This window comes from Mustela erminea, chromosome 20 (genome assembly GCF_009829155.1).
Source record: "Mustela erminea isolate mMusErm1 chromosome 20, mMusErm1.Pri, whole genome shotgun sequence".
Classification (NCBI taxonomy): Eukaryota; Metazoa; Chordata; class Mammalia; order Carnivora; family Mustelidae; genus Mustela; species Mustela erminea.
Genome location: NC_045633.1, coordinates 32,312,892 through 32,380,604, shown reverse-complemented (window position 1 = coordinate 32,380,604; position 67,713 = coordinate 32,312,892). Strand labels below are relative to the sequence as shown.

General features: G+C 54.8%; 5 protein-coding genes across 9 annotated transcripts in view; 2 read left to right on the top strand and 3 right to left on the bottom strand.

Annotated features, from left to right (window-relative positions):
• NAT16 (N-acetyltransferase 16 (putative)) overlaps positions 1 to 897 on the top strand; it is a gene marked incomplete at its 5' end in the record, with an annotated part of 1,873 nt that extends 976 nt beyond the window's left edge. The window contains 1 exon segment of the mRNA XM_032327376.1: positions 1 to 897. This exon segment is cut by the window's left edge and continues 138 nt beyond it. Within this exon segment, the coding sequence (XP_032183267.1) occupies positions 1 to 84 (84 nt within the window).
• A 6,719-nt stretch (positions 898 to 7,616) lies between these two features.
• VGF (VGF nerve growth factor inducible) lies at positions 7,617 to 10,821 on the top strand. 2 transcript variants are annotated; one of them, XM_032327224.1, is made up of 2 exons: positions 7,617 to 7,841; positions 8,349 to 10,820. In XM_032327224.1, the coding sequence occupies exon 2, from the start codon at positions 8,369 to 8,371 to the stop codon at positions 10,220 to 10,222; it is 1,854 nt and encodes a 617-aa protein (XP_032183115.1). In that variant the 5' UTR covers positions 7,617 to 7,841; positions 8,349 to 8,368; the 3' UTR covers positions 10,223 to 10,820. The 2 variants fall into 2 exon arrangements, with proteins under 2 accessions (XP_032183115.1, XP_032183116.1); XM_032327225.1 differs by lacking the exon at positions 7,617 to 7,841 and adding an exon at positions 7,889 to 8,220 and having other exon boundaries at positions 8,349 to 10,821.
• A 790-nt stretch (positions 10,822 to 11,611) lies between these two features.
• On the bottom strand, positions 11,612 to 17,783 carry AP1S1 (adaptor related protein complex 1 subunit sigma 1). The gene is made up of 5 exons (XM_032327234.1): positions 17,675 to 17,783; positions 15,672 to 15,850; positions 14,873 to 14,981; positions 13,674 to 13,811; positions 11,612 to 12,402 (listed from the first exon to the last, which is right to left on the bottom strand). Exons 1-5 carry the CDS (start codon positions 17,675 to 17,677, stop codon positions 12,355 to 12,357), a joined length of 477 nt encoding a protein of 158 aa, XP_032183125.1. The 5' UTR covers positions 17,678 to 17,783; the 3' UTR covers positions 11,612 to 12,354.
• Positions 17,784 to 28,573: 10,790 nt separating this feature from the next.
• On the bottom strand, positions 28,574 to 34,137 carry SERPINE1 (serpin family E member 1). Its single transcript, XM_032327233.1, has 9 exons — positions 33,979 to 34,137; positions 33,082 to 33,347; positions 32,310 to 32,543; positions 31,627 to 31,821; positions 30,916 to 31,114; positions 29,879 to 29,979; positions 29,675 to 29,761; positions 29,026 to 29,109; positions 28,574 to 28,678 (listed from the first exon to the last, which is right to left on the bottom strand). Exons 2-9 carry the CDS (start codon positions 33,344 to 33,346, stop codon positions 28,641 to 28,643), a joined length of 1,203 nt encoding a protein of 400 aa, XP_032183124.1. The 5' UTR covers position 33,347; positions 33,979 to 34,137; the 3' UTR covers positions 28,574 to 28,640.
• Positions 34,138 to 51,386: 17,249 nt separating this feature from the next.
• TRIM56 (tripartite motif containing 56) lies at positions 51,387 to 58,930 on the bottom strand. Of its 4 annotated transcripts, none has more exons than XM_032327221.1 (3): positions 58,772 to 58,930; positions 57,897 to 58,034; positions 51,387 to 57,780 (listed from the first exon to the last, which is right to left on the bottom strand). In XM_032327221.1, exon 3 carries the CDS (start codon positions 57,777 to 57,779, stop codon positions 55,464 to 55,466), a length of 2,316 nt encoding a protein of 771 aa, XP_032183112.1. In that variant the 5' UTR covers position 57,780; positions 57,897 to 58,034; positions 58,772 to 58,930; the 3' UTR covers positions 51,387 to 55,463. The 4 variants fall into 4 exon arrangements, with proteins under 4 accessions (XP_032183112.1, XP_032183110.1, XP_032183113.1 ...); XM_032327219.1 differs by having other exon boundaries at positions 57,897 to 57,999; XM_032327222.1 differs by having other exon boundaries at positions 58,787 to 58,930.
• Between the last annotated feature and the right edge of the window lie 8,783 nt (positions 58,931 to 67,713).

Here is a 67,713-nt window from a genome sequence, read left to right as displayed (position 1 = left end):
TCCCGTAAGCCGAGAGACCCGGGTGGGGCGGAGGGCCCCCTAACGGCGTCGGTGAGCAGATCGTTCTGGAGTCGGCGCCCTTGATCGACGCCAGGGAGACCGTGCTGGTGGAGGGGCTGCGCGTGGCGCCCAGGGAGCGCGGCAAAGGCGTAGCGCGACAGTACCTGGGGGTCAGGGTGGCACAGCTCACGCGGGACAACCAGCTGGGCCCCCGTGAGTTGAAGAAATACCGCCCAGTCACGCAGCAGGTGAGAAGGACCCGGGAGCTCGCATAACCAGGCGTCCTCCCGCCTTGCGCAGTCACCGGCTTGCTTTCTCTGCTGAGTCTGCCGAGTGGGGGCGCCCGTGAGCCCTGCACCGGGACTCGCAGTCCTGACCCAGGCCCTTTAGCCTAGTGGCGGTCAAAAAGCTCCCGACCCCCAGCGGTCCAACCCTCAGTCCTTACTCCAGAGGGCTGTCGAGCCCCGGCGTCCGGAGTTCCGTGACCCTGCCTCCCCTCTATTGCTCCTGCTTCTCTTCAGGGACCCAAAGATCCTGATCTGGGCCTTTGTCCTTTCCCTGCGCCTCCCTTATCCTACCGACTAATCTGCTTCCCACCCTTCCCCTCCCCTCGGAGACCCAGGGCCCCACACCGACCTCGCCCCTCCTTGGGGATCCAGGCACATATTCAGAGGCACGCCTCCTGCTGTCGCCCTCCGCACAGCTCGACGAGCTTCCAGAGGGACCATTATCCAGGACTGGCAGCCCTACCGGCCGAGGGAAAGCAGCCCGCGCCCGCTGGCGGCCAAGGCCTGGAGTGGCGCGTGGACAGCCCCGCGTGCTCACGCTGTGCACGCGCCCCTTTCCCACCTCGCATGGCGGTGACGGCACGTGGCGCTACCTCAACATCAGCGCCTTCGGCAGTGATGACGCGCAGGTGCAGAGCAAGCTTTTGCGGCATCTGCAGCCCCAGGCCCCGCGCCTCGCCGGCCCCATCGTCATGTGCCGGCTTTTCCTAGCGCCCCAGTTATGGTCACAGCTGGCTGACTTCTGCCAGGCCGGCCGGGGGCTCGAGCTGGTCAAGGGTGATACGGAGCAGCATCTGCTGGAGGCCGCCATCTAGGGTGTGTCCTATCCGAGCGGACAGAAGCAGCACTTTAGATCTGCCGAAAGCCCCGACCCGCTCTGTTCGCAAGCTCCGCCCCCTGCCCCTGCTCTCCGCGGTCGGCTCTGAAGCCTCGCCTTACTCGCAGCGCCCTAACTTTTTACCCTGACTTCTCTGGCGCGCCCCGAAGCTGTTGCCCACGCCTTGATCCGAACCGCCGGGTTTGGGGGAGGCCCTTGCGCTGCGATTGTCCACCCTTTCCCCCTTACTGGCGGAAGAAGGGGTTCCATCCCAGACTTCAGAGCCTTTCCTTGTCCGCCGCCTTGGCCTGACAGTGAATTCGGCCCTTCTTGGCTTCTCCCTTCTGCCCCCTCGCGGATGGGAGCGGGCAGAAGGATGTGCTATGCCCAGCTGCTCAGCACGCATTACTTTTCTTCCCGCCGCCCTTTCTCAAGCTCGCGGAGCTTGCCCAGCACTCTCCTCCTTGCCTCCCTCTCGGCCTCCTGCGCTTCTCCATCACTATCCTCTCCCTCCTTCCCTCTGTGCCCCCACCCTCCTAGACACTTAGCTCCCCGTGGCCCATTTGTCTGCTCCTCCATTCCTCTTCCCCATGACCTTTTCATCACTCACCCCGTTTACAATACGGAGCCTGTCAATGAACTGGAATTATAATGCCCTGTTGACCCTCCAGGGACGCATCTTTCCAAGCCTCCCGCCTCTGACGGGTTTCCTCCAACTTTGCACCATGTTGCTATGCCAGAGGCCCCCTTCCCATGCCCCCAAACAGTGGCCTGAACCAGGCCATGGACCGGGGGCTGGGAGGGTGGGTTGGAGAGTCTGGCGTGGGAGTGCAGATTCCTCAGCCCAGTATGGGGCTGTTCCTCGGTTCTGACCGGGCTGCCTTCTAGCGCCACTGGAACCCCCACCTCCAGTTATTTCTGGACATCCCTCCCTTCCTCTGGTTTCTTTAGGCTTTTTGGACTTTGGCAGTTTTCTATTTGAGTCCAAGTAGTAACAGCTGGAAGTACACAGCGCTGTCTCCTACACTGGATGCTCATATCTACCACGGAGGGAGGAAACAGGTTCGCAAAGATCAAAGTGACTTCCGAGTCATTCAAAGTAGCTTGGAGCCAGGCAGGGCCTAGAATTCCGGAGTCCCAAGCCCTGAGCATGCCTCAGAACCTCACTCCGTGGGACCGGGAATGCTGGAACTTCTTGCTGGACGATGGACAGTTGGTGGGGATTTGTTGACAGCAAGCACAGGCGTCGCTGGGGATGGAATCAAAGACGTGGGCAGAGAAGGGCGCCTGGAGGTGGAAGAAGGTGCGCAAAGAGGACAACCGCTGCTTCATCACTTCCCCCAGTTCCGGTTCTGCTGTTGCTGCCTTCGGCGTCTGGCCATGCTGCCACCCTCCCTGTCACTTCAACCGTGGCTGTATTGCAATAAAACGGACCCTTAGCCCACCCTCTGTGTCTGTTTCACTTCTCGGTGGGGGAAGGATGAGACGCATTATCCTCCCCCCCCCCCTTCCCCGGCAGCCTGTATTAGAGAGGATCTCTAAGCCCTGTGGCAATGGGGCTAATGACTTCCTGGAGCTGGAGAGGGCTGCTGGCCGCTGCGCGCCCCCACCCCCACCCCCACCCCAGCCCAGCGGCAGAAAGAAGCGGTTGCTCTGGAGCGAGGAGGGCAGCTGCGCGGAGCCCTGACAACCCCGGGTCTCTCTTTCCCCTGGACCTAGGAGTCCGCTGCTATCCAAATTCTATGGGCTTCTCTCCCAAGTTCCCCTTGGCATCCAGGACCGGCCTCCCTCAGCCCCACAATCCAGGCGTCTAACTCGCGGCTCTCGGCTCTCTTGGCCCGAGCTCTCGCTTCCCGGATTCCCGGGTGGGCACCCCACGGAAGGGGGAGGAGGTAGAGGGAGCTTGGGCACCGCCCCCCGGGAGCCGAGCTCCGGAGCGCCGGAGACTGCGATTCCGAAAAGTAACACGCGGGGGCGCCAGGACGCGCGGACGCCGGCGAGGCAGCGCAAGGTGGTTTCCGTCCGTGTGAGTGTGTCCATGGGCGTCTTTGTGTGTCTGCGTTTCTGTACATGTGTGTGCGAGTCACAGGGTGTCCGGGTGGGATGTATTCGGGACAACGTGCCTGGTGTGCCCCAGACTCAGGTACTCCAAGTGGCTTTTTGATGAGGAGGATATTTGATATGTCACTATGTATGTGTGGATGGGGAGGTAGGCAACTGTATCGTCGTGTGTGCAAGGCGTAGCCTGTGAGTCCCTGAAACCGCATCTTGGATTTTTGAAGTCACATTCCCTTAGGGTTTTTACCCCCTCCCACCATCCCATGTAAAAGGAATGAGGGCTCTCAATGCAAATCTCCATTACCCTGGTCACATCTTCAGCAAGTGTCTGAGTGACACTGCCATGCTAGGTGTGATATTGTGTTTGTGTAGGTGGGTGTGTCTCAGAACATCAGTGTAACTCTGAATAACAGTATGTCTGTGTGTGACAGGTGGATGTTGGAGGATGCTGGGGCAGAATTATGAAAGTACACAATTTGCTATCTCTGGTTAGTTTGTGGATATCATCTTCATGGCGTGTGTGTTTTTCCTTCTCAGTCTCTCCAGAAGCTGTCTCTCTTTGTGTCTCCCCCCATCTCTGTCTCTCTCTCTCTCTCTCTCATTCTCTTGGTGACTCATCTCTGCGGCTTTGCCCTCCCCCGGCTTGCTGGGTCTCCCATCCCCCACTCAGGAGTGGGTGGGGGTATGAGAGAATGGGACCCTGGAACTGAAAATCAGGATGAGCACCCCCTTCCTATTACTCATCATTCCCACACCCACCAGTGGCCCCCAGCCCCCTCTCAGTCCCCTCCCCAGTACTCCCCACTATACTGAACTGGGCTGGGCAGGGGATAGGGCAATGATTCTCAGGGGGGACCTTCAGCACCTTCTTTCAGTTCAAACTGGAGACCCCTGCCCCTCTCATAAAGTGCCCCCCTCTCTGCCTGTCCCCCCATCGCTGACGCAATGAAAGGCTGCAGAGGTGAGTCACCGGTTGGGGGGAAGGGCGGGATGGGGGGACGAGGAGCTGCGGGGTCCCCAAGCCCCTGCCCTCTTTTTCTCTTCCAAACCTTCCCAGGGAAAAGACACAGGGGTCTGTCCACCCCCCTCCCCTGGCTTTCCAAATCTTCAGTTTGGATCACTACTCCATTGGACCCCATCTTCTCCTGCTGCCCTCTTGGAGAGTATGAGAGATTCAGAAACAAAGGCAGAGAGAGGGATTTATACAAATAACTCAGAGCAAATACCAGGCATCCCCTCCAGCTCTCCATCTCAGCATTGCCTTTTCCAGCTCTGCCTCTCCATTATCTTTCCTTCCTTCTCCTTCCTCTACCGATTCCAGCCAACTGTCCCCAGGTCCAGCTCTTTTCCAGAAGCCCCTGGAGTCAGCAGGGTATGAAGGGCACAGCATATCTCTGAGAGGTGGGGTGTGTGTAAATGAGCACACCCAGGTAGGAAACTGAGATGAAGAGAAATAGACCCAGAGATAGACTCAGAGATTCAGAGTCCATACAGACAGGATCCAGATTGTGGAATCACCAACCCTATTGTGGGGTGGGGTGCCCTGGCTTCCACCTTGCTGCCCCCCTCCCGCACCCCATGGTGGCTGAGATCCTTGGGATGTCAGTGTCTGAGAAGCTCCCCTGGGCTCTGGGCTGAGTGCAGGAAGGAAGGGGTGAAAAACTGGGGGAAGAATGGAAGAATAAAGGAACGCTTTGAAAACAAGGGGGCAAAGACCCGAACTTGGGGACTGCGGATGAGTGGCTTTACAGCGCAGAAATCTAGAGATGGTAAGCGTGGGGGAGGGGCAGGCAAGATCAAAGACACAGAGATATCTGTATAACTTCTAACATAAATCAGAAAGCATGGAAAGACTCAGAGAAATAAACAAAGACGCATATGTACACACACACACACACGACACACCAAACCAGGCTCACTTTTCGGACAGCAGACTGGACACACTCAAAGCTTCCCAACCACACAGGTATACAGACACTCAGAAGGATTGGAACCCACATGCACTCATACTTATACAATGACATCTGGAAACAGGCACAAACATGGCCACATAGATTGCAAGAGATTTCATATTTAAAGTGCAACACTATCATGCCTATCCACTCTATCTGATTAAATACACAACTGGTCTTCCAATTCCCTTTCTCCACCCCCCCTCCATGTTTCATTAAACTCTGCACACAACACAAACACACATGCACACACAGGTGCGTGCGCACATACACAAGCCCACAGGAACACAAACTGCTTCTCCAGGTGCCTGTCTCCCCTCATCTCACACTTAGTTCTTAGCCCCATCAGCCTCTCAGTCTGCCCCCCTTGGTTCTTTCTCTCCCCTTTTCCTTCTCTCTTGGATGGCTACCCCTCCCCCCTCCAGATGTCTGAGCCATCTCTCTGATTCATCCTCCTCGGGAAGGTAACGTGACCCCCTCCCCATTCCACTGCTCACAGTAACCAGGCTGGGAAGATAAAGGGGAGCAGAAGAGGAGGAGAAAGAGGAATGTGGGGAGCCCCCAGGTTAGGAAGTGGTCCTACATAGTTGCGTGTGTTGGGGATGAGGGGGCGAGGCACAGCCTTGGGGTCTGCTGCCCCCTCCTCTCTGCTTTCTGTGGTATCTCCACAGTCACCTTGGTTCTCAGTGCTGTGGTTTTTTTTTTTTTTTTCCTCCTTTAGCCTGTTCCTTCTACCTGTTCCAGATTCCTTCCTTCCTCCCTCCCTCTCCTGCTCCCATCTCTTCTCTCTTTCCTCTCTCTCTACTCCTCCCCACCTCTTTCCCTGCAGAGCTGATGGGCTTTCTTCTGGGAAAGTCAAGCCACTGATGGAACCAAGAAGCCACTGCTGGCTATAGAGGAAAGCACGTGAGTGTGTGTGTGTGTGTGTGTGTGTGTGTGTGTGTGTGTCAGAGAGAGAGAGAGAGAGAGAGAGAGAGAGAGAGGAGGGTCAGTGCTAGGAACAGATGAGGAGGGGGTTGAGGACTGGCTCTGAAAGAGTCTCTGAGCCCCTGAGAGATAGCCCTGATCTCGGTTTCCGGAGTCTTAGGGTGTGGGTGCCCTGCGTGTGCCCACAGGCACCCCTATGTCCGCAGTTCTTGTGTGTCTGGCATGTGTCATTGTCACTCCCCCCTTTCCCTGCCCACACCCCCGCACAGCTCGCCTGCACCGCAGCCCCCTCCAGCCTCCCTCCTCCCCTTCATTCCTGCAGTGGCTGCTCCCCTCGCTTCTCCCCTGCCCCCTCCCCATTTCCGCCCTCCCTCCACCCCCGCCCACGGGCTGGTCTCCCTTCAGTGGACCCGGCTCGCTGATGGATTCTCTTTGCGCAATCTGTGCGTCATCGCCCCCCCCAACCTCTAGCTGTCCAAGCCCCCAACCCCAACGCCTCTGGCAGGAGATACGGACGAGGGGTCTGATGGTTAGAGAGGGGCTATCTCTGACGTTGCACACTCACCCCCCCACCCCTCTGCAACGCGTTCAAACCTTCCCTTTAAGCAATGAAGAGAGCTGGAGTTGAGTCACCCCCCCAACCTGCACAACCCCCTCCCCACCTGGTTTGCTCTCGCCCTCCAAACGTCCTTTGGGGGGAAGCAGAGGGAGGGAAAGAAGCAGGAGGAGGGTGGGGGAGAGGTGGGCTGACAAGGGGCAAGCGGGGCCGCCAACATAAGCTACAGAGTGAGCTGGACTGAAGGACAGACACACCTTTTTCTCCAAACACGCACCGACTGTGAACAGACACGACACAGAGGCACACATCCTCAGTCTTTCCCCTTTCTTCCGACTCGGACCCTTTCCAACGGGATTACCAAAACCGCAAGATCCACCCATCTGCCCCGGCCCAGGGCCGGCACCCCGCACCGCAGATCCGCGAACAGCGCCAGCAGGCGCCCAGATCCGTCCCTCCTCTCTCGGGTTCACGCCGTCCTTGGGTGTGTTCCCCGTGAACCGTGCGTGCTGTCGGGGGGTGGGTAGTCCAGCCCCTTCCTCGGCTTTGGAATCTTTACCCTCCCCCTCCCCAGTATGGATCACCTACTGATGCCCAGTCAGACCCTGGGAGTGCCCCCATTCTGTTCGGCTCAGCGACGCGGGCTCCCGCAGCTGCAAGTTGCTCTGTAACCCACCCTCCCGCCTTGGAGCGTCTCAGCATTCACCCTTCCATTCATTCTCACATTCATTCATTCATCCTTTTCTCCTCGTCCCTCCTTCATTCATTCATAGCCCCCTGCCCCGCCCGCCCCGGCGATTTCATTCATTCATTCATTCATTCATTTCCCCGGTGCTAAGCTAGCGCACGCCCCTCCAGCCGAGGCTCCCGGCGCGCAGGCGCAGGCCGGGAGAAGAACACCTTCTCCAATCACTGGGCTGCCCCCCACCTCGAGGCGCCCGCCCGCTTCCCCATGAATGAACATTGACGTCAATGGGGCGGGGCGATCCCACGTGACCCTGCGCTCTCCCCTTTATAAGGCGGCAGCGGCGCGGGCGCTGTCCAGCGTGCTGAAGCCGGAACGAGCGAGTCTCCCAGAGCCGCGCGGACCCAGCTGAGCCCAACCCACTGGACGCCAGAAATCGACCGTCGCTCCTATCCCAGCCACTGCTCGGAGCCGAGGCGGACGCGTCCCGATCTTCCCCTGTCCCCACCCCGCCCCGACCCGACCCTCCTCTCCACCTCCCGCATCGTGACACCAGCTGGTAAATACTCCGCTGTCCATCCCTCAAACCCTCGGCAGCCGTGGGCGTGAGGGAGGGTTCTCTCTCCTCCCGGATGGGGGTGTTAAAAACACAGCGGGGAGCCCCCGGTAAGGGTCCCTGGTAAATGGGGGAGTCGCCGCTTTTCTCTTGCTGCTGAAGTCGCCCACGCACCATCCGGGGAGTCCTGTGGGGAGGGAGCAGAGATTTTTTCCCCCCTTATCTTAGCTGCTTAGTACGTGGGCGCTGGCAGTGAGATGGCTTAGGCAAGGGGGCGAGGAGGCACTGGGGGGAGCGAGGGTTGCGGGCGTTTTCCCATTTACACGACTCCAGAGATCGGCACAACATCTCTCTCCTTTGCACCTAAACGTCCCTCTTCTGGGTAAGGTTAGGGGGATGAGGGAAGCCCTGGATTTCCTGATTAAAGGTGGGGGAAGGGGATATAGAATCAGAGAGCGGAAAATTCTTACAGAAACCCTCTCTTTCTTTGGTCCCTTCTATTTTTCACAGTCTCCGGCAGTCCTTTGGTCATGAAATCGCTCAGGTTGCCGGCTTCCACCCTCTTCTGCTTCCTTCTACTGATCAAGGGGTTGGGAGCAGCGCCCCCGGGGCACCCTGAGGCGCAGCCACCTCCCCTCAGCTCTGAACATAAAGAGCCGGTAGCTGGGGACGCAGTGCCCGGGCCGAAGGATGTTAGCGCCCCAGAGGTCCGAGCCGCTCGAAATTCTGAGCCTCAGGACGAGGGAGAGCTCTTCCAGGGCGTGGATCCCCGGGCGCTGGCCGCAGTGCTGCTGCAGGCACTTGACCGCCCGGGCTCGCCTCCGGCGCCCGGCGGCTCCCAGCAGGAGCCAAAGGAAGAAGCAGCAGAAGCTCTGCTGACCGAGACCGTGCGCAGCCAGACCCACAGCCTCCCGGCGCCAGAGACCCAGGCACCTGCGGCCCCGCCTCGCGCTCAGACTCAGGAGAATGGTCCCGAGGCTGGCGACCCCTCCGAAGAGCTCGAGGCGCTAGCTTCCCTGCTCCAGGAACTGCGAGATTTCAGTCCGAGCAACGCCAAGCGCCAGCAAGAGACAGCGGCAGCAGAGACGGAAACTCGCACGCACACGCTGACCCGAGTCAACCTGGAGAGCCCCGGGCCGGAGCGCGTGTGGCGCGCTTCGTGGGGAGAGTTCCAGGCGCGAGTCCCGGAGCGCGCGCCCCTGCCACCCCCTGCTCCCCCTCAATTCCAGGCGCGTATGCCGGAGAGTGGGCCCCTTCCTGAAGCCCACCAGTTCGGGGAAGGAGTGTCCTCCCCCAAAACACATCTAGGTGAGGCTTTGGCACCCCTATCCAAGGCGTACCAAAGCCTGGGTGCCCCTTTCCCCAAGGCGCGCCGTCCGGAGAGCTCACTCCTGGGCGGCTCTGAGGCGGGGGAGCGCCTTCTACAGCAAGGGCTGGCGCAGGTAGAGGCCGGGCGGCGGCAGGCAGAGGCCACACGGCAGGCCGCGGCGCAGGAAGAGCGGCTGGCAGACCTCGCCTCCGACCTGCTGCTCCAGTATTTGCTGCAGGGCGGGGCCCGGCAGCGAGGCCTTGGGGGTCGGGGGCTGCAGGAGAAGGAGGAGGAGCGAGAGAGCGAGAGGGAGGATGCGGAGGCGGAGCAGGAGAGACGCGGCGGGGCAGAGAGGGTGGGGGAAGAGGATGAGGAGGCGGCGGAGGCGGAGGCAGAGGCGGAGGAGGCTGAGAGGGCGCGGCAGAACGCGCTGCTGTTCGCGGAGGAGGAGGACGGGGAAGCCGGAGCCGAAGACAAGCGCTCCCAGGAAGAGATGCCCGGCCACCGTCGGAAGGAGGCTGAGGGGGCAGAGGAGGGCGGGGAGGAGGAGGACGACGATGAAGAGATGGACCCTCAGACGATCGACAGCCTCATTGAGCTGTCCACCAAACTCCACCTGCCAGCGGACGACGTGGTCAGCATCATCGAGGAGGTGGAGGAGAAGCGGAAGCGGAAGAAGAACGCCCCTCCCGAGCCCGTGCCGCACCCCCGGGCCGCCCCCGCCCCCACCCACGTCCGTTCCCCGCAGCCCCCGCCCCCTGTCCCCGCCCCCGCCCGCGAGGAGCTGCCCGACTGGAACGAGGTGCTCCCGCCCTGGGATCGCGAGGAGGACGAGTTGTTTCCCCCCGGGCCCTACCACCCTTTTCCCAATTATATCCGGCCGCGGACACTGCAGCCGCCCGCTGCCTCGCGCCGCCGCCACTACCACCACGCCCTGCCGCCTTCGCACCACTATCCTGACCGGGAGGCCCAGGCGCGGCGCGCGCAGGAGGAGGCGGAGGCGGAGGAGCGCCGGATGCAGGAGCAGGAGGAGCTGGAGAATTATATCGAGCACGTGCTGCTCCGGCGCCCGTGACCTGCCCTGGCTCCGCCCCCGTGCGCCGCTACCGCGTGCGCTGCCACCCCCCTCCGTGTTTCTCCTCTCCCTTCTCGGTGTTTGCATGCACCCCAGCCCCGCCCCTGGCCGCCTCCCGGCCCCGCCCCCGCCCTCGGGTCGCCCCGCCCCCGGGCTGCGCCGGGACCCGTCAGACCGCTTCCCGGATTCCAAGCCCGAACACCCTAGACTCACTCAAGGAGGCCCCCCGGGGCCACCCCAGGCGGGCGGGTGGTTTGTGCGAATCCCCCCCCACCCCACCGGGCCTCTGTCCCCACCTAGTCCCTCTCGGGACGTCCCCGTCCAAAACCGGAAAAAGCTGTTCCAGTTAATTGTGTGAAGAAGTGTCTGTCTCCTGCCCTTTGGGCCTCCAAGGAGCCTCTCCACCCTCTCCAGATCGCTGTGAATTTACCTATTCTTTCCCTTCTCTGTTGTAAATACCCCTCACGGAGGAAATAGTTTTGCTAAGAAATAAAAGTGACTATTTTATTAGGACTTTGTTCTCCGTTATTCACCCGTCCCCTTGGGCCTCTGTGGTCCTTCCCAAGGGGCGGTGAGGGAAGCGCCGGCCACAACACCCCTCGCCTCCTGTTCAAAAGCCAGGGTGGTGGAACCGCTTTCAGCCGCATTTCAGAGTAGAATATGGCCCATATCTACGAAGAAAGCCCAAATTGCACTTCCAGCCTAGCAGGGGTGGTGGTGGTGGCCGGTGGCTGGTGGCGGTGGCGGAGGGTCCCTAGGGTGGGTCCCTAGGCCACTTAGAAGCTTCTTCTAGCCATGACCCTCCAGCCTCTTTGGCTGGTGGCTCCTCAGCCCAATTCCAACCTCACCACTAGCCTCCTTCCCCGGACACCTAAATTCCCTGGTCTTGTGTATTTTACAACATACAGGGAGGAGGGGCCTCCAGCTACAGAAACACCCTGCTTTCAGCCACTCCTCAACCCTTTGGTAAGCATACAGGGTTGGCTATCCCCTTGACCCCCTGATTCCTCTCTCCAAATAAAACTAAACCAGCTGAATGAAATCTTCCACAAAGGAACCCTTCCAGGAGTGAAACCGTGTCCCTAGGAGTTGCTCGTCCCTGGCTGAAGGTGGCCAGGGAGCTGGAGGTACCAAGTTCGGAGAGGCACTGAGCTCACAAATCCAATTGGAATAGGGGCGCTCAGCACAGGTTAAACTTTCACTTTGGATAAATGACGGATGTATTTTCATAGGACACGAATCCTAAAAATATTCATTATCATTCAAATTGAACCGGAGGTCCTCTATGTGTTTGTTTTTTTCCCTTTAACGCCAGCAGTCCTAGTTCCCGTCCCCTTCTGACTGATCCCAGAGGCCTTTCCTTCCTTCACAGAGCCCAAGCAGACAAAGTCCAGAAACGCTTTTCCTTTTATTTCAGAGGAAAGGAAACAAAGTCAGACGCTTCCCACACCCCACCCCTTAGCTCCTCTCTGGAGCTTAGCTCCTGCCTCACCCAAAACATGGAGTGAAGGAGGGACAGTCTCCCGTAGAGCCTGCCCTTCCCCCAGCCCTCACTTCCCGCAAAGTGGCAAGGTTAGAAAAAAATTAACCATGGTGTTCCTCCCCTGGCACTGGACAGAGTCCCCGCGGTGGCCGAGGCGGAGGAGGGTAGATGAGGGGAAAGGTCTTCCCTCTCAGTATTCAGAAATCCCCCCACCCCATCCCAGGCAGAGGGGCTGCCCTAGCTGGCTACCGGGGCAGGGTGGAGGTAGGTTATGGGGCAAGGGAGAAGAGAAGAGCCCTGAAAACCTTTTCCCTTTAACCTGACGTATTTATATATTTACAGTTATAAGGGAGGGGAGAAAGTCTGGGGTAACATTAGTTCTTCAAAGGCAGGGAAAGAAAGCCAAATAGCACCCCCATTTTGGTCACATTTTCCTACCTCCTAGCTCCTAAAACCTTCGTTGGGGAAAGGGGAAAGAGGAGACAGAGGTGAGGGAAGGAATGTTTGAGGGTCCTGAGCCCACGTCTCACTCCAGAAGAAGGTGAGGCAGCAGAGGAGGGGCGGCTGGGTCCCACCAAGAAAAGGGGCCCTCGTGCCCTGCCTCTCCACCAGCTCCCCACAGCTCCACGGGCCCAGGCGGGGTGGGGGGCTATGCCAGCCCCATCTCCTCCAGCACACTGCGGGGCGACTCATCTTCCTGAGGCAGAGACAGACAGAGGGTGACGCAGAGACACCAGGAGAGGCAGACAGGGAATGAGGGAGAGGGGGGTGGGCAAGACAATGACAATCACGGGGGGGGGGGGACACAGAGAGATGGGGGGGGGGAGAAAAAGCCAATGTAAGCTCAAAGCTGGAACAGTCTCCAGTCCCCAGTCTCCAGTCCCCCCGTCTCCAGGGACCCGCCCCCTAGAGCCAACTGTGGCAAGGAGGGGTTCCAGGTGGGGTCTGCTGCCACCCAGAGAACCCCAAACCAGAAGCTTGGGGAGCAGTGGGGGCTCCGTCTCTGAGGCAGAAGGGAGTGAAGACGGGACTGAGGGGTGGGAACCCTGCTTTCTGGAGGCTGGGGGTGCCAGATGGTTGGGTCCTTTGATTCAGAGTGGGGGCAGGGAGTAATAAATTGGCATCAGGTCCCTGAGGGAAGGTGAACCAGACTGCAGAGAAATGAGTCATTAGGGTCTGAGCAGCGCACTAGTAACAGGGGTGGGTGTGTGTGCCAGGGCACGTGCATGTGTCTGTGTGTGTGTGTGTGTGTGTGTGTGTGTGAAGGGGAAGCTAGACCAGTGAGGTGCCAAGTTCAATCCTGCCCTTTCTCCTACTGCAGAGATGAGCCCCCATCTCTCCCCCTCCTCAGAGCCAGCCCAGGCCAGCTTGCTTGTCATTGCAGATTCTGGTGACTCATCTCCCTGCACCAAGTCTCAGCAGTGGCACAGCAGAGAGGGGGCAGGCAGTAATGGGGTGAGGGCGGGGGCGTCAGAGAGCAGAGAACCAACAGCCAGGCACCCTCTACCCCAACCCCCAAATCCCCACAGCCCCCTGCTTCTGAGGAGCAGAGGTGTGTGTGTGCTGTTACCAAAAAAAGGGGGGAGGGGTCCCCACCTCCATGAGACACCAGGAAAGAAGAATTACCTATCATGGGCCCCTCTCCGGTTCCCTAAGCAACCCCAAATGCCAAGAGAAGTATGGGACCAAGGAGATCTGGCTGGGACGAGACACCCTGGGTCTCGGGAGAAGGAGGAAGAGCGGGCACAGGCGGACTGCCGGCCACCCTGACTTCCCACCCTGAGCACTCAGTCAGCGCTTGAGGGCAAGCTGGCCAAGCGGGCGCCGTGGGGGCCAGACGCCACAGAGAGGGGGGCTCCCTTGGCAGCCGGAAGGCGGCAGCTGCGGCTGGCAGGCGAGGTGTCCAGGGAAGGAAGGGCCCCCTGTGCCACGGCGCTCTTCCTCCTCCTCACTGTCCCGGGCCCATACCTCCTGCAGCAGGTCGGCCTGCTCGATGGCCTTCAGCACACTCTTTTTGGAAGTGTCCTGGACATCACCCCCCATGAGAAACTCATCCAAGATGAAGTAGGCCTTCTCAAAGTTGAAGATGATGTCCAGCTCGCACACCTGCGGGGGACGGGGAGAAGGCAGAGTTGAATGTCAAGGTGCATTCCCACCCCACCGGCAGCCTAGCCGCCCACCCTCTTTTCTTCTCATGGCTCCACAGTCTTCTTTGTGACCACTGCTCCCACCTCGCGCTCCTGCCCCAGGCCTACAAACCCCCGAACCCCAAAGCCTTAGTACTCGGTTTAATTTTTTCTTCTCCTTGTCTCGTCTCTTCCTCTGTGAACATGAAAAACGAGTTGCCCTAATCTACCCTACTGTGAGTCCTGTTGCCTTCCCCCCAAAATCTGTGTCATTGTTTCCCACCTGGGGCCAGGCTAGCCTCCCTCCCTGGGCGCTACGGGGCTGGGAAGGAGGAGATTCTGGATCACGGGCGGAAAGACTTGAGCGCCAAGCAGGGCTCTGCCACTACGCCGCTAGATGGACATGACATTTCATTTCTCTGAGTCTGGTTTCTCATCGCAAAATTGAGATAACACCACCTACTCAGAAGATAAAATGAGGAGCAGACACGAGAGCCTGAAAGCGCTTTGTAAACTGTTAATTTGGAATACAAATGAGGAAATTGTTCCTTCTCCCCGTCTAAGGTCTGAGCTGACAGTCCATGCCTGGCCTATTCCCTCTTTCCCCTGCCAATCAGTAAATCCAGACTTGCTGGGCATGGGACCCGGACATCACTAATTTAAAAAAAAAAAAGAAAGAAAGAAATCAACTCTCCAGAAAATTCCAATGCAAAGTCAAGATCAGGAGCCACTGATAAAATCTGAAATGTGGGGTCTGTCCTTCTGTGAGACCTCGGAGCTCAGCTCTAGATATACTGAGTGGCAGAATCTGGTGCATACCCAAACCCCCCCCCTCCCCCCCCCCCCCCCCCCCCCCCCCCCCGCCCGGCTGATTAAGGGATATGGCTAATAGGCTTAAGGCTTAAAGAGGGGAATTAATTACTGTTCTCACTGTTCCAACTTGGCCTCTCCCAAACCTTCCAGGCAGAGACTGGAAGGTTCGCAGGGTTTGGTAGAAAGAGAGGACTGCTGGGTACAGACAGGGCGGGTGGGGGGACTTACGCTGCCGAAGTACTTGTCCAGGAGCTCCACGTACCGATGGATCAGCTCCAGCGTGATGAGCTCATTGTCTTGGCCTTCGATGGCGCAACAGAAGTAGAGGCTGGCGTATCTGCGGGCAGGGGCACAAGCAGAGTTGCTGGAGGGGCTGCTGGGCCTGCTTTAGGACCCAGGCTCTGTGCGCCCAAACCTCCCATTTCTCCTTATTTATTCCCAGCACAGGGTCCGTGTCCCTTCTGGACACAGGCTGGGTCTGTGTCCCTACTGGACACAGGCGGGGTGGCCCCAGGGTATGCAAATAGTAACAACTCACTCTGCCTCTTGGTGGCTCTCACAAGACAGAGACAAACATGCAAGCTCTTTCCCTCTTGCCCTCTGACCTGTTCAGTTTGACTCAGCAAAAACCTGAGCCAACTAATCCACCTGCTCAGAGAGGGAACTGGACAGGGTGTGTGTGTGTGTGTGTTTGTGTGTGTGTGTGTGTGTGTGCGCGCGCACGCATGTGTTTGGGGAGAGGCGGTGCAGGATCTATTATTGTTGAATGAGGCTGCAAGGGACACGTGTGATGGACAGGATAAGGCCTTGGTGACAGAGGCAGGTGTCAGGCATGAGCGAAACAAGTAGCGAACCAGAATTTCTTCCTGGTAAGTTTGGAGAGTAAAGCAAGCTAGAGTTCCTCACTGCCCTCCAGATGGCCTTAGCTCCCAGTTCTCCCCGACCTCATTGCTCAGCCGTTTGAACCCACTGCCAGACCCCCCTCTGGCAGGATCCGGACAGCTATGGAAAGGAGATGGCGAGTCACCTCTTATAGACGACTTTGAGATCCCTCCACTCCAGGAAGCTGCACATCTTGGGCTTGCGAGCCAGAACAACCTGCATAAGCTCCCGGACCATTTTCTTCCGCTCCTTGTCTGATGTGGCCAGGTACCATTTCTGCAGCCGCAGCTTCCCCTGCCGGCTGAACAGCAGCATGAATCGCATCTAGGGGCAAGGGGCAGAGCTGAGGGTCAGAGATCTGGTTCTCTGAGTTTGTTTACTCCAGAAACACAGCTACGGATGCGTCCCACAAATACCTCTAACTCTTCTCTATTCACAGCTCCCAAGGGCTTCAAACAGCAGCCCTTGGGAGTCAACTCTGGGTATGCCCAACGGCAGGTGCCTTTCCTTCTGGGGCATGTCAGAGCTTCAGAGTCTCTCATTTGGGTTCAAATCCTAGCTCCGGTAGTGGAGAAATTTGCCTCGGGCGATTATTCTGTGTCTCAGGGCCTCAGTTTCCCGGTCTGTAAGATGGATGTAATAAAAGTACCTACCTGTTTGGAGGGATTAAATGAGTTGCTATACACAATTGTGCCTGTCACATGGTAAGGACGGTAACACCTTAAGTGTCACTATTATTACTCCTTCCCCTCCTATTTCCTACTTCTGTCTTCCAAAGGTCAGTAAAATGCCTAGTAAGGTGACAAGCAGCTCATAGCTGAAACCACAGAGATGTCTGCTTCTTCTGTAGTCCCCCTACCCACCACCATGCTGAAATGGGATATTTTGTCTCTGCAGACGCTACCTCAATTCTCCACCCTATTCCTAGCCATACACCCTTGCGGATGTCCCCAGTGCACTGCTGTCCAGTGCCAGTCGTATGCCCAGGGGTAAATTCCACCCTCTTCTCTCCTCAGCCAGCCAGGCCTCTGGCGACCCTCAGTCCTGTCTTTCTTCCTTTTAGGGTGCCTCCAGCTATGCACCTGCACCCACTCTTCTCCAGATACCAGGTGACCGAAATTAATTTCCCTCTCAGTTCCTGGGTTAGGACACCGCCATCCTGGGTGGTTCCTGGAGCTTTGTGGAACAAAGTGCATGCTGAGTAGAGTGGGGAGGAGTACACAGCCCTCACTACCCCATGGACCCCCAGTTTCCCAGTTTCAGGGGGTCTAGTCTACACCCTGGAGTTAGCTCCTTCTCCCTGTAGTTCTCCTCTCCCTGGGCATTACCAAGGGCTGGAATCCGTGGGTGTTTGAAACTGGACTTGTTTAGGAGATTAAATGAGAAATCAAGGGGGGTTTGGTGGTGGGGAAGGGGACAGGCTGCTAGCGTGGCAGGAGGGCAACAGAGGGGCGCAAGGAAGCCCTTCGCCTGAGACTGGGGGGGCAGGGGAGCTGGAAGCCAGGAGGAAGACGGAAGGCCTGGGCTCCGGAAAGAGAATGGGATGGGGGGTGCGGTGAGCCAAGAGCACGGGAGCCGGGGATCTGAAGCCCGGATCCCGGAGGGCAAGACCTCGAGCCTACTTGGCTTTCCCACCTCACCCCAGCCTGCAGGCGAGCAGAGCGATAAACCGAGGCAGGACATCCACTCCTCGGACCCGGAAACTCTCCCTTCCCACACACCGCTCTCCCCGGGCCAGCCGTTCCTCTGGGCTGCACGGGAACAGAGGGTCTTGGTGACCCGCCAACCCCACCGCCTCCCTTCGCCGGCAGGCCCCCGCGCCCCTTTTCCTCGGGCGACTTCCTGCGGCAGGGGTCGGGACCCCCTGGACCGCCACCCGCGCGCTACCCCCGGCTCGGGACGCTTCCGCCGCCCCCTAGTCAGTCCCCTCTCGCCCCCCAAATGCGCCCATTCCCCGTCCCTTCTCCCTAAAGCCGTTTCCAGCTGCTCTTCCTTGCGAGGCCGTCTGGCCCACCCGCCCGGGTAAGCGGGGCCTCCGAGGACGGGAGGAAGAGAGGGCGGCCCCCACAGAGGGCGGCCCCCAAGGACCCCCGCAGGTGCAGCCCACGCCCCTCGGTTCCCCCTCCCCTCCCTCTCCACACAGCCTACCATCCTGCAGCCTCCGGCTCGGCGCGTCCCTCTTCGGCCACCGTACGCGCCAGCTCCCCTCCCTTTCTTAACCTATCTCCTCCTTCCCTCCCTCTCGTTTGAAGCCCCGCCCCGTCCCGCCCCGGCTCCGAGGCCCTTCCAGAGGCGTACGGCGCAGGCGCCAGCTCTGCGGCGCGCGCGGGCGGGGCTGGAGGCGGAGATGCGGAAGCCATGGCAACCAGGTCCTCGACTTCAGCTGTGAGTAGCTCTGTCGTCATGGCAACAAGGCCGTCTGGTGGGCAGGTTGGAAGATGGGGGAGGAGGACAATGAGGTCCTCGCGCTTCGGAACCTTGGGGGGAAAAGGCGGGAAAGGGGGTGAGAAGTGGAGGGGACGACTGGTGGAGTTTGTGGGGAAACAGGGACGTCTGAGGGGGACGCGGGGGCGATGGAGAGGGCGCAGGGCGGGAACTGGACGTGGGGAAGGAGTCCTGACTTGAGGGCTTGAGGAAGACTAGACGAAGCGTGGTGGTGGGGGCGGCGGGGGTTGACATAAATATGGAGCCCCAAAGAGAGATGTACCGAGAACCTGCTCGATGCGGCACCCACCTGAAGTGAGGGAAGTGTGTCGGTCATGAGGGAGATGGGAGATTTAAAAAAAAGGGGGGGGCTGATAGGAAAGGGATGTGCGGAGAAGGGAGCGGGCATGAATGAAGGCAAAACGGGAAGAAATACAGAGCATCCTAAAAGGGCAGCACGGGTCGAAACTGAAAAAGGACAGATGTAACCGGGACGCACGGGCAAAGATGAGGCTGTGAATTAGTGAATTAGATGAGGCTTTCCGGCCGGCGGCGTGCGCGTGTGAGCATGCGCACCTGTGCCTGCGTGCTTCCTCGCGGTCGAGTGAAGCAATTGGCAGGTCGGGGTAAGAGAACACCTTCCCTTTTGTCAGGTCGAAAATGATGTTATTATTTCTGAATAGCACTTGAAGCAATTGTTGCTAAGGTCTCACCCGTCTCCATTTTATGCTCTTTTTTTTTCTTACTCTTGGATATGAATTAATATGCTATCGTTGCAAGAACAGGGGGCCTAACTCGCCTGGGATACGGTCTCGTCTCTGACCCTTACTGGATGTGTGGCCTCAGATGAGTCATTTAGCCCTCAGTATCCTTATTGGAAAACTGAGGATGGCCATACCTGCTTTGCAGGGTTGTTTTGAGGCTGTACAGAAAGGATCCGGCGCATGGCCAACACTCGTCAGTATCCTTGCTTATTTTCTCCCTTTCTCAACTTCGTGCTTCTACTCTTTCTTTTTCCTCTTTGTCAATTCCCTTTCTCCTCTGTGTACACCTTCAGCTTACCAATGACGTAGACATTGATTGGACTGTCTTGTTTTTTCTTTTCTTTTTTTAAAAATTTGTTTAGGTCAAAAATAAGATCAATAAAGCCAGCTGTTGGCATCAGGAAGGGTAAAACATCACAGAGTGAAAAGAAGGAAAGGAGATGGCATAAGGAATGAAAGGATATGTGCGCCTGCGGTGGCGGGGGAGAGGAAGGTGGTAGATAAGTAAAGAGCCGTGAAGCAGAGAGGTAAAGCAGTGAGCTGAGCAACAGCTCTTGGAAATGTGGAAGCTCTAGAGATGTGAACTCCTACACTCCTTGGAAAGCTGATACTTTCTAGAATTCCTTGTCTCCGTGTGGTATGCCTCACTGCAGAAAAGAGGATTCAGGAGAGAATTGTTAGAAATATGGGATTTGCTCTTGCCGAGTCCTACACTTCAGGTGGTTCAAACCAGTCTGAAGACGGTGGACTGGATCTCTTTGCTAAACGTAGAAAATCTGAGCCGGTGGATCCAATTTGGCTTGTGTCTGCAGAGGAGTTCAGAGTTGAGGCAGTGGGCAGTTGGGAGTTGTTTTGGTTGCCTGAGTTGGTGGATAACTTGGTGAGAACGGTTTTTAAGGAAGTTAATCTTAGGGCACCTGGGTGGCTCAGTGGTTAAGCGAGTCTGCCTTCAGCTCAGGTCATGATCTCAGGGTCCTGGGATCGAGCCCCAGGTTGGGCTCCCATCTTGGTGGGGAGTCTTCTTCTCCCTCTCCCTCTGCTGTTACCCGCTGCTTGTGCTCTCTCTTTCTCTCTCTCTCTGTCAAATAAATAAATACATAAATAAAATCTTTAAAAAAAAAAAAGAAAGTTAATCTTATAGTAAAACAGGGGACAATTTGAAAGGATAAATGGAGGATTGGAGGATCATCTTTGGGAATCCAGGCACAAAGATGAAATGGAGAGGGGTAAACTGGGGAGATGCCTAGAACGGGCACATCAACTGATATGGAGAACTCATCTATTTCATAAAGAAAAAAGAGGAAGAGTCAAAGATAAGTCTGGAGGGTTAAAGGGGAGATTGACCTTCATAAGTGATGATGTTTGTATTGTCACCCTACAAACCATACTGACACCTCCCCAAGTCTGTCCTCTTCTGGTTGTAGGCGGTGGTTCCTGGGGTGGTTGGAGGGGTGGCCTGAAGTCTTTCCTCTCTGTGAGTTTATGCTCTGTATTTATCCCTGTTGTGATGCCCTCTGCACACATTTAAAAAAAACACATTTTTTTTATTTGAGAGAGAGAGAGAGAGGAGGAGGAGCAACAGAGGGAGAGGGACAAGCAAACTCTATGCTGAGCGCAGACCCCAAGGTGGGCCTCGATCCCATGACCCTGAGATCATGACCAGAGCCAAAATCAAGAGTTGGATGCTTAACCAACTGAGCCACCCAGGTGCCTCCACACCCATTTTTTGCACATTCTTTGAGTAGTCCATAGTTCCCCAGTGATGTTATTTGTAGCCATCTTTGATTTTTGTTTGTTTATTTTTAGGTTATTTATTTATTTATTTATTTATTTTATTTGACACAGAGAGAGAGATCACAAGTAGGCAGAGGCAGGCAGAGAGAGAGAGGGAAGCAGGCTTCCTGCTGAGCAGAGCCCGATGTGGGCCTGATCCCGGGACCCTGAGACCATGACCTGAGCAGAAGGCAGAGGCTCAACCCACTGAGCCACCCAGGCACTCCAACTTGCTTGTTTTTTTAACTGAGCAGCTTGGACCTTACCATGTACTGTTCCTAAGAGTCTGGACAGTCAGAATACCTTCTGTGGTAGATGTTGGCCATTCTCTTTTGCCTTCCAGGCTCTAAGCCCACTCCGAAGGTTTAGGAATCCCACCTTAGAGTCTAGGGGGACACAGAACAACCTCCCAGTGGCATGTGTGGCAGTGTACAGAAGCGTGGGAAGCTTCCTGACATTCGCTTTTGCAGCCTTCTTTGGGACCACACCCTTGGCATGCCCATTGGATTCGGCCAGTCCACACATCTGCCCAGACTATGGACTGGGAAGGAATGAGGTGATGGAGGGGAGGTAAGACTCTGGCAGAGGGACAGAGGATCGAAACTTAGGGCGCCAGTGCAGTGGCACCAATGACCGTGTCCTGTGCCCAGTGATGGTCAGGGCACGGGCACCGGTGTGATTTGGGGGGCGCTGTCTGTAGCTCGAGATCTCTCTCTGGTTCTCTGGCTCTCCCGACCATTCCCTGAGGTCCCCAGTTTCCTTTGGTGCTCCCCTTAGCTAGAGTTGGTTTCCATTCCTGGGAACTAAGGACTCTGGTAACCTTGTTAAGCATGCCATATTGTCCACTGGCTGCACCTGTAAGCCACCTTCTGTCTCCCACCGGACTGGAAGCTCCCTCAAGGATGGAATCTTACTCATCTCTTCTTTCTTCCCGGCATCCTCCCGCATAAGACTTGTGGACTGGCATCCATTATGATTGGTACCCAATGGTCCTCAAATCCAGATGTTTCCATCTTCTGATCCAACATATGCTACAATCTCATTTTGTATATGGTGGTAGCATGTCCAATATAGTGGTTACTTCTTTTGCTGTTTCTACTGTGCCCAGCACGATGCCTGACAGCAGCAGATACCCAACATTGGTTGAACGGGATCCTCCATTCAAAAATTCCATTGTTGGGGTGCCTGGGTGGCTCAGTTGGTTGAACATCTGCCTTCGGCTCAGGTTATGATCCCAGACTCTTGGGATCGAGCCCCACTTTAGGCTTCCTTCACCAGGAAGCCTGCTTCTCCTTGTCCCTCTATAGCTTCCCCTGCTTGTGCTCTCTTGCTCTCTCTCTCTCAAATAAATAAATAAAATTTTAAAAAAGATTTTCTTTATTTATTTGACAGACAGATCACAAGTTGGCAGAGAGGCAGGCGGGGCGGGGGGGGAAGCAGGCTCCCTCCTGAGCAGAGAGCCCGATGCAGGGCCCGATCCCAGGACCCTGGGATCATGACCTGAGCTGAAGGCAGAGGCTTTAACCCACTGAGCCACCCAGGTGCCCCAATAAAAAATTTTTTTTAAAAAGAAAATTCCATCGTCATCTCTGACATCATCAAGCTTCACTGATGTCCTTCCTTTGCATTCCTCTGAAGGTGGGAACTTTTGGTTTCCCATCTTTTGGCTTCCCATCCTGGTCAATGTCACAACCTTTTTGTAGTCTTGCAGACTATAATCCTGTGACATGAAGGATAACAAGAAAGCATGGTTGTGGGGCGCCTGGGTGGCTCAGTGGATTAAAGCCACTGCCTTCGGCTCGGGTCATGATCCCAGGGTCCTGGGATCCAGCCCCGCATCGGGCTCTCTGCTCAGCGGGGAGCCTGCTTCCCTTCCTCTCTCTCTGCCTGTCTCTCTGCTTACTTGTGATCTCTGTCTGTCAAATAAATAAATAAAATCTTTAAAAAAAAGAAGAAGAAGAAGAAGAAGAAAGCATGGTTGTTTCAAAAGACAGAGGCCAGACTTGCCTGACTAGATCAGGAGAAGGTGTTTCAAAGAGGGGGAGAGTTGGCTGGCTGGGTTATCAGAGGAGAGAGGCAGCAGTCTGAAGGCCAGCCTGGTGACTTGGGACTTCCTCCTCAGGTGTGTGCCTTGAACGTGACTTGATAACACTGTTCCTTTGTCATTTCGTTCACGCTGTTTTCTGAAATGCACCATTCCTGCCCCGCAGACCCAAGCCCACCTTATCCCTCCTGTAAGTTTCCATCCTGTAAGTTTCCATCCGGCGCCCACTCCTGGTGCGGTTTATCCTCTGATGTAGGCCCCGGCGATCATTTTGACAGTGTTCCCTTCAACCATCTTTGGCAGGGACTTACGTAGCATTCCAGCTTTTTGGTGTCTACTCTTCTGGGGTAAGATAGGAAGAAAGGTCACTTATGCTTTTTTAAAAGGGCTTCACAATATCCAGTATCAAGTTAAGCTTTTGAATAAATACTTGTTAAATCGTACGGAGTTCAAACTTGGCCAGATTTGGGCAGAAGCTACAGCTGCTTTGCTTCAAGAAGAAGAGCTTCCACTGGAGTCAAAGCGACATCTGGTGGCTGGGGAGTAAAGGAAACGGCTCTGTGGCGGTAGGACAGGGGTGTGCAGGTTGAAGGCCAAGGTGTAAGGGCATGCTGGTGGCCGGGAGACCTGTGTTCACAAATGCCACTGAGAGGGACAGCACAGTTGTAACAAAGAGCACAGAGACATCTGGGCTGTTATGTAATCATAGTAATAATAATAATAATAATAGTAATAATAATAATAACAATGACAAGTTTCTCCACCCCACTGCCTGGTTTCCTCATCTCGACATAAGCATTTGCTACTATTACAACGAAACTTACTTGAGGAACCACCTAAAAAAAAAAAAAAAAAAAAAAAAAGAGTGGCTTGGAAAACAGATGGTGTCTCCTTGACAAGTTTCATTCTGATGGAATATTTTTACCATGGAGGGATTTACAGAATGAGTCATACTCATTGCCCACACGTGGGCAGATAAATAATTCCACTGTGTGAGGTTTATAAGAAATGTGCAGTAATGATGGCTGGAAGCAGATCTTGTGGGCTTTTCATTTCTAAAGAGAGAGAGGAAGAGAGATGTGGAGGGGTGGAGGAGGGGGGCCCCGGGTGAAGCCAGGCAGGGGCGGGCAGGCTTTGTACTGTGAGGGCCGCATCATCATCTCTGTCCCCAAAATATCTGAGAAAAGCAGAGGGCACAGTTAAATAGGGCACCTCCCGGAGCAAACTCTTTCTGCGGGGGTGAGGCCTTCTGATGAACCCTTCTCTTCTGAGACTTCTCAGCAGGGATGGATGGGTTTTTTGAACTGTACCCTGTCAAACCAGGCTAACTTGCTCTGCTTTTTGAGATGCTCTCGGTTTCTGAGCAAAGCTGTTACCGATGGGTAAATCCTCCGCAATCAGGCCAGTGCATGGAATCGGTCTTATTTTCAGGAGGTAAGGACAGAAGGTCTGTCTGGGTCCCTGTACCCTTGCATTCTTGGGCCATTACCGACAGGACTCCAGCTCCCCGCTACAGCCCCAAAGGGAAGGAAGTATGCTTGCAGGAAAAGGAGTACTTTAGCACCAGTTTAAGTTCTGGCTACAGATCTCAGTGATCTCATGAACTGGACCAGGCCACGTCTAGCTTGGGCATCTCTGGTCTGAGCCAGTTAGAAGCAGGCCAAGGGGCCTCTATGGCTCCCTTTCTCTAGTTCTGTGATGAGTTTCTGGTCCATCTTGGTCCCACAGAGCTTGCCAGAGAATTGGAAAGGAAAGAAGGAGCACTCCGTGGGGTTGAGAGCATCTTTCGGAAGCTAAAAGTAGCTCCAGCGGGCTTCCTTTCCTTTCCCCATCCTTCCCTCCATCTTCCTTCCTTCCTTCCCTCCTTCCAAAATGTACATTTTAATTCCAGTATAGTTAATCCATTGGCTTTCTAAGGAGAGAGGAAGACCAGGCTTGATTGGGCTTTGGGGCCCCTCATACTCTAGGGACCCTTGAGGAGAAGAGAAAGCCTGAAAAAAAGAAAAGATGAATCCAAAGACAAGAATCTGGGGTGCCTGGCTGGCTCAGTGGTTAAAGCCTCTGCCTTCAGTTCAGATCATGATCACGGGGTCCTGGGATTGAGCCCCGCATCCAGCTCTCTGCTCAGCGGGGAGCCTGCTTCCCCCCCCTCTCTGCCTGCTTCTTGCCTACTTGTGATCTCTGTCAAATAAATAAATAAAACCTTAAAAAAACAAAACAAAAAACCAAAGACAAGAATCCATAAGGAGAAGGTGCCAAACAACCACATCCCCTTTGAACATCTTAGAGCACCATGTTGGAGGCACCCAAGGAGGTCCCTAACTGTCCCTCTAGAGGGAAACAGGAATGATAGGGTCAGGGAGAAGCCCTTTAGCAAATGTTGAATGACTGGGGAATGAGTAGGCTGAATGAACGCCCTTTCTGGATTAACATCATAATCTAAACTCGCTCCAAGGAAGTCTAACACAATTTAGAGAAAATTATAATGTGAAGGTTCCTTTAGTTCAAGGCCTGAAATCTATCTTTATTCACACCAGTGGGCTTATTTAGCAAAGTTGTGAAGGCTTATTTAAGCTTGAGAAGAAGTAAGATTCTAACCAGGCAGAATGATCACTTTTGACTGTCTGTGCCTTTTGAGAACGTTTGTATTACCAGAGTCACATGACTGCAGGGTTGAGAGGTTCTTGAAAGATCCTTAGTCCCGCTGCTAGGAAACTATCCTATGGACACATGAACACACGTGCACTGGGATGCATGTGCATCGCAGCCTTGCTGGTAACAAAAATAAGAATAAAACCGTGGAACCACCAAAATCCATCAATGGGGGTTTAGGAATTGAAGTGCGTCCATATGTGCAACTGGTAAAGGGGATGAGGGACAGGTGTGTGGGCTGTATCATTGGGTAAATAAAGCAAGTTTCCAAACACTGTGTGTGTGTGTGTGTGTGTGTAATGATCTCATTTGTGTGAAAGAGAAGAATATTTTAAATATGCTTATAAATGCTTAGCGCAGTTCTAAAAGAACACCGAAGAAACTGGGGGCCAATTAAGTTCCTATTTTTACCTTTCAAACTGAGTGTCTTCCTATGAGCTTGTGTTTGATATCCCTTACAAAAGTCACCTGACATCTAAAATTAAATTTCGACTAAAACGTACGTTTTAAAAAGTATACCCTGTCTGCAGAAGCTAGCGCCACCAGGAGGTCATCCTGGCTGTCCTTAAACCCCTCCCAGTGATGGAGAACTTACTGCCTATTAACTGTTAGAAGGCATTTTGAACAAGCCCGCAGGTGGTAATCAGTTCCTATTAAGACAAGACCTAGGGGGGCGCCTGGGTGGCTCAATGGGTTAAAGCCTCTGCCTTCAGCTCAGGTCATGATCTCAGGGTCCTGGGGCCTGCTTTCTGCTCAGCAGGGAGCCTACTTCCTCCCTCTCTCTCTGCCTGCCTCTCTGCTTGCTTGTGATCTCTGCCTGTCAAATAAACTCTAAAAAATCTTAAAAAAAAAAAAGACAAGACCTAGGGACTGGCTCAGTCTGAACCCACTCTCGGTCATGAGTTCATGAGTTTGAGTCCCACGCTGGGCACAGAGATTCCTTAAATAAAAATTAAAAAGAGAGAGAGAGAGAGAGAGAAGACCTAGGTTTCCAGGGGGCTGATCTATCACGCCTGTCTTTCCGGTTCTGGAGCTGGACAGCATACAATTCCGGCAGCTAGTTCTTGGTATTTTTTTTCAGCTTAAAAGATTATTTTTTTGAAGATATGAACAGAAACTAATTGGGGGAGGTACGTCCCCTGGCAAGAGCCTTCAAGAGACTAGAGGAACAGAATAAAAGACTTTCCAGGATGTCGTTTTAAGGAGGATATTAAGAGTCTATATCACAAAAGAGCCTTGTTTCCAGAGGAACCCGATCTGTACATGGGGATGGTACACTCAGAGCTAAAGAGCACGCGTGAATACAAGCACTGTTACACGGCTGGGAAAAGAAATCTTGCTAAGTGGCAGGTAGAGAGTAATGGTCTGGACCAGATCACCCGTGGGGAGCGCCAGGTCAAGGAACCGGGCTTGGTCTGGGTTTTGAGAAGTGGGGAGTGGGGTGGGTGCAGGGGTGAGGGCTTTTGGCAGGGAAGGGAATGGCATGAACCGAGATGGGAACCCCCAGGGACAGTGCGCAGGAGCAGGTGTTGGGGGGACCCCTCTTTCCTTTTAGAGGGTGACGCCCAGGGGGAGGATTATGCCCTACACAACATGGCCTGTGCGCCTTCTTGCAGAGGCCCGGTGGTCAGCCCCGTGGACTTGCCCAGGGCAGGTCTTTGTGCCTTGAGCTTGTGGGCATACGTTTCATAAAGATCCCCTTTACTGGAGAAGTCTGTGGACTGATGGGATTCTGATTTTCTACTGCGTGAAACGTGGGAAGTAAAGACAGGGACTCTTTTGGAATATTTTAATTAACTTATTTTATTATTTTTAAAAAATATTTTGCTTGTTTATATATCAAAAGTGAAAAAGCATATGATTCAACACAACTTCAAGAATGTTGGACCCCACACTTGGGTATCCTTATGGGGACTGTGTGTAGCTGTCACTGTCCAGTGCATTAAGAGAAACAAACAAACAAAGAACAAAGATTTTTCACTGAAGAGGGATGAGGGGGTTGGGGGGGAGGCGGTTAGGGTCCTGTTTGGGTTACATTCACTCATTCAACATCTATGTGCAATTCTTCAACAAACTGGGTCTTCATACCATGCCCCCTAGCTCGTTGGCTTTCAGAAAGATTATCTAGCGAGGGTAGTTAAGTCCGAGCTCGTGGTCTCTCTCATTCTCCTCTCTCTCTCTCAATCTCTCTCCCCCTCTCTCACGTGTCCACTGCTCGCACACAGCAGCCGGAAATGACACATCGAAGTGAGTCACCAATGCGGCTGTGAATCACCCTGTAATTGGGGAAAGTTCTGTCCTGTTAGGTCGTGCAGCCCCTTGCTCTCCTGTTCCTAAATATATTGGAAAATTTTGAAAGCACGCTGTCCTCGCTGTAGTCTCTCTGACCCACCACATCCTTTTGGTCCCTAAAGTTAGATCATCTTGGCGGGGGGTCTTCGCCATGGAGTGGAAGGGCCAGGACGGGAGAGGAACCACGGGGCTCAGGAAGCCACAAGGGGGCAGTGTGGGCCCCACCACGCTTGCCGCCCACAGGGGCAGCTAGTCAAGGGGCCAGACTCCTGAGAGGCAAGACACAAACCACCAGGGAACATGACAAGCAAATACATAGACTACGTTTTTCTTGAGAGTCCTCTTTCTCTCTCACAAGCACACAAGGGCAAGGATGTGATTAAATACCCAAGCACACTCCTGGCATCCCACCCTCCCCACCGGGAGATTAGAGCCAAGAACCAGGCACGCATCTCACTTCTCTTCCTCCATTCCTGCAAAATAAAGTTAGTGGGAAGCAGAAACCTGCTCCTATGAGTAAACAAGTCACCTACACTCCAAAATAATATATGCACACTGTTTCTGGGGAGGGCGACGGCCAGGTCAGGGCGGGTCTCCGCCCGGGGCCGCGAGACCCTCCGATCTGGGGCAGCGCAGACCTCGAACAGAAAGGGTGCCTCTCCCACTGGCCTTCTTTGGCCCGCCGCCAGCCTCCTCAGCAGTGGCAGACAGTGCAAGAGTGACAGCTACGTGCCTGGAACACAAATCGTTTCCACCAAGCACACAAAAGCTCCCGCAAGCCTTGGGGTGCCATCCTGCCGGGGTCTCGGCGGGGTCCAGGTCTGCAGACCCGGATGGGCAGAGCAGCTGTGCCAGTGGTTGTCTGAGGTTTACAGTCTGGTGTGGAGACCCAGCGGTGCTTCGGAGGTCTCTCCGGGGGGCTCCACCGTGGAGTTTTACTGAAAGGTCCTCTTCGCCATTCCTGGGAGAGGCTGAGGTCTGGGATGCAGATTCGAAAGATTTACCTTTTTTTGTTTTTGTTTTGTTTTGTTTTTTCCTAAAGGGCAAATGCCTTCTTTTTCTCCAGAAAAATTAATGAAAATATATATATATTTTTTCCTTTAGAGTTCCTTCTTCTTGGATGTGTCTCCAGTTCTGTCCCAGATGAGGGCTGCTGTTCTCGCGGTCAGGGTTCCATCACTTGGCCCATGAAAAGGACCGTTCCTGAGGATGGAAATGCGTGGGAGATGAGAACAGGAAGAAAAGGCACAGCTCACGCAGCCCCATGTTTATGGATGAACCGAGATGTGAGAACGTGAGTGAGCTGTTAGGAGTCACAGCTGCTGTTGTGACTAAGCTAGGGCTGGGGTCCTGGCACGGTGCTCTGTTGGTGACAGAGCATTGTCCCTGAGTGGAGGAGATGAACCAGAGCTCTGGATTCTTTGTCTGGAGTCCTCCCGGGGTAGGGGGGAGTGTCTACACCTGTCTAGACTGGTGCCTGAGGCAAGAAGATGGGGCGGGGGTGGGGGGCCCCGGGGAGAGGGCAGGGGAGCATCGCGGCCTCGGCTCACCTGTGGGGTTGTGCCGCACCACGAAGAGGAAGGGTCTGTCCATGATGATCTCCTCGGGGGCCATTCGGGCTGAGACGATGATGGCTAAGAGAGAAGGAACAAGGTTCTAGAACAGAGGGACTGGGCACTGGCACCTGGACTGATCAGCAGGGATGCCCGGACACCGGCCTTCTGGTGGTAGCCCTTGGGGGGGTGTCTAGGAAGCTTGGCTGTGAGCCTTAACAGTTGAGGGAAATCCTCAGAGGCCTGGTGGCTTCCAGGAGTTTCGCCGAGACCTGTCAGCTCCTCACAAACAGCCATTTATGTAAGCCTTTGTAGAGCGTCTTGGTGAGCAAGTTCCTTAAGCTGACCAGCCACTGGGAGAAGAAGCCAGGCTTCCTTTGCGGGGTGGGGGGATGTGCTTTTCACCTTCAGGGGACCTCCGGAGCCGTCGGGTGAGGGACTGGGCTCCGAGGCCAAGTGGGCCCACTTTCTAGGCTGAGAAACTCTGTTGGGGTCGGGGCGATGCCCTTGGCATCAGGGCGAGGAGGGGGTGCCACTCCGTGAGGGGAGCCTGGTAGAGCAGGGCCACGGGGTTCATGCCAGATGTAGGCCCCTCCTGGAAGCCTTGGGCGGAGAGCCCGCCCGGCCTCACCTGAGCCCGACTCACCTGTAGAGGAGGAGGCCACCGTGCCGCTCTCATTCACCTCCATCTTCACTTCCTGCAGCGCCTGGGACACGTACAGGGCCTCTTGGTCTGAAACCCAAGCGCATCCCAGGGCAGATCAGCTGGGGTTCTCAGAGACACGCCCCCTCTGTCCCCTTGGGGCCCCCCAGTCTGCCGGCGGAAGAAAGCAGAAGGAAAATCTCCTACCTGAAAGACTGGAGAAGTCCGCCTGGTTTGGCCTGAACATGTCCGTCATCCCCAAGTTCTCCAGGGGTCCCCGGAGGTTGACTTCGCTCTCCAGGGAGAACCTGGACACAGGAGCAGGAAACATCTCAGGCTCGGGCCTCCCCTTGTAGCTTCTCCCAGTCCCTGCCAGTGTAGCCCCCTCCGGGCCTGGCTGGCGGCCCAACAGGATGGGGACAGATGTGGAAGTGGAGGGGCGCTGGCCTTCTCAAACCTGTGTGGAAGGTCTAACAGAAACGAACATTGTCCGCCTTCTCCCCGCCGCCCCCGCCTCCTCTGCCGGAACCTGGTCTGCAGCCTGTGTTCCGGGGAGCTCATTCTGAAGAGGACTCCAGCTCTGGGTTCCCCTTGCTTCCCATCAGGGCTCTCATTCCCTCCGGGTTTCACTTCACAGGGATGGGGGTGGGGGCGGGGCAAGAGCATTCAAACCAGCGAAATTCTCCCCTTTCCCCAAGCCTGGCATTCCAGCATCTGGAAATTTGGGGTCAGCGCAGTGGGAGGCTTCCCTATAATTCCGGAGTGACCCAGCCTCGGCTTTCTCCGCCTTCTGTGCTTCTGCAGAAGGATTTTTAAAATCTCCTTTGTTGGAAGCCAGCTAGAAGCCGCTCGGGCTCCTTTTGTCTCCATTGTTTGGATGTTGACTTGAGCCGAGGGGGGTGGGAAAGGGTCTTTCAAAGGCCGGTCTGGCTCCCCACCTCCGCCATTTCTCTTCGGCTGGCTTTGACCCGGTATGCTGAGGGTGGCCAGGGTGGGGGCACGGTCTAGAAAGACTCCCCGCCGCCCTCCAGTGGAAACGGGAGGAGGGCGGAGGAGCGGAATCTTAATCAAACCCAGGCCCGAGTGTTTCCCATCAGCGTCCCACACATGTCCCTGCCCTGCAAATGTCACATCTGGGAAACTGGAGGTGGGCCTTGCAGGGAGCCCTGGGGGAAGGGAGGGGGCAGATAGAGGGGGTTTGGGGGAGGGATTGGCAAGGGTGGTGAGAGCCAGGGGTGACTTACTTGGGCAGAACCAGGAGGCGGAGCCGTCTGGTCATATTCCCTTTCCACTGGCTGATGAGCTGGGCATCCAGGATGTTGGTGAGGGCAGAAAGAGGCACGTCTTTTTCATAGGGAGCAGCAATGAACATGCTGAGCGTGTCTCCGTGATAGGGCAGTTCCAGGATGTCGTAATAATGGCCGTCGGGGGTAGAAAACTCGGCTGCGAAGACACCGGATTGGCGCACTGCTGATGGCTTCTGCTTTTGTTGGTCCTCACCCAGCACTGGGTTTTCAACGAGTTTGGTCTCCTCTGCCCTTTCTGGAAGCCAGCCTTCTCCCCGGGCTTGGGAGGCTCCCCCAGTCAAAGCTTACACCCAACCACCAATTCATCTGCATTCTTTTCTCCTTCAACTCAACGTCCACCTGTACAGGCCTTCCCCCTGCAGGCTTTGTGAGCCCCCCTTTGTAATCATACTAGAAACACTCGACTGGAGACAGAGGTCGGGTGGTCATATGTGAGCTGGAAGGACTTTCTGGATGTCCACTTTGTCATGCATGAGCTAAAGCTACATTTGGCTGCTCCAGCTAAACAGCTCCTGCTTGAGGAGTCTTTGGCAAAGCTGGGCTATATCCGGGACTTTCTCCTCCCTGGGAGGACATCCCCCCCCCCCCCCCCCGCGGGGGATGAGGTATAGTCATGCTGGGACTTTTGGAAGAAGGTCTTGAACTTACTGTAGTTGAACTTGTTGGTCTGAGCCATCATGGGCACGGAGACGGTGCTGCCATCAGATTTGTGGAAGAGGCGGTGGTGGGTGCCCGACTTGGGGAAAGGGGTCTTCCACTGGCCGTTGAAGTAGAGCACATTCACCAGCATCAGACGCGTCAGCTGGTCCACAGTCCCTCTGCCCAGCAGGTTGCCAATCATGCCTGCGAGAAAGCCAGGTGAGCGGTGACGGGGTCAGATAGGTTTCAGTGCTCTTAGCAGGCTTCCCTCAGTCCTCAGATTGGATGTGTGTCTTTGAGGCAGACTGGGGGTGTAAGTGAGTGGGGCTAGCTGTGTTCAACCTGTTCTGTCTTCCTAGGGATCTCGGGAGAGCTTCCCGCGCAGCACGCACTCTGCTGCCGGGACCCCGCCTGGGGTGAGACTCAGAGAGAGTCTGCCCTAACTTTGGCTCTTCCCTTGCTTTGCTCCCTAAGCTGTAGTCCGGGAGAGCTGTGTTCTTGTTCATCTCACAGCCCTTTTGAGCACCCTTAGAGATAGCCCACGGGAGGGCCTACTTATGAAAACAGAGATGCTCTGATCCCTAGAGCGCCTGACCCGTCTACGGAGAGGAGCACGCTGGCAAGGAGACCCTGGGGTGCTGGGGGTTTGTTTCCTCTGCGGGCCCTCGGGCCTCCTGTCCCTGCCGGCTCACCTTTTGTGTGTCGCTTCACCCAGTCGTTGATGATGAACCTGGCTCTCTCCACCTCTGAGAAGTCCACCTGCTTGACTGTGGTTCGGAACAGCCTGAAGAAGTAGGGCATGAAGCCGTGAACCAGCTTCAGATCCCGCTGGACGAAGATGGCGTCCGCCGTGCTGATTTCGTCCTTGTTCCGCGGCCCCATGAGCTCCTTGTACAGCCGGCGGAGGGCAGGTGCCATGCCCTTCTCTGTGCGCGGACAGGACAGAGAGGACATGTTAGCTTATGTTAAGCCAAGGGCGCCCCTTTGGGCCAACTTCCCCCACGAGAGAGGCCCAATCCTGCCGGTCTGAATGGGGCTCTTCTGCTTCCTGGGGACCTCTGGACGGAGCTGCCCTTCCGAATCTTAACCTCTTCTTCATCTCCCTCTTTTCCTCAAAAAATCTCAGGTCCCCACCCTTTTGTGGGTTCGTTTATTTTTCTCTCCTTTTAAGTCATGAACGCTACTTTTTTTTTCTTATCGGCACAATAGCGATGAGAAACATTTCACCCGCAGAATTCGATGGAACCCTCACGGCAGCTCTGTGTGGGAGATAATTTTATTGTCCCTATTCTGCAGATGAGGAAACAGGTCCACGGGGGATGAAGGTGTGCAGGGAAGGTGGGACACAGGAGGTGACTTGGCTCAGCCGGGGCTGGCCTTCCCCCTGCTTCTGGTTGGTGATGCCCCTGTCCCAAGAAGACAGGGTGAGCCCCCGCCCACCCCGCGCTCTGCCCCATCTCTCACCATCAATCTGGAACCGCATGGCCTCTTGGATCTGCTGCCGGGTCTCTCCTGCTGTGGTCAGCTGCAACATGGCCAGGACAGAGGCCACCCCATAGGGGGAAAAAACCATGTTGCGGTCCTTGGAGGCCTGTGCCACCTGCTTAAACACTTTCACTCCGAAGTCTGTGGCCAGTTCCGCCGCCCGAGTCTCATGGAGGTAGGAGGCCGATGCTTCACCAAAGACAAGGGCCAGGCCCAGGGCAAGGCAGACTGTAGACATCTGCATCCTAGAGCAAGCGGAAAAGAATCTGGTGAGGCGAGAGTTCTGGAAGAGGCGTGGGTGGGGCGGGGAGACGGGCCCCCCTGCCAAGGGCCAGGCTCCCTGTGTTTGCCGTGGGCGGGTGATGCGTGAACACAAGGAAGAGACCCTGAGGGCCCCGATTCTGAGCCTTTCCCCTCTGTCTCAGCCCCACGGAGCCCTAGGTGCGGTTCTACCTGGGGGACTCCAGCAGCCCCCTAGCAGCGCCCTGCAGTGTCTCTCCCTTTGGAGGGGCGGGGAGGGCAGAAGGCTAAATTATAATACTGCCTTTGATTTCCATAATGCTTTTAGTTCTCTTCTAATGTTTTCACCACTCTTCATTCATTCAAGTTCGCAGGCATGAAAAGCCCCTTCCCAGAGGAGGGCGGGGAGTCCTAATGCAGAAGGACAGAGAATCCAGGCCCTTGTTTCCGGGCGGTGGGGCTGTGGGTCCGGCCCCGCCGCCTTACAGGCACTCAGATCTGCAGGTCTCCAGTGGAGGAAAAGAGGAAAAGCGGGGATTGTGGATGGAGGGCACGTCGTGGGAGGCGTTTCGCAGAGGAGCCTTCTTGTCCTCAATCCGAGGAAGAGACGGAGAGGTCTGGTTTTTTCTCTCTTACCTGAAGTTCTCAAAGGTGCCTTGTGATTGCTGGTCTGTCCTGCTGCTGCTGCTGCTGCTGCTGACGGTGGCGATTCTGCTGCCCCAGAGGGGGTGTGGCTCCCTTGACAGTGCTCTTGGCCCCGCAGCCAGACGCAGCTGTGTTCCTCGGCAGCCTGCTACCTCCCTTTATACCACTGTGGGCAGGAAATAGATGAACTCATCTCAGCCCCACCCACTTTCTGGATCTGGAAGTCCGGCCAGGCCCCCTCCGCACCTCCCTCTCCAGACTCGCTGAGGCATGTGTGTGCGTGCTGCTCTGTGTGTGTACGTGGGTGAGGGGGGTCGGGAACAACTGAGCAAACCCTACTGGCCTTGGCCCAAGGGCTTCCCTGGACTTGCCCCCCTCTGCCTGTGCCCTTCTCTTTGGAGATGATCTGCGAGCTTGACCCCTGGCAGGGCCAGAAGGCCCCAGATACCCTGTGTTTGCAATGAACTGCACGGGGGGAAGCGGTTTACATTCCTTCCTTTTCTTTCGGAGAAACGGGTTCCCTCCCTCCTCTTGGCCTCATCCCAGCGGCCAGAGGGCACGGAGCGTGCCCTCTGATTGTCTGGGTTATGATTGTCTAGGACAGGAGCACACAGAGGACTCCCTTCCGTTTTTTTCCCTCTTCCCTGCCGGGGGCCCGCCAGCCCGTCGATGATACACAGCTGACTCTCCCACGTCTCCAGACTCTCGAGGTGCCCCCTGGGCTCTCTTGTGTGCCAACAGCTGTGTCTGGAGGGGGTTTGAGTGTGCTGGGTGGGGTGATGGAAGGTGAGAGGGACCAGGGGTAAACGGGGTAAAGCCTTGGCAAGCAATTTGGAGCCTGGGGAGAATTACATCTTATCCTTTCTTCGAGACGCAGACACCCGCAGGGCCGGAGCGGCTAGTGAGAGAGTACATGTGTGGCCTTTTGTTTGTGGGGTGCGCCTTTAGGCCACTGGGCTTGGAGGAGGAGGAGTGACCCAACAATCCTAGAGAGGATGGGAGTTGGCCAGAGGCTGGTGTGTGGGACCGAACTCGGGCATCTGGGGGCTTAGTGGGGTCAGGCCACGTGCCCAGGCTGTTATGGGGTGGCTGGGTGGGACACGAAGCCCTTGACACTGTCTTGCTGGGTGTAGGTGGTGGGGTTCAACTGGAAGTATCCATGGAGACATCCGATAGCAGAATCACAGGAAGTTTGAGTGGGTGGAAGCATCGGGGTATTTGTGTTGGATTTTTTCAGTAAGCAGATGCCAAGGGCAACCGCAGCTGGACGGCTTTCCCCACTTGTACTGGGCCTCCGCCTCCGTTTGTTTTCTCCGTTGCCCCTGGGAGTCAGGTGGGGAGGGGGTGGCAGGAGAGAAGGGCAAGCCTCGGTCGGAAAGTTAGGATCACCCCCCTTTTCCAGTACAGGCCCGTTCCCATGTCACTTCTTGTTCATGTCCTCCTCCGCTGGTCTGGTTTGCAGTCCCCGAGAGAGTCATGAAGCACGAGGGGGCGGTTGCTCCTGACCTCTCTCGAGGGGAGAAGACAGAAGCGCAGCCCCCAACCCATCTCCTACCCCAGGAAATGCCCCCAGTGCCCTGCCCCCCACGCCTGGGGGCATAAGGGTGAGGGGGACAGGGCCGTGGGCGTCAGGGGTGGGAGGGCCAAGCCCCAAGCTAACGGGGCAGTGGTTGGAGATGCGACTGGAAGGGGTCCCTGGGGGCACCCTGCTGCCCGTCCTCTGGAGCCTCCTGGAGCCGAGCCTCCTTTCCTTCTTCCGTTGGCCATACTGGGAACCGTCGCCCCTCGCCTGGCCTCGCCCAGCCAGGCCTTAGCCTACAAGTCCCTGCTGTTTTCTGCGGACAGCTTGGGTCCTGCCAGGGCAGTGACTGATTCCATCCCTGCTCCTGGACCTGACGGATGATCCTGACGGCATTCCAGCAAAGACCCTCTGTTCCCAGGCCTGGAGGGGAGCAGCTCTGTGTCCCGTTGGGAAGAGCGGGGATGCAGTTTACGAGGGCTGACTTTTTTTTTTTTTTTAAGATTTTATTTATTCATTTGACAGACAGAGACCACAAGTAGGCAGAGAGGCAGGCAGAGAGAGAGAGAGGAGGAAGCAGGCTCCCCGCTGAGCAGAGAGCCCGATGCGGGGCTCGATCCCAGGACTCTGGGATCATGACCCGAGTCGAAGGCAGAGGCTTAACCCACTGAGCCACCCAGGTGCCCCACGAGGGCTGACTTTACGAAGTCAGTCATGGGTGTGAATGGGTGTGAATTAGAAACTGAGGCAAGGCCCAGTGTCACCAGGTCCTATGCTGGGGTTTCTGACTCTTCCTTTGACTTTCTGAGGAGCTAGGGCTGCTAGATGACCAAACCCAGACTTGACCTAGGTCACTGTCACTCCTCTGTGTGGTCAGGCCTTGCTTCCTCCCTGTCTGCTCTCTGGAGACCTTCCACATGTCTCGGTGCAGCTAGGTGCCCCCGCGGTCCCCCAGCAGACATTCATGTGACACCCTTCTCAGAATCCATCCTGAGTCAAGGGGCTGTCACTTTCCCCCCTTTTCCTGAACTCCAAGCGGACAGCCTTGACCTTGCTCAAGCCATAGCTCTTTTGTAAGGGATCAAACAGACAAAAGGAGAAAAGTCCCTGCTTTTGAAATTGCTTGATCTCTGATTCCCAGAGGGTCAGAGATAAGAGGGTGAGTTATAAGACTGTGAATTTCTGGGGAAGTTTCAGTTCCAGCCAACTGGGAAAGATGTAGCCATCTGTCCGCCAGCAGGTGGTTCGTGACTAGACCAGAGTCACATTTTCCATGACTGTCCCCCACTCCCCCACCCACAGACCCCAGCAGCCCCGGTTCGCTTCTGGCCTCAGAGCAGCGGGTCTTCCCCGCACCCCCCACCCCTGCCTTCCAGCTGTGCCGGGGCCTGCTTTCCTCTCTTCCTCTTTGCTTCCCCTCGGCTCTCCCGACACCTGCCCTCCACTGGCTTTTCCACTTTCCCTTTCCCCCTCTTCTTGACTTCCCTGTTCAACGCTTTCTCAACAGGTTTCCACTCCTACTCTAGCCACGGGAGCTCTCTCCCACTTTCCCCCTTCCTTTCTCTTCCGCTCTGACTCAGTCCCCCCTTCTCTGGCTTCTCCTCTTGCAGAAGCCCTTTTACAGTCAAATGCTCTGCTCCAAGTCTTCCTGTGGGGAGGAGAGCCCTGCCCCCTGTCCGTTACACAGGCTCCCTGGAATGCTGGGGCCTGCCCTGCCGATTCCTGGTGATTTCACTGGGAGAGCCGGGGGTAGGAGAAAGACAGGGTCCTTCTAACTCACAGCACTATTTCTGGCCTGGTTGCTTTCCAAACAACACAAAGCCAAAAATAGCCTGTGTTTGGGCTAGCCTGGCGCTGCCCCTCTCCTTGGAGTGAGCTGGGGTGAGTGGCCTGTCTCCAGGCCTCTCCTCACTTAAGATCATGCCCCTGGGACCCCGACAGGCACGTGCCTCCTTGGCGTGTCCAGGGTCCGTTCTCACACAGGTGCCATGCCCGATGTCCCCTCCTCTGCCTCCGCAGCCCCCTCCCCTTCTCTGGCCACTGCTGGCCTTCTTTCCTTACACTCCGATAAACCTACGGCCTGAAGAAGGCAGAAGCCCCAACCCGCCACCTAGCCCCAGCCCTGCTTGTCCGCGGCTGCTTTTTTCCGCAATTCTATCCCAGTATTTCAGAGCAGGGGACACTGGGAACCATTTAGTCTGGTCCTTCAAATTTGCAGGCATGGGCCCTGTGGTCTACAGAGGGGGCGTGAAGTGTGTGAGGCCACACGGCACCATCCAGTGGAGGAGAAAAGCGGTCACGGCCAAGGACAGACCCACCCGGACACGCGGATCTGATGCCTTGCTGGCTATGTGTCCTCAGGCACAACTTAACCTACAGATGCTTCGGTCTCCTTTTTCTTTTTTTTTGTTTTTAAGATTTTATTTATTTATTTGACAAACAGAGATCACAAGTAGGCAGAGAGGCAGGCAGGGGCATGGGGGAAGCAGGCTCCCTACTAAGCAGAGAGCCAGGTGCGGGGCTCCATCCCAGAACCCTGGGATCACGACCTGAGCCGAAGGCAGAGGCTTAAACCACAGAGCCACGCAGGTGCCCGTCAGTCTTCTTTTTCCTAGATAGGTGTGTAGTTGACAGTTTATAGAGAAGCTGAGAACGACTCCCACCTTTCTAAATATTGCCTGTGAGCATGCGGCGTGTTCTAGGCTCTCACTAAGTGGCAGCCGGCCATGCTTGGTTGGGACAGAACCAGAACAGGAACCTAGACAGCTTGAGCTGTTAATCTTGATACAACTTGAGCTCCTTGACGTTAGATGTTCTGTTCGCCTCCCTTGGCCCGGGGCAAGTGTTGGCATCAAATGTCAAATGCCCTCGTGTACTCTGGGTCACATCTTCCCACTGCCGCCCCCGGCCTGATGGGGAACCTCTGGCTGGTTTTGCCGATTTTAGGTCTTAGGAAAATGTTGCTCTCTGGCCTGTGGGGTCACATGTGGATCTTCCTGACATTCGATGCTTGTCCTGACCCCTGAGGCATGCAAGGAAGGAGGGGAGCTTGTTTTAGCAGAAGGTAAAAATCCAACAGAACTTGGGGCACCTGGGGGGCTCAGTGGGTTACAGCCTCTGCCTTCAGCTCGGATCATGATCTCAGGGTCCTGGGACCGAGGCCCGCATCGGGCTCTCTGCTCAGCAGGGAGCCTGTTTCCTCCCTTCTCTCTCTCTGCCTGCCTCTCTGCCTACTTGTGATCTGTATAATAAATAAATTAATTAAATTAATAACAAATAAAAAAACAAATAAAATCTTTTTAAAAATCTGTATTGAAAAAAAATCCAACAGAGCTTGACCAACTCTTCTAGAAGGCCCTCTTGACCCATTCTCTGCCACCCACGTCCCCGGTCCCTTGTCAGGTTCCCATACTCTTCATCCCTTGGGCACACTTCCCCTGTCCCACGGTCATGTCTGTACTCAGCAAGCCTACTGTGCTGTCGCCGTGTTTCATTGATTTTTATGTCCTGGGAGGGCCCCGAGGGGCCGTATCCTCTTGGGGGCTCTCTCATAATGTCGCTGTTCAATGAGCACCAAGACCCCCACATCCCTCAGGCAAAAGTGAGCCTCCTCTCTTGGGGGAAAGCAGCAGAGGGAGCCAGTGGGGCCCAGTGGGGCCCCAAGAGGAAGTCTGATGAACAGGGAAGGGTGGGGTGTACAGTGGCCGGGGTAGTTGTGACCGCAGGGTCTGCTGGTGTCAGCGAGAACGAAGCCGTGCAGGCCTGTGGGGCACCCCAGGGACACCCCAGGGCCACCTTCCATTTTTCTTTACTCACGTACGTAGATTGTCCAGCTCTGATTCACTTCTCTCCTCCTTACCAGAACTTGTTCCTCGTTCTCTGAATTCCTGAAACTCCCTTTGTAACTTTCTCTGGACACATCCTGTTTTATTTCACCCGGGCTGTTGTGTGAATCTTGGCTCCTCTGAGATGGCCAGATACTTATTGACAACAAGTGTTAGTTGGTGTGATTTTGAGAAAGAGACACTTCGCTCCCTGAAGGAACGGCCACGCTGGGACAGATTTAATGTGTACACGATCATTAGATTAAAAGCTACAACTGTCTCTATGCCAAGCTGTGGGCCAGGGTGTCAGGGCGCAGGCTCGAATGTGGGGGGAAGGCTCCCCGGAGGCAGAGGGACTCGTGCTGGTTTACGAGGGAGAAGCAGCCTGGCCTCGGCAGCGGGGAAGCAGGGAGGTCCAGAGGGATGGGGTGTGCGCAGGAGGCACAGAGCTGCTTGGGCAAAGGGAAGAAAATGCGCCCACCCTCTCTCCGCGCCTTCCTCTCCAGGGACCAGTTTTTTTCTCTTCTGGCTGAGGTTTCTTGCCTCTGTCTTGTCCTCCCAGAAATGAGCAGGCCTCTGCTCTTTCTGCACCCGCCTTCTAGATCCTTGAAATAGATGTACTTGTTCTAGTCTGGTTTGGTTCCAAGCTCTGGAACACCACAGCTCCCCCTGAGTGAATGCCCAGAGAGATGGTGACCCCAGGTCAGTGGGGGGAACCTGGGGGTGGCAGAGGCCCCAGGGATGAAGCAGCCTGCGTGATATCGCCCAGATGGAATTTGCCACTGGAGAGTCAGGGACCTCTCGAGTCACTGGCCATTCTTCTCCTCGCTTCCTTGCCATATGGAAGCAGGCGCTCTCTGCATGTCTTTCCCCCTGAGTCACCCCGGGCTGCTCGGTGAGCAGCTGACTTGATGAGCTGTGATGCACTCGGGCTGCTGGCGTGCTTGGCTAGTCCAGGGCCCACGACCCTCCTCATAACCTTCCCAGGATTTGCAGCTGGGTCCGGGAGAATGGGCACAGCACGCGTGCTCTCGACACAGGGTTCTCTGATGCTCAGCCGTGCAACCAGATGCTGCGGGCTCTGGTTATCACACTTCCTTCCTAGAGCCTCCTTCCCCCTAAGATAGACGCCACGACTCAGAACCAGACGCCTTCTGTAGAAAGAAGCAGATGTGGCCCGAGGACCAGCAGGAGCATCTGGGCAGCTTCCTTGGTCCCTCTGAGCCTCCACTTTTCTCTTCTGCAGAGTGGGGAGGGGGATGCCGTTTTCATGACAGCGCTGTTAGCATTTCAAAGGATAGCATGGTGAAGTGATCAAGTGTCTCTGTCCATATGGAGAAAGTGCCCCTTAGGTTTCAGCGGACTTTAAATCCTGCCTTCCTGGGGCACCTGGGTGGCTCCGTCGGTTAAGTGTCCCACTCAACCTCAGCTCAGGTCTTGATCTCAGGAGCGTGGGTTTGAGCCCTGCGTTGGGCTCCATGCTGAGCATGGAGCCTACTTTAAATAAAAACAACTTGTATTCTTAAATTTTCTCCTTGTGTGTCCTCTCTTGAGCCACTTGGCTCTCAAGCAGAGGCTGGGACCCCTATGCCAGAGGGGGGCCAGTGAATCAGGCCCTCAGGAACCCCAGAAGCTCAGCTGATGGGGCTGGACAAAAGCCCCACTGGCGCAAGGAGGGCCATCAAGGGTTCTGGCCCATGTCTAGCACGGGCACGAGGGGACCAGGCTTCCCGGGGATGCGTGATGAAAGCAAGGTCTATGTGTTAAGAACTTGGATCTGAAGCGGGTGCTTAGGGCTGGTAGTGCCTGCCATCCCTTGTCGTCCAGGACCCAGAAATACATGACACCCTCCTCCTGAGTCCCTTGCCTGGGGGGTCTTGGTATGCACCCCCCCCCCAAGCGTGTTGGGAAATAGCAGGACTGGGAGTAAAGGCTGATGCAGGCAGAGTGAGTAACTTACATCACAGCTCTGCCTTCGGGGTAGGGGTGCTGGGAGAAGGAGCTGGGGCTGCAGAGGGGAGGGGAGCCAGGGTGGCAAGGTGAAGCAGTTAAGACCTGACAAGGGCTCCGGACCTGGTGGGGCAGGCTAACCCGGGTAGCCTTTAACTCCCCAGGAATCGGACTTGGGCTCTTTCCTGGAGCTGCCGTGTGGGCCAACGTCTAGGGCAGGAAAAAGAGAGGCATGAGCTACCCACACCCACACCTGCCCCTTCTTCTGACTTCGTGCAACCCCACAGGAAGTGCCAAGGGCAGGGGAGTTGGCATAGGCTGGGCAGTCCTGCCTGTCACCTCCACCTCCCACCCCCTGCCCTGTGATTCCATTAGAGACTGGCTTCCGTCTTGGCCCATCAGTCTTCCCTGACTCCCTTAGGGCCGGGGGGTCTTGCAACAAATCTCAGGGGAAACCAGTTGGGGATTATGAAGTCCCAGGTTGGACGGTGTGTCCCGATCTGTGTGAAACCTCTCCGTGTGTCACAGGAGAGGCTTGCTCGCTGGGCTCACACAGACCCCTGCAGGGGGAGGGCTCGCCCACCCACGGCAGAAACGCCGCAGGCCCTGCAGAAGAGGCCCGAAGCCCTGACCAAGGAGGAATTCAGCTTCCCACTTCCTGCTTCCCCCTCCGCTGTCCTCAACCCCTGTCCTCGCCACGAATGGTCGAGGTCCTGGCCGGTGGCCAGCACTGTCTGGACAGGAGGAAACCGAGATGTGAGGCCTGGCGGTGGTGGCAGCAGCGGAGTGGTTAAGACAGAACACTGAGTCCTCAAGAACAAAATTCCACCGGAAAGAAAACAATTCACGGGAGACAGAGTCACCCTCCAGAGAGCAAGGGGCAGGAACAAGACAGGGCCTTCCTGCCCCAAGCAGGTAAACAACCCACAGCCTGGGGAAGCCCCCTCATGAGCTGTCTGCCAGGTACGGGTGCTGGCGTGGAAAGCGAGAGGTCTGGGTCCTGCTTTGTGACAACTAGGAGAAATGGTCCCTGGCCCCCTTTCTGGCCTTCTGAGGCCGATGAGCGTCTATAGGGGAAAAACAGGATCTCCTGCCAAGGTCAGGAGGATCAGAGGGAGGCCAAAGGCAGGACTAAAGGAGCATTTGGCAAAGAAGGCCAGCCCTGCGGAGGCTGGGCTAGCCCCCGCCCCAAATGGCCAGTGGACTGCCAGGAACCAAGCGACACAACTCAAGGTTCTAGGGCAGGATTTGCAGAGCTCAGAGCCCATGGGGGCTCTATTGGGATGAAGGAGGCGTGGAGGGCGGCTTAGGGTTCCCTTCCCCAAGCTGCAGCAGTACTGATGGCTAGGTTGTGCAGAAAGGTGGCTGTCTGCGTGGTCCTATTGTATGCTCAGTACCTGCGTTCATTCTCAGCCAGCTCAGAGACCGGGAGTGGCACTGTCTGGACCCACGGGGGAGCTGGAGCTCTTGCTCGAGGACACCCAGCTCATGAGAGGAGACGGCTCCGGCACCCCCAGCTCCCAGCCCGCCTCCATTCTGTGTTTTAGTGCCTCAGCTCTCCTCCTGGGGTCCCCTGCCCACCTGTTCCCCTGAACCCCCAACCCAGGATGGGCCCAGGCTTCTCCTTTACTAGGTGCCATGGCTCCCCTTCCCACCCCGACTCCTTCCTTCCCCCCAGAGCTGCCGCTGTGCAAGAAACTGGTCTCCAGTCTAGCTGTAATGACATCCCTGTCCCTCTGATGACGTCACACTCTCTCTGGCCATGCTTGCTTGGGAACGGTGACGTTCTGGATCTCGGTCCAGGGGCTCTCTGGGACTGAGATTATGACCTGAGACACGCCCCCCCCCGCCCTTCCCCCGTGAATGGTGTGCAATTTCAGACCCTTGTGGCTCTGAGGTAGCTTTTGGAAGGCAAGGGATCTCATCGGATTAAGAAGAATCCGCCTGACATTCTTCCCCAAGGCCTTGAGCCTGGGCCACCTGGGAACAGGGAGCTGTAGCCTCAGGAGAGGGCTGGGGAGGAGGACGTGCCTTGCTGCCCTTTGACCCATCTGCCCTGTTAGCAGTTTCTGGGCGCCATTCCTGTTTGTGGTCTGGTTATCTGTTGACCTTGGACTTCAGGCTGGACTTGGAGATGGGCTGGAAAGGCTAGAGAGGAGATAAAAAGCTGGCCGGTCCCAGGCACGGAGGGACCGTCTTCAACTTCAGGGCCAGAGAAGCCAGAACGGGCCTCAAATACCTCAAAGAGGGACACATGAAACACTCAGGAAGGCCCCTGTGAGCTCCAGCTTGAGAGCTGGATCTGTAGGATGCCTCTATCCGCGATCCTCGCTGTCGCCTGCAAGCTTTCATGGACAACAGCTTTTACTGCCTTTTCTGCCCATGGGGCAGGTAGAGGTGCTGGGGCTGGAGCCAGGGCTCTGGCCCTGGAGGGATTTACGACCCTGTTCTGGAGAAAGGCAGTTATAAATTCCGAGGAGAGGTGTGACAAATGCTTCTTGAGTGATCCGGGAGCTCAGGCATCCAGCCAAGGGATATCTGAGGCCTGGGGCAGACAGTGAAAGGTCCAGGGACCCGACCTTTGGGCTAAGGCAGAGGCGCACCGTGGAGAGGCCGGGGAGGAGGTGTCAGTCTGGAAAAACAAGAGTCATGTGGGGAGAAGGAAGGGCCTGGGCAGGGAGAACACCAGAGAGCAGGCCGACGGATTCGCCCTGCGTGTAGGTGCCTGGCGGAGCCTCCCTGAGCCGTACCTGTCACCCACCCGTCTGGACCTGCTCTCTTAGTCAGTCCCGGTGCTGGGTACTCCTGCCCTGCAGCTCTGGGGTGGTGATGAGGCCCCCGTTATTCACAGCCCAAACCGACAGCTGGCTCCCTGAGGCGCACTCCATGTTTCCCAGAGTACAGCTCACCACCGTAGAGGGCTGGACCCAGACCCAGACGGCCTCTGTGGGTCATGCCAGGGTCGGCGGCAGCTCGGGCCCTGCGGCTGGAGACCACTCCCTCTTCCCGTGCCCTCCACCCTGCACAGGCCAGCCCTGTCAAAGATCGGCGGTCTGGGAAAGCAGAGGGGCAATTGTCTCAAGTCCAAGGTCTTGCTCCTTCAGAAGGGACACCAGTGGAATGACAGAGAGACCAAGAGGAGAGCTTTGGGGTCTAGGAAATGTAGCGGGAGGCCGTCTCATTCTGAGCTCCTGCTTTAGACCAGCGCTGACGGAACCCGTTAGGCTCTGGGGGTATCAAGAAGGCTGGACTCTTAGGACAGCCTCAGGGGACCCGGGTCCTCAAGTGTTTATCCTTTCAGGAAGTGGCCTGCCATGCACTCTGTGGCAGTGGCCGAGGTGGGAGGCAGCAGAGGATCCCGGATGGAAAGCCCCTGACTCGGAAACTCCCCGTTATCATTTCTGCGAAGCCCAAGGGACGGTAGGTAAGGGGAGGAGGTCCTGTTGTGTCTGGCACACTGAGCTGGCTTCCGGGCTGAATCAGGCCCACAGTCAGGGCAGCAGGTGGAAGACGAGGGGCTGCCGCTTCTAGTCTGGGGCAGAGGCTCCCCTGCCTGCCCTCTGTACGGTTTCCGGCTGGTGGATGTTAGCTCTGTGGCAGGACAGGGCAGGCAGGTGGGGGAAAAGGAAGTGTGTGTGTGGGGGGGGGGTGGCGGTTGGGGGGATGGGTACCTGCCAGGTCTGTGTTAACTGCGGGGCCTCCCTAGGTCTGCTGGGCTTCTCCACAAACCCCGTTCCTGTCTGGGGAAGGTAGCAGGAACAGCGGGAGAAAGAAGGCAAGTGGGAAGGCATTCACGATGGGGACAGGATCTTCTGCTATATCTGTCCCCACCATCTCTGTCACCTGATTTCCCACTTTCGCACCCATCTCCCCTGCCGTTCTTATGTGTATCAGCCCTTCACAGAGCCTCCCAAGGGAGCTTGGATCCTCCCTTTCCCCCAAAGGCTTCCCAGCCTCCTCTAGGCCACCCTAAGCTGCTCTCCTGTGAACTTGAACGCTCTTAAGATCAAACCCACAGTCAGACACACCGCTCAGCCCTGGCTCATTCTTCAACTGTACCACCCGTGTTGATTTTGTTTTCCCTACTGGGTGGTGCACCGTGTAGTTGTAGGAACTGTTTGGATCTACACATTCCTCCTCTGGGCCTTAATACTGCCCCACGGGGGTGGTACTTTGGGCCTGACAGCCAAGTACCTTGAAGTTAACATTGCCTTCTGAGAATTCAATTAGGAAGAAACACGGGTTAGGAGAGGATATTAGCCCTATGTAGAAATTACCTAGGAGACTGTCTGTCTGTAAATATCCCAAATTCAATTAAGGAGACCTGGGAAAATCTCAGGACAGATAAGATTGCAAATGATTTTAGGGACCTAACTGCATTGTCTTCTGCGTGGGTTGGCGGAGTGATGCCAACGGAGGGGAGACCCCCCCATTATGAATGGGGCTTCCAGGGAGATCCAACTTGGGGCCCGCTCTCTAGGTAATATGGGACAGTTGGTGCTCTGTCCCAAAAACCTCAGGGATCAGGCCGTGGGGTTGGGTTGTCCCAAGATGGCGTGGATGCCTCCGGCTATCGCCCAGTCTTTGAAATCATCCCATGCCCAGGCCTTGTTCTGACCCCATACTCGGCCATTCGATTCTGATGCTGCCGGGAGAGACGCTTCCAGGTGCCTGGGGTCCGTGTCTCTATCAGTGAATTAATACGCGGGCGTTTGGTTCCTAGCACTGGTCTTTATGCCCCTGTTGCCGTCAGTTGGCCCTGAGCTGGCTTTGTCTACGGTGTGCACGCGTTAGCAGGGAACCAGAGGGGCCGTGATGGACGTCCCCAATAAAGTCACCCGCCTCTTTGCCCAGCTGGCCGTGTCTTCCCTCGACAATTTTGCCCTTGCTGTTTGCCTTGGTCCCTTAGAGGAAGGGCCCGGGAAATGCCTTCTGTATGGTGGACTGATGGATGGGTGCATGGAGGGGCAGGAGAGGAAAACAGGTCAGCCCCAGAGCTTTGTCCCCAGAAGGTGTGGGGAAAGGCACGTGGTCCTGAGGGGTGAGGGTAGGAAGGAATGATGAAATTTGGACATCTTTGTGCCAGGCGCTGGCTGGGGTACATTTACATTCTGTATCTCGTTTCTTCATGTGGGGGCCCCACGACCTCCCACTGCATCCGTTATACAGATGAAGAAACAGGGTCCAGAGAGGCTAAAAAAAACCTATGTGGGGGTGGGAGATGGGTGGCAGCTCCTGGCTGGCTCGAGCAGTTAAATGTGAGCTCAGGTCATGATCCCGGGGTCCTGGGATCGAGCCCCGTGTTGGGCTCCCTGCTCAGTGGGGAGTCTGCTTCTCCCTCTCCCTCTGGCCCGCCCCTCTCATCTTCTCTCTGTCTTTCTCAAATGAATGAATGGAATCTTAAAAAAAAAAAAAAGGGAAGAAAGAAAACTATGCAGAGGTCACCCATTAATAAGCGCTAGAGCTGGGGTGAATTGTGGCTCTCATCATCCGGAATCCCGTTCTTGGAGGAAAGGAGGAAGGACCCCAGAGGGGAGGCATAAAACCTCCTGTGGTAGGAGAGGGGCTTCTGGGTGGAGAGGTGGACAGGTCTCGGGGGTGCTCCTGGAGGGCTCTGCTCCTTGCCGCCCCCCGCCCCCCGCACTTGCCCTTGAGGGGCAGATTCGGCAGCTGTGGTCCTCGACTGAGGGTTTAATGATAGGAAATGAGCTTCAGGGAAATTCCAGACTTGATTCTTTGATGAGGCTCAAGCTGGCACGGAGCCTGCCTGGGAACACCCTCCCAGCAAGCCTCCCCCCATGTGTTTACAACCCCCTCTCTCCCACGACACTGGCGAGGATGCTCGGCTCCAGCCACATGCAGAAGCCCATATGTGAGGCGTGGTCCTGCTCTCTAACATCTGGACTCAGATTCTCCCCCAACAACCCCGGATCCAGCTTCCGCCTCCCCGGCCGACCCACTTGGTGATGTTGCTCAGACGCCCCAGCCTCTTTCCCTTCCTCTCCCGCTGCCTCCCTGAGCCCCTGGATGGTGACACAGGCGCTGTGTCTCCCTGAGCATGGACGTGTGTGTCCTCAGGTCTCTGCAGGCTTCCTGCCCCTCCTGATGTTCCTGGGTCTCCGGGGAACAGGGAGCTGAGCAGAGGCCAACGCCAGTGGCCAGCTCTCCGTCACTCCCCCAGGGAGGCGCTGTCCTTGGGGCCTTCCAGAGAAGCCCACCGCGCTTCCTCCATTCCTTCTGGTTGATGCTTTTCTTTATCACTCTTCTACCGACTTCCCCCATCCCCCGTGCCACCCCTAAAAGATATCTCTGCCCTGAAGCACAGCATTTCCTCAGCTTCCAGACTCTTCCTGGCTGGAGAACCACAGAGGCCTGGGGGCAGAGAACAGGACTGGGGGGGGGGGTGAGGCAGGAGGTGAGGGGTCTGGCTCCCCCTGTCTGGGCCCTGCAGAGCTGCCCCGGGTGAGGAGACAGTGCCTGGGAATGCTGGAACTCTGGAGTAGGCAGGGGCCTCCCTGCGTTCTAGCTCAGTTCCCAGCAGTAGGAAACCCCTAGAAACTGATCTGGGGCGGGGGGGAGGGTTCTGCCCCCCCTGAGCTTGGGGCCGGGAGCATCCCACACGGTCTCAGAGAGAGCAAGAGGGGTGGTGTTAGGGTGCGGGCTGTGGAAACAGTCCTGCCCATCTCTGTAGGGCCTGGCTGGCTCGAGGTTTCCTAGTCCCCTTCTCTGCCGTCAGGAGGTCTGTGTGGTTCTGCCAGGAAAAGCCTGGAAGCTGGAGTGATGCATGCATCTCAGGGCAGAAATATCTTTTGGGGGTGGGACAGGGTGATGGGGAAGTCAGTAGGAAGAGTGATAGGGAAAAACATCAACCAAAAGGGTTAGATGAGCAGGGTTTGGCTTTCCTGGAAGGCCTTGTGGGCAGCGTCCCCCCAGGCCGGGGAGGGGGCGATTGAGAGCTGACCCCAGACAAGCCACAGCTGGCCTTGGCCTCTACCCGGGCCGTTGCCCAGCTCTCAGCGATCTTGTCCCTGTTACATCATCTCCAACCTCAACTTCCCCATGTTTGAACCAGGGATGATAGTGATAGCTGCCTCCTAGAAGCTTTGAGGGCACTAAGTGAGGTCATACAGGCAAAATGCAAAGCAGGTAGGAAGAGACCCGGCTCAGAGGAAACGCTCGAAAGGTAGCATTCATTCCTTCCTTCATTATTCAGGATCTACTACATCCCAGGCACTGTACTGTGGGCTTAGATAGAACAGCGCACAAAACAGGCAAAATGCCCTGTCCTTCTAGGGCTTGCCTCCTTCCCAGGGTGGAAACTGGAGAGGAAACAAGCAGTCAATCGCCAGGATAAGCGATGAAATGAAACAGTCCCGTAGAAGTTGGAAGGCCTGGGGTCGGGGGGTAGAAAAAGGACAGTAGAGTGGGGTTACTTTTCCCCCAGAATTTGGGTAACTTCACACTTCTGTGTGCCTCCCTTCTAAGGAGGAGGGATAAACCTCTTTAGCCCCAGGGCCGGCCGGCCGTGGTGTCACCTGCTCCTCCCGCCACTGCGTCCCAAGTGAGGAACAGTGACTAGTTTCCAGCCCTGATTCGCTCCTTTGTTCTTTCACCCAACAAATATTTACCGAACACCGGATCGCGGAATGCTGCGTGTGAATCAGGACTTCTTGTCCTGGGGAGGAGAGGGCTGCGTGTGAGCAACCAAGGTGAGAGAGCGATCGGTGTCGCTGGCAGGGACAAGCGGGTCTGTGTGTCCTGCGTGGCGTCCTACAGCCTCGGTGTCCTACCCCCGCCACTGGATTCAGGGAGGCTGTTCCATCTTGCCTTGCTTTGGCTGTTTTCTGCCAAAACGGGGTAGGGACGGTCTGTCCCTACCTTAGTGTTAAGGAGAGATGGTTCTCTGTGTCTGAGGGGAAGAGACATTTTCTGAGTTGACCCTTGAGCGAAATCAAGGCTAGAGAGCCCCATTCCCCTGCCCTTAGCAGTGAGGCAGGATGCTGTGACCATCTATCCAGTCGTGTGCCCAGCCTGGGCCACGTGCCCATCTCCCCCCCGCCTTACAGTGAGGCCTCTGCTGCCCTTAGAGGGAGGCTGGCCTCACCCCGGCAGCACAGTGCAGGGGAGGGACGCCCCTAGCATCTGTGACCCTGGCATCCTGCTGCAGACCCCAAGGCCAGGGGGGAAAGGGGACAGCCCCGCGATCTCTGGGGCTGCTTTCTCAACGGCAGACTAGGAGAAACCCAGGTCTGAGGGAGGAGACTCGGCCGCATGGTTAGGAACCCCAGGCCTTGTGTGTGTGTCTGACCACAGAGGCAGACGCTCCGCCTTGGGGTCTGGAGCTGGGAACAGGCCGTTCTCCCCACAGTCACCGCTCACATGGACTGCGGCTGTGTCTCCTGCGCCCGGCCCCCTCAGCTGCTGAGTCACGCTCCCCGGGGTTCAGAGAGGCGCCGGTCCAAAGCCCGGGCTGAGTCATTCGATGATGAATTGTGGAATTCTTATTCAGGCTGTCACCGCAGCAGTGGTGGGCCCTGACCGCCACCCCCTACTTCCCCACCAAGCCACTCAAAACATTCTCGGTTCTCTCTAATTCTCCATCTTGCCTCCATCCCCAGCCCGGCGCCCCGTCCCCACCCCCGCCGGTCAGCTGTAGACGGTGGGATGCTCAGAAGCATCTCTGAGTTTCCCTTCCTGTGTCTAGATTCCAGACCTATTATAGGGACAAGGGCCTGGTCTGTGAGCTTAGGAAAGAACCTCTCATCGCCTTCCATTCAGCTGTCATTGACGGATGCAGGAAGAGAGACTCGGGCTTGGGAGTCGGAGCTGGTTGGAGTCAGAATCCCAACCGAGCAAACGTCCCCACCTTCGGGGTCCCTGTCCAATCACGTTAATGATGTCTACTTTGTAGGAGTTGGGGCTTCTGGAAGCCGATGGGGAGGAAGCCCAGGTAGATGGGCGCTCCGTAACTGCTATTCTGTCTTCCATGGGGAGGCCTGAGGTTGTGCGGGTGAAGTGCCTTCCCCTCCTGGCTCGGCACAGCTGGTGACAAGGCGGCGGGAGTTCCTCGAGGGGCTCCGGAGGCACGGTCAGAGCGGCTGGGCTGGCCGGTAGGCAGACATCCCTAGAGCCCCGATGCCTCCCAGCCCTGCCGGGCCCACCGTGCATGCTAGAAGGTGCCCAGAGCTGCCTGTTTGGTTCCTCCAAACCAGAAAACAAGCAGAGACCAGTGGTAGGCGGGCACAGCCACCCTGACCTGGGCCCCTCGCCCGCCTCCCCCCACCCCACTCCTTCATGCAATCGTACCCCACCTGTGTGTGCCCACATGCAGTCCCGCCGAGCCAGGTCACCTGCTGGCTCCCTCCAGGGGTCAGCCTGGAAGATCTGTCCATGTCTCTGCCCAGAGGGCCCCCTCCCTCTATAGGCGGGAGTGGTGGGGAGTAGGAGACCACACACGGTGACTGTGGCGGTCACCCTGCTCCTGCAGTGTCCCCCAAGGACTGTGTGTTGGCATCTCTGGAGCTATAGCAGGACAATCATGACATCCGGGGCCTTTCGCCCTCCGGGTTCTGGTGTTGACTGTTCCCCATGGCCATGAATCCATCTGAGAGAGGGTTCACGTTTTTTTTTTTTCTTTTCAAAAGAATTTATTAAGAAACAGAATAAAGATAGGAATTACACAAAGGAAAGAAAGCGTCCCACGTAGACTCTTCAGCCCATGGCAACTAAGACAAATCTGCTGGGCTGACGCCATGGGTACTGAGGTCCCAATTCTGTTTTCAAACCCATCTCTCTTGGCTGCTAAGCCAACCAGTTCAGACTCTCTGGAGACAAGTCAGGTTGCTTCCCAAATCTCCCCAAAGCTCCTTCCTAATCACATCTTTATATACAGGCCCTTCTCTACCTGGTCCCGAAGGCTCCTCACCTTGGGCTTCAGGTGAGGTCCTGCCTTGACCCCACCGTACCTACCCCACTCTCCTACCGAAGGCCATCCGTGGTCCCTGGAAAACCTATTTTTGCTCCTGTCCTGATCCATTTCATTAAACAATATTCACGAACCAGCTGGGCAGGCCGGTTCTGCTATCTTCAGTCAAGCTACCTGTGTCCCTAAGCCTGCGTTTGAATTTGGTCCTTCTCTGCTAGGAACATCTTCCCAAGTAGGTCCCGGCCGCTCTCTGCTCCAACGGGTCCAAAATTGCTGTCCACGCCAAAGCAGACCTCTGTGCCCTGTCCAGTCTCCCGCTTCATTTGCAGGAGAGCGGTAGCCATCAGCTACCCTGCCGCGGACAGATGGTCAAACACCTCACTCTTGGCACCCACCTATCGGATCCTGCCCAGCCCAGATCACCAACCTCACCGATTTCCTTGGAAGATTTCTGACTTCCCTCTCAGACCTCTACCTCTATCTCTGTAGCTTGTGTTAGAATGACATGGATTTATAGGTACAGTAATAACAAGATTACAATGACAGGAGAGCTAGTCCCTCCCAAATTATATTTCCTCTAAATTATCCAAAGATCGGGCCACGCTTGCCATTTTGAACTTTTCCTAAGTGTCTATGGTTATCAGTCCTTCCTTGGCACAGGCTGGGTCTCAGCTGGCTTTTAGGAACAGGACTGAGTCTCAGCAAGCTGGCCATTGGTCCCTTCTGCTCCTACAGTTACTGCTGTGTCTTACACATATGGCTTCTGCAAATAATTGCTACAAAGCAAAACAAAACACCTCCTCCAAAGGAGAAACAGGAAACAGCTCTACACGGACCTTCTTGAGCTTTGACCTCAACTTACACCCCCGTGCAGGCTTACGCCGATGGAAGAGTCCGTGTTAGGTCAGGACAGATCGGTTGAGCCTGTGCCTAACCCGTACCTCGGCCTTGAACTTCATGGTGCACAAAGCACTTCCCCGTGCTCCTCCCCCAGGACTCACGAACAACCCTGTGAGGTGGGCATGAGGCCTGTTGTGGTCGTTTCACTGAGGTCCTAACTGACGTTCAGGGAAGTTAGGAAGCTAGCCAAGATCACACCGCTGTTTCGTGGAGGAGCCCAGGTCTCTGCAACCTCATTCCCTTCCTTTATTAGACACAAAGACTATGGAAGAGGTTTTCCACTCCCTCTCTCTCTACGTGAACGGCATGCTTCTTTCACCAGTATAAGCACAACCTGGAAAGTTCCAAACACGAAATGGAATGATTGATCAAGTTAATGGTCATAGTCGAATGCGGGGGCTGTGTGCGTGCGTTGGGGGTGTGTGTGTATCTTTCAGGATGTTCCTGATTTCTTAACATCTGTAGTTTAACCAAGAACTTCCTCGTGGTGCCAAGTGGGATCCCTAGGTCACGGTTAAGGTGCTGGGGATTTTACGCACAATGCTGAACTTTCCTTCCGTCTCACCTTTTGCCAGTGTTCTGTGCCTTGCTACCTCTGCCCTTTAGTGAAGAAAAGTTAGTACTTCCGTCAGTCCTCCAGTGCCAGGCCTTCCAGGATTCCTACAGCTTCCTGGAAAGTCGCACGGTCCCTGCAGCCCTGACGCATCTGTGGGACTCTCTCAGGTGACGTCCCCACGGTTCCCATGCCACTCTGCAAAAACGGTTTTTCTAACCTGAAGGTATACGATCTCCCCGAGCCTATGACTCACCGGGTCCCCCTTCACAGACAAGCAAGACACCCCTGTCTCATCTCTGTTGTGACCCAGCTGGGCCACCCCCTGGGAGGCAGATGGTGGTCTGTGTCCACAGTGTCCCCTACCAGAGATTTCCCACAAGCCAAGGTTTTGGACCACTTGGTTGGCCCGGGCTTAGACATCTGAGGTGGGAAACCTCTGGAAAGAGTCTTCCGACCCTCCTGTGCTTCTTCTACCTATTAATTCATTTCGCAGACGTTCAATGAGCACCTGCTATGAGCCATCACTATGCTCTCTGCCAAAAGAACTGCAAAGAAAAGACACTGCCCCCGCCCCACCCCCACACAACAACCCGATTACTAGTTGGTCCCCTAGAAACACCACTCTGCTCTCAATTAGTGGGCGAACTCAACAGCACCTTCCCTTGCCTTGTGCACACCCCACAATGATCTGATCACTGCTGGAAGACTCCTCGACCTCTGCATACCTCCCCCGGGGCAGGTTCCTCGGTCAGTCACCAAACAGGTCTCTGCTCCGGTGGCCCTTCCTCCCTGCTGGGGCTCCGGCCAGCCTGGAATTCTCATCCTGACCGCCGCCTCTCTGCCTCTTCCTTCCGCCGGCCAGTCTCGTTTGCGCTGATACATTCATTTGCAAACCCAGTAGCTCTTCTCCAATATCATCTCTAGAGGTTATGCTTTCTAAGTAACTATTCAAGCCTATGTGTTACCTGATGGTCAGTTATAACGAAATAGAAATGTGCATATATGGGTAGCAGCACGGAAGGACCAGAACCCAGTGTCCCAAATCACTATTTACAAATGTTGAACCTACTTCCACTCAATAACTGTTCAGATGTACTTTTACCTTGTTCCTGCCATTACGTGATCATAATTCCAAATTCTCTCTCTCTCCCTACTTGGCTATAATTGCATCACACAGCACCACGTTCTTCAAAATAGTTTTCATAGTTGTTATATGTGAAGGCAACAGCTCACGGTCCTAACAGACCACAGTCTACTTGGCTGTCCCCCACAGCCGAGCAGTTTCCAGCCAATGACTTGACATAGAAGTGGCCACAAATATCTCTGTGCAAATACTTTCTTTCTTTTGAATTATTTTCCCAGAACGTATTCCCCAAAGTGAGATAACTTAGTCTTATCGTCATTTCTTTCTACCTTGGTCGAGGATTACCAAACGGCTCTCCAAAACGCGTCTCTCCGTGGCGCCGGGAGTCTATCACTCCACGACATAATTTCTCAACGTATTTTTGGCGAATGCGAGGGGTTGACTTTATTTGCTGGCTTCCTGGCGCTGGCCTGCGTGCGTTTCCTCCTGGGTGCCGTGCCAGCCCGTTTGGTCTTTGGAACCAAGTACATCTCTCGGTCACTGTTTCTACTGGAGGCTCAGCTCTTACTCAGCCCAATTCGACATAGTTTCGTCCTCTTGACTGGCCTCCTTTCATTTCTCATTACTCTTTCCGTGCAAACGTTTGAAATTTTTATGTAATTGAATCTGTCTGCTTGAACTTGACGATTTCCCGTATCGCCTCAATGAACAAACAATGACCTCCCCAGAAAAGGGGTTTCTTTCCCCCACTCTGAATGCCCTGCACTTTCCCTCTGGACTTGCCCCAAATCCCTCTTGTTCTCATGAACATTCCATCATCCACGATCCCTACATTAAATTCCCTTTGCTAATCTCGTGACAGCTCCTGGCTTGACACGACCACCTTGGTTCTGGCGCTGCCCTGTGCCATGCAGAATCCTCCCCTGTGGATTTCATTCCTCCTCCCGGCCCGGCCCTACTATTGACTTCTCAGGTTTTCCAGCTGCTTTTTTGGTCCCACAGTCCCACACCTGGCCTCCAGGGTTCGGGGGAGGCTGTTCTCCTCAGCAATAATGGCACATCTGAGGGCCCATCCCTTCCCCTCAAGTTCAGCCAGACGAAGGCCAGATTTTTTTTCTGTACTGAGCTGGGGGCCACTCTGACCCAAGGATCTCTACTTCCTGGCTGCAGCTGTGTCAAAATCCCTGGCCTCTTGTGATCTGGCCCGTCCCCCTGTTATAGTCTCAGGGGAAGCTGGGTTCTCAGCTCTCTTCCAGAATCTGGCACATGCCTGACATCCTCTGAGCCTTTCTTGGCTCGGAGGCGTCCTTCTGCCAGCGCACCCCCCTCAAACCCCCCCAACACACACAGACTTTCCCCGGGCCATTCCATGAGGAATGGTCTCGAGGAATGCAAATCAGCACAAGCTTACAAATTTCAGAAACCTGTGGTGGAGGCAGACAGGCCCCCACAAAAAGCAGGAGGCACAGCTAGCTCCTGGCGCACCCCCCCCACCCCTGTTTCTGAGAGTCGTGGTCACACCACCGCCCTTGGTCGCATCCCTGCGCACCCGAAGACGGATTAGCAGTTTGGCACGTCACACGGAAAGGTTGCTAGCCCCTGCCTTCCGGAAAAATGCCCTCCGCCACCACATCCCAGGCAGCCTCGCCTCCCTCACCCCTCCCCACAGTCCTCCCCCCACCCCTCCCCCACCCCAGACCCTCCCCAGTCCTAGCCCTTTAACTATCAGGAGGGCGGACCCGAAAGACGTGGATGGTCCCATTACTGAGGGACACAACCAGGTGCCTGCCATCCACCATGGTGGTCACCCTGGGCTTTTCCAGGCCGTGATAGGCCGTCAGGAAGTCACCGAGCAGTGACCCCTTTGGATCCAGGATCACCACTTTGTTGACCTCGCGAAGGGTCAGAAAGATGTAGCCCTTCTTATCCACGGACACAGAGCCTGGCTGGCAGCCGTGCAGGCCTGGCCCCCGGTACTCCCCGATCACCTGACCCAGCCCGTCACAGACCACCACGCTGTTCTGCTGCCAGTCGGACCCCACAAAATTGCCCTGGGGGCTGGTGGTCAGGAACACCAGAGCCCGCAGGCCCCTGTTGGCCTTGCCCCCCGGGATAAACCGGGTGGCCAGGCTGCCTTCCATGTTGTACACCTCCACGTGGCCCGACACGCTGACGGCCACCCGGTCCCCGCTTGGCATCGCGGCCACGGCGTGGCTGGCCTGGGAGAGGCTCAAGGCCCGGCGCCACTGCACCTCGCCATCGGGGCTGATGAGGTAGAGCCGCGCGCCGGCCGAGAAGGCCACTGCCCCCTGCAGGGCGGCCACGCTGCACGGGGAGCAGCCCTCAGGGACGGGCACTGCACCCCTGTAGTCACCACTGAGGGAGAAGCGCTTCAGTGCCCTGTTCTGCTCATCGGCCACCAGGATCTCCCGGGGGCCGAAGGGACAGAGCCCTGTGATCCGAGGAGACCGCTTGTCTCCAGGCATGCGCGTGGGGAAGCTGCAGGAAAAAATGGGCCTGGGGAGGAGGCCGGAGCCCTCCAGGTTTAGCCCAGGTGCTGGGCTGGGCTCCCGGGAAATGGACTTGAGCCTGCCTTTGAACTTCCTCTTCTTGTTGGATCTGCTGCCCCTTGGGGTCTGGGCTCCTTCGTCTTCTAGGGGTGTCTGGGCTCTGTCCTCTTTTGGGGTGTGGGCTCCATCTTCCTGGGGCGTCTTGGCTCTCTCCTCCTTCGGGGTCTGGGCTCCCTCTTCCTGGGGCGTCTGGGCTCTGTTCTCCTTTGGGGTGTTAGCGCCATCCCTGCTCTGGGGCTGGATTCCACCTTGTCTCTCCGACTTGGCTCCCCCCTCTGTCTGGCTCTGAGCTTCATCCCCTCCTTGGCCTCCAGCTTCGTCTTTCCCACTGTCCTTCTGGGGCTGCTGCTCCTCAAAGCAGAGCCGTAGCAGGTGGCAGTTCTTGTCCAGGAGCCCAGGATGGAGCTCCAGCCGGGGCAGCAGGCCGGGGGCCGGCGCAGGCATCCAGGGGCAGCCCTGCAGCTGCCGGAGCCTCTGGGCAATCGCCCCTTCCAGCGAGAGGATCTCAGCCTCGCGGCCCAGGCTGAGCACCCGCCGGGCGAAGGCGGCCGCGGCCCTGGCCACCTGCTCCCGGCCCTCCAGCTCCCCCAGTCTCTCCCGAGCGGCCTCCTCCGCAGCCTCCACGTGGGCGCGTAGCTGCCCCAGCACCTCTTGCTTCTGGGCCAGGAGGGCCCGGAGCACCCCCTCGGCCACCTCCTCCACCTGGGTCCCCACCCTCGCCGCCTGCTCCCGCAGCCGGGCCAAGGCTTCCTTTTCCACCATCCGGGCGGACTCGAGCTCCGCCAGGTTGTTGTCCACGCCCGCCAGCAGCTCCTCCAGGCCGGGCCTCCGGGCGCGCACGGCCTCGGCCAGGGGTAGGCAGGGGTGGTCCAGGTGGGGGTCCAGGCGGCACTCGCGGCACAGCAGCTGGGAGCAGGGCTGGCACAGGAAGCGCAGGGCTTCCCCAGGATGCTGGGGGCACTGGGCCGCCTGGCGCTCCCGGGCCTCCTCGTCATACCAGCCTGCCCTGTAGCCCACCAGGTCCACCACCCGGTGGGTGTGGGTCTGCCGGGTGCAACGGTGGCCGTCGGCACACGCCTGGCATAGGTCGTCCGCACAGTCCAAGCACCGGGCTGTGGCCGGCCCCCCGGTGCCGGCCCCCCCCATCAGGGGACACAGCGCACAGGCAGGCTTCCCCGCGCGCAGGTCTCCGCCAGCTCGGGCCCTCACCAGATCCAAGAGCCCGTTGACGAAGAAGTTGGTCTTGAAGGCGGCCACACCCGCAGGCGGCACGGGCACGGTCTCGCGGCACTCAGGGCAGCGCAGGTGGCCGCCATCGGCCAGCTGGGCCAGGCAGTCCTGGCAGTAGGTGTGCAGGCAGGGCAACGTCTTGGGAGCGCGCAGCTGCTCCAGGCATATTTTACAGGCTAGGAAATCGCTGCTCAGGGCTTCCAGGAGGGAGGGTGAGGATCCCTGGGAAACCATGCTGCAAGAGAGGGCTCAGGGTCAGAGGGCAGAGGGTGCCTCCGCGGTCCCTCCAGCCTACCCTTCTGCCTCCCCCGCCAACATCCTCAAACTCTGCCAGGTCTGGGGGGGTCTCACCTGAATGGCCAGGAAATCTTCTGGTCTCCCAGGGCGTGTGGCCACTTGCTTTTGAGCTATGCAGTCGGAGGTATGCAAGAGGAACCACCTGCTTGCCTGGTGCCTAGGGCCGTGAGAAATGAGATCAGGAAGCCCAGCCTGGGGGAAGGACAGGGTAATGCTCAGCACTGGGCGGACAGGCCTGGAGCAAGTGTGGCCCAACCGCCCCCACCCCCACCCTGTGTGCAGAATGCTGAGGTGGGGGGGGGCGGGCAGAGAAGGGACACAGGCCTTGACTCCCGGCAGCTGGGGCAGGATAAGGGGCCCCGGTTCCTGCAGCCCCACACACCGGTCTTCTAGACTCAGGGAGCAGCATCAGGGGCTGTGGGGGCCCCACTGCCTGCCGGACTAACTTGGTAGGGGTTCTGGAGCAGAAGGAAGGCAGGCTGTGGGGAGGGGGCTGCCCCTCTCTCCTTCCAGCTGTTAGACCTCGGGCTCTCCAGGGCCAGAGTCTCATCTCCCAGAGGCCTTGCTGCCTGTCTGCTTTCCTAGAAGCCTCTGAGTTGTGTGGGTGCATCTGTGACCCCCCCTGCCCAGATGCCAGCACAGTGGCGAAATCCTCCAGGAAGGGACTGCTGGTGGGGGGGGGTCACCCCCAAACTTCTGGGGGTGAGGGCCGGGAGGACAGGCCACAGAGAGGGGGTCTTTCCCACATGGGTGTCAGGCCTCTGGTCCCAGAGTGGGGAGCTGGTGGGGTGCTCCCGCCCACCCACTCCTCTCCTCCCGCCTTCCGGGTCCCTCCCCTCCCCCCTCCCCCCTCCTCTTCCTCCCGTTCCCTTCCCCCAACTCCCTCCAGCTCAGCTCCTCCTTCAGGTGCCCTCCCCGGCCCTCCTTACCAAGCCTGATCTGACCTTGGCCTCCAGGATGGGGAGTGGGGGTACCCCCGAGGTCTGGACGCTGCTGTGGCTGGGTGCCTGAGAGAGAAACAAAACTGAAACTAATGGTACTTCAGCAACTTCCGTCCCCAGCCCGGGACACCGACGAGCACAGCCTCAGGCCCCGCCTTCTTCCCTACCCTAGCCTGGACCTCTTCCTTGGGAGGGGGGCCGCCACTCCTGGCCGCGGGACCCCTCCTGCAGGCCCCGGGGCTCCACGGGCCTCCTCAGGTTGGTCTGTCCGATCTAGCACCGGGATCCGCTCAGCCAGCTAAGTGTGTTTTTCACGCACACGCAGAGGAACAGCCTGAGGACACGTCCTCTTAGGGGAGAAATTAGTGATCCTCTGTGATCCAGAGTCCTGGGGCCAGGTCTCCCGTGAGGCAGCATAGCTACAAAACCAGTTCTCCGCGGGGGGCCCCTCAGACCTTTGCTGAGCTGGGGGACAGGCAAGGGAACCAGATAAGGAGCTTTGGAACTCGCTTAGGGAAGGCTTCCTGGAGGAGGCATCGCTTGAGATGAGTTTGAGCGGCACACAGGGGTTTGGGAGGAAGAACACAGGGGAAAAACGTTCTGGGAATGGGGAACAGCAAGACTGTGGGTGCAGAGGAATGAAATACCCCAACTCTTCCCAGTGGCTTCGAAATTTTGGATGGTTTTTGGGAAGGGGACATGGGAGTGGTGGCAGATGCCGTTATAGAGGGAGGCAGTGGCCAGATGGTAGGGGACCTTACTGTCTCCGTGAAGGAGTCTGAGTTTTCCCTGGTATCTCATGAAAAATTTGAAGCAAAGAAAAAGTGAAAGGAATTGCCACAAATACTCATATCCCTACCACTTTGATTCCATAGTTAAGACCGGATAGTGGATTTATTAGCTATCTGTCCGTGTAGGCACCCCTCTGTTCACAGGGACCCAAGGAGGGCTCCCTGTGGCAACAAGATCCAGAGAAAAGGTGGAGGGTCTGAGCCGACACCATGGCCACGGGTCAGAGAGGAGGGTGGAGGGTGCATTCTTATCTGGGGGGAGACCTCGAAGCCACGGCTCGGGCAGGCTCTGTAGGTCTGGAGGGTGAGGTTGAGGACACCCAGGCTTGCAAACTTTCTGGCCTCTGCTGTGGTTCTGATGAGGGCACTCAACAGTGCCCAAAGCGAGAAGAACAGGGCTGAGATGGCCCTCTGGGGACCAGACACTTAAGGGCCAGTGGGGGAGGGGCTGGGTGTGTGTGTAGGAGGCTGAGCAGTAGTGGTGAGAGAAGTAGGGGAAGATCCAAGAGAGCCATCCCAGGAGCCGCTGCCTTCCAGAAGGTGGAGGTGGTCAATGCTGTCGAATGCCACAGACCAGACAGGCCAGCCAACAGAAGGACATATGGGTGCAGGTGTGTCCCCAAACGTGTGCACACACCTGCACATACCTATGACCCCGTGTGTGCTTCTTTGTGCACAGTCCCGAGCGATTCACCTCATGTGTGCCGTGGCCAGACAGCATGCGGTGGGCTATGGAACAGACAGGAAATAAACAGGAAACGTTCCCCGCCCAAGAGGAGTTTTCAATCAAACAGGGGAGGTGAGAGTGTTACGAGTGGCAATAGGAGACAGCAAGGCAATGCCAAAATAATCATCGCGGTGGCTTCTTTTTGTTGGGCGCTTACCACGAGCTTGCTGTGGGGGCGTCAAAAACACAGCCTGGTTTAATCCTCACAGGAACCTGCTGACATAGGTGCGGTTATCGCCTCCGCTTTACAGATGAGGAAGTGGAGTTACAGAGAGAATAAGTCCATCTGCCCCAGGTCACGGCAAGTGCTAGGCCAGCACGAGAGAGGGAGAGTGTGATTTCTCCCGGAAGGGTGGTGGCGGTGTGGCAATCCGGAGGGCTTCATGGAAGAGGCGGCATGAACATGGCCATTCTACCCTGCCTTCCCAAACGCTGAGCAGTTGTTGAACAATGTATGCCCAATAAGACGGTTTCTTCCCCCAGAGAACAGACTCCTAAGCTAAGGGTTAACTCACCTCCAGCCCAAGTGATAAATGTTAACCACAGAGACACACATGGGAGTGGGGTGTGCAAATTCTACCCAGACGCTCGTGGTTCCTCAAGATAAGCCCAGGGGTGGGCAGGCAGAACAAAATGAAAAATTAACCTGCCTAGATCCCTAGAAGGCCTTAACGGAACAAGTCACCGTTTATAGGATTTTCGTTAAGCAAGTTTGACCTTTGTTCTGTAGGAATTTGGGGAGGCTGAGCTGAGCAAAAGTTTTTAATCTTAATGAATACAAATAATAAGGATCCTTTAAAGTAAACTGTAAAACACTCCTAGCATTCACCGTAACAAAATAACTTTTTTCCTGTGTGTATTTCCTTTGGTCTCTATCCCTACGAATTTTACCATAATTGTATCTACAGTGTGCTTCTACTTTTTGTTTACTTACCTAACTTAATGTTATGTCAACATTTTCTGTGTTCCTTTTTTTTTTTTTTTTAAAGATTTACTTACTTATTTTGCGAGGGGTTGGTGGAGCAGAGGACAGATACAGGGCTCTATCTCGGGACCCGGAGATCATGACATAAGGTGAAACTAAGAGTCAGACACTTAACCGACTGAGCTACCCAGGCGCCCCAACATTTGCTGTTTCTATACATTCTTCGTAGTTATTATTGTTAACATCTGCATAAGTTTTATGCTGTAATTTACTTAACTATTTAGAAATATGCCAGTAAGCAAGTTCCCCCCACTTAGCAATGTTCCTGATGTAAATAACGGTGTAAATATTCCCATCGGGGCTGATTTCATGCTACCAGTAATTTAACAACTGGCTGCAAAATTCCCAAAATTTAACAATGAGCTTTCAGGAGCCAGTCGTCTTTGGAAGCTTTTAGAATCTTCTCTTAGTCCCCAGTGTTCTGGTTTTCACAATGAGTACCGTCGTGCTGAGCATTTATTGGGCTTTTTCGGTCTCAAAGCACGTTTCCCTTCCAGTCTGGGAAATTCTCCTGTGTTGTTGAGGATTCTCTCCCCTCCGATTTCTCCTCCGTTTCCCCCCTCTGGAACCTCCACCATTCAGATCCTGGACCTCCCAGAGAGGTCATCCAATTTTATCTTTTCCCTCATTTTCCATTTCTGTCTTTTTGTACTGCTTTCTGGGAGACGGCTTCAACTTAAGCCTTCTAACTATTGTGTTTTTCAAATCTGCTGTCAGTTTTAATTCATGAGTATCCTAACTTTTTTTTTTTATATCTGATCTTTATTGCACTGATCTAGTATCTTCTCCTACCTTTCTGAGCACATGAATGTATTGTCACTCGTGCATGTACGTGTGTGTGTGTGTGTGTGTGTGTTTCCTTCACTTTGGGTGGTTTCTGTTTACCCCCAAGTTACTGTTTCTTCTTTCCTTCCCTCGCCCACCTCTCCCTCCGTGTTCCTCCCTGCCTGCCTGCCTTCCTCCCCTTTTTGGTGACTGTACTATTTATTATTTTATATTTCAAAATTAGCATTCTGAGGTATAATTGGCACACAGTCAAAATCACCTATTTAAGTGTATGGTTCCGTGAGTTTTGACAAATGTATGTCATTAGTAATTGTCAACACAATCATATGTAGTACAATATGGAAATAAGGAAATTGACATTGGGACAAAAGCGCATTAACCGGACTGTAGACCTTATTCATTTTTCACTGTGTGTGTGTGTGTGTGTGTGCGTGTGCTGTGTATAGTTACATACAGTTTTATTACAAAGACAGACGCATGTAACCACCAGCATAATCAACAGACCGACCTGTCCCATAAACCCTAAGAAACTCCCTTCCCCCACCCCTAACCCCTGGCAGCAGGTGAGCCTGTCCCCGGCTCTATAATTTTACCATTTCAAGAATGTTACATAAATAAAAACATAATCTATGAAACCTTTGGAGATCCAGCCAAGTTTTTATACACATGGCAATAGTTCACTCCTTTTATTTCAGGGTAATATTCCATTGTTTGGGAGTTTCCTGGTTTGTCTATTCCTCCTCTTGTTGGAAGACATTCAAATTGCTTTTCGTTTGGGTTATTAGATAGCTACTATAACCCTTTCTCTATTGGCTTATCACAAAGATAGCTACTATAACCACTTCTCTAAAAACCAGGTTTTTGTGGGAACCTAACTTTTCGTGTCTCTGGGATAAATGCTTAGAAGCATTTCTCAGTGGTGAGATAAGCATCTGTTTAATTTTATAAGAAACTACTCTATTTTCCAGAGTGATTATACCATTTTACCTTCGCATCAGGAATGAATGAGAGATTCCGTTTCTCCACATCATCACCAGCATTAAATGTTGTCAGATTTCTTTATTTTTAGTTCTAAAAGGAGTGATATCTCATTTATGGTTTTAGTTTGCATTTCCCTAATAGCTAATGATGTTGACCGTCTTTTCACGTGCTGATGTAACCATTCGTGTATCCTCTTTGGTGAAATGTCTGTTCTTTCGCCAGTTTTTTAATTGGATTTTTTTTTTTAAGAGGAAGATGGAGGGGAGGAGGGCCTGTGCAGAGGGAAGGGAGAGAAAGAATCTTAAGCAGGCTCCATGCCCAGCACAGAGCCCGACATGGGTCTTGATCTCACCACTCTGAGATCATGGCCTGAGCTGAAATCAAGAATCAGATGCTTAACTAACTCAGCAATTTCCTAGCAGATTTCTCAGCAATCTTTTCCAGTTTTCATTGTGCAGGTCTTGAACTTTTTTTTTTAAACTGTGAGACAGTATTCTTTTATTTTTCTTTTTTTTAAGGTTTTTTTTTTTTTTTTTTTTTTTTTTTTGGCAGAGATCACAAGTAGGCAGAGAGGCAGGCGGGGGTGGGGGGGCAGTTGGAAGCAGGCTCCCTGATGAGCAGAGAGCCCAATGCGGGACTCGATCCCAGGACCCTGAGATCATGACCTGAGCTGAAGGCAGAGGCTTTAAACCCCTGAACCACCCAGGTGCCCCGAGGTCTTGAACTTCTTTTGCTAAATTTGTTCTTAAGTATTTTATTCTTTTTGATGCTTTTGTGAGTGGAATTATTTTTTAAAATCTCATTTTTGACTGCTTCTTGCTAGTTTAGGAAACTCTAACTGGCTTTTATATTTTGATGTAAGATCATACAGCCTTGCTAAACTCACTTATTAGTTCCAATAGGGTTTTTTTTTCCTTTTTATAAGTTCCTTAGGATTTTCCACATACAAGACGATGCCATTTATGAATAAAGACAGTTTAATTTCTTCCTAGGATCAGTTTCTTTAGAAGTAATCTGTCCACTTTTATTTTTTTTTTTCTTTCCTTTTTGTACTGGCTAGAATCTACAGAAAATGTTGGATAAGAGTGGTACGATCAGACATCCTCGTCTTGTTCTTGGTCAGAGGCAAAAAGTAGTCAGTCTTCACCATTAGCTTTGCTGTTAGCTGTATGTTTTTTGCAGATGCCTTCTATCACATTGAGGAAATCCCCTCTTTTCCTGCTTTGTTGAGAGTTTTGAAGTTTTAAAAAATCATGAGAATTGAATTTTCCAAATTCTTTTTCTGCATCTGTTGAGATCATAATCACACATTTTCCTTTGTTCTATTAATGTGATACATTACTTTATTTTTAGAGTGCTAGCGATGTTGCAGTCCTAGAATAAACTCCATTTAGTCATAGTATATAATCCTGTTTATGTGCTGCTGGATACGGTTTCAAAATATTTTTTAAAAAATTTTTGTGTCCAGGGGCGCCTGGGTGGCTCAGTAGGTTAAAGCCTCTGCCTTCAGCTCAGGTCATGATCTCAGGGTCCTGGGATCGAGCCCCAAATCGGGCTCTCTGCTCGGCAGGGATCCTGCTTCCTCCTCTCTCTCTGCCTGCTTCTCTGCCTGCTTGTGATCTCTGTCTATCATATAAATAAAATCTTAAAAAAAAAAATTTGTGTCTGGGGGCATCTGCCTGGCTCAGTCAGAAGGGCATGTGAGTCTTGATCTTGGGTCATGAGTTTGAGCTCCACATCGGTGTAGAGATCACTAAAAATAAATAAGTAAAAACTAAAGAAAATGTTTGTATCTATGTTCCTGGGTTGTACTGGTTTACTATTTTATTTTCTTGTCAGGTCTTCGTCTGGCTTTGATATCAGGGTAATATGAACCTTATGAAACAGGTTGGGAAATGTCCCCTTCTCGTGTGTTTCCTGAAAGGGTTTATATAGAGCTGATATTATTTCTTCCCTAGAAGTTTGATAGAGAAGTGCCTGGGTGGCTCAGTCGGTTAAGCATCTGCCTTCGGCTCAGGTCATGATCTCAGGGTCCTGGGATCGAGCCCCGCATTGGGCTCCCTGTTCAGCGGGGAGCCTGCTTCTCTCTCTGCCTCTCCCTCCTTTTGTGCTGTCTCTCGCTCATGCTCTCGCTCTCTCAAATAAATAAATAAAATCTTTTAAAAAAATACTCCCACCATGATTGATTTCAGGCTATCAACGTGAGGCCCCGGAACACAAGGCTGGGGAGAGACAGCTACCATTGGAGCTACCGGCTGGCTCCAGTAACACCACTCTCTGTCTCTTAGCAATTGTGATTTTTGTGTTTGTGTCTTCATTCAATTCCAGATATTTTCTAATTTCCCTATCTTCTTTGACCTGCAGGTTCTTTAGAAGTACATTGTTTAATTCCCAAATATTTGGGGATTCCCAGATTTCTTCCTTTTGTAGATGACTAATTTAGTTCTGTTGTTGTTGAAGAAAATACATTGTATGATTTCAATCCTTTTAAATTTACTCAGACTTGATTGATGGCCTAGCATCTGGTTTATTTTGGGCAATGTTTCATGTGTGCTTGAAAAGAACTGATGCTTTGCTGTTGCTGGGTAGAGTGTTGTGTATATATATTTGTTAGATCAGGGCGCCTGGGTGGCTCGGTCGTTAAGCGTCTGCCTTCTGCTCAGGTCATGATCCCAGGGTCCTGGGACTGAGCCCTGCATCGGGCTCCCTGCTGTGCAGGAAGCCTGCTTCTCCCTCTCCCACTCCCCCTGCTTGTATTTCCTCTCTCGCTGTGTCTGTCTTTGTCAAATAAATAAATAAAATCTTTAAAACTTTAAAAAATATATATATTTGTTAGAACAAATTGGTTGATAGTGTTGTTCGAGTCTTTTTTTCTTTAACTTTTTTTGTTGTTTTGTTTTGTTGTTTTTTTGATCAGAGAGAGAGAGTGCGCAAGCAGGGGGAGCGGCAGGCAGAGGGAGAAGCAGACTCCGCGCTGAGTAGGGAGACCAATGCAGGACTTGATTCCAGGCTCCCGGGATCGTGACCTGAGCTGAAGGCAGACATCCAACCGACTGAGCCACCCAGGTTCCCCTACATTTACAGTTTTTATAGCTTCTTCATATAATTATGAAATGTTCTTCTTTGCCCTTATTTTTGCTTTAATTTTTAAAAAATTTTAGTAAGAAGTTGATTTAAACAATAATATACTTGAAATAAAAAATTACCTCACATCCTCTAAAAGTAATTTATCACTGTTATACACACACACACACACACACAAAGGAATATTACTCAGTTATTAAAAAAAAAAAAGGGATGGAATCTTGCCGTTTGCAACAACATGAATGGTCCTAGAGGGTATTACGCTAAGTGAAATAAGTCAGTCAGAGAAAGAAAAATATCATATGATTTCACTCACCTGTGGAACTTAAGAAACAAAACAAATGAACAGGGGTGCCTGGGTGGCTCAGTGGGTTAAAGCCTCTGCTTTGGCTCAGGTTATGATCCCAGGGTCCTGGGATCGAGCCCCGCATCCGGCTCTCTGCTCCTCGGGGAGCCTGCTTCCTCCTCTCTCTCTCTCTGCCTGCCTCTCTGTCTACTTGGGATCTCTGTCTGTCAAGTAAATAAATAAAATCTTTAAAAAAAAAAAAAAAAAAGATGTGCAGCCAAACTGCAGATTTCTAGTTGAGAACATGTTCTTGGCCTGCAGGAACAGAATTCTGGACTAAAGGAGCAGTTAGCAGATACTTCCTGGCCATGAGGGAACACGCCAATTGTACCTTTGTCCTCTGTTTCCTACAGGCAGGTGCATCTATCTCATTGATGGGCTGCCCATCAGATCAAAATCCGATCTGCCTCCTTGGCAAACCTAGTCATCCACAATAGGTTTCCATCAGTTTACCAAGTGGCATATGCTTCTCAATCTTCAACCACCCTGCCCATTGCCTTCATGTTACCCCCACCGTTCTCAATCTCGACTTCTTTCTTGGGCTTTTCATCAGCGCTAGGACGAGCTACTTCCAGGATCTCCACCTGGGCACACAAGCAGTACCAGGACTGGTAAATGACAAGGGAAGTCATTTGCATTTTAAAGGATATTTTGTTTCTGCTTCTCTGTCTCTTCTTCCTCTGCGTTCCTTGTTAGACTATGTTGGTAAACTTACCGCTGTCCCTTAGTCTCTGGGGCTCTGTACATTTTTCTTTCTTTTTTTTTTTTTTTAAAGATTTTATTTATTTATTTGATAGAGATCACAAGTAGGCAGAGAGGCAGGCAGAGAGAGAGAGGGGAAGCAGGCTCCTCGTCGAGGAGAGAGCCCGATGCGGGGCTCAATCCCAGGACCCCGGGATCATGACCCGAGCCAAAGGCAGAGGCTTTAACCCACTGAGCCACCCAGGTGCCCCTGTACATTTTTCTTTAACCTTTTCCCTCTCTCTTCTTGGGATTGGATCATTTCAATCCATCTACCTTGGAATTGACAGATTCTTGCTCCTGCCATCCCAAACTGTCCATTGAACCTTTCTAATGAAATTTTCATTCCAGTTAGAATTTCCAACGGTAGAATTTCCATCTGGTTCTTCTTCTTCTTCTTTTTAATAGTTTCTGTTTTCCTGCTGAGATTTTCTAATTTTTGAGTCACTCTCATCAGTGCAATCCCTTGAATTTTTTGCAAATATTCCT

Bases quoted from the DNA above. Each gene is read 5' to 3' on its own strand.
- VGF (XM_032327225.1), top strand. From the start codon at position 8,369: ATGAAATCGCTCAGGTTGCCGGCTTCCACCCTCTTCTGCTTCCTTCTA.
- AP1S1 (XM_032327234.1), bottom strand. The intron at 14,982-15,671 runs GTGACTCGCCAT...CCCTGCCCGCAG, and splicing joins CTCAAAGTCGTCTATAAGAG to ATACGCCAGCCTCTACTTCT. The intron at 13,812-14,872 runs GTAAGTCCCCCC...CGTCCCCCGCAG, and splicing joins TGGACAAGTACTTCGGCAGC to GTGTGCGAGCTGGACATCAT.
- SERPINE1 (XM_032327233.1), bottom strand. From the start codon at position 33,346: ATGCAGATGTCTACAGTCTGCCTTGCCCTGGGCCTGGCCCTTGTCTTT. The intron at 32,544-33,081 runs GTGAGAGATGGG...GTCCGCGCACAG, and splicing joins CATGCGGTTCCAGATTGATG to AGAAGGGCATGGCACCTGCC. The intron at 28,679-29,025 runs GTGAGCCGAGGC...TTCCATCCTCAG, and splicing joins GGTGCGGCACAACCCCACAG to GAACGGTCCTTTTCATGGGC.
- TRIM56 (XM_032327221.1), bottom strand. From the start codon at position 57,779: ATGGTTTCCCAGGGATCCTCACCCTCCCTCCTGGAAGCCCTGAGCAGC.